Source organism: Equus caballus, chromosome 19 (assembly GCF_041296265.1).
Source record: "Equus caballus isolate H_3958 breed thoroughbred chromosome 19, TB-T2T, whole genome shotgun sequence".
In the NCBI taxonomy this organism is placed as follows: domain Eukaryota; kingdom Metazoa; phylum Chordata; class Mammalia; order Perissodactyla; family Equidae; genus Equus; species Equus caballus.
Genome location: NC_091702.1, coordinates 13819861 through 13891949, shown reverse-complemented (window position 1 = coordinate 13891949; position 72089 = coordinate 13819861). Strand labels below are relative to the sequence as shown.

Genomic DNA, 72089 nt, shown 5'->3' with positions numbered 1-72089 from the left:
ATCTACTGTTAGTAGTGTAATTAAGCGAGGAAAGATAGTGCCTTATCTGCACTACTAAAGCATTCATAGCCTCTCTTCCAGTCTCCATTCTAGCATTATTCAATGACATCTTTTACATGTCCTCTAGGGAGACTCACCTAAAACAAAATATTTTACATCTTTAGATGGTCTCCTATTATCCTGAGTATGGTATAGGTACAATTCCCTAGATTAGCGTTTCTAAAACATTGTGTATATAAATCACCTGGTCAACTTGCTAGATTCATTTCCCTTGTTGGATTCAAGGGCCTAACCCCGAGAAAGTCTGGCCCAGCAGGGTCAACATGGGGTCAGGAATCTACATTTTAATTGGCATCATATGCCTATCACAGATGGTAGATGTGCCCTTCATGACCTGGCAACCTTCTCCCTAGCCATTTCCCACCAGGTAACGTATTTTCAGCTTAATAGTACAAAACTGTTTGTAGTATTCCTTCTTTATTCATGCTGAGGGGTGCCAAGGGAAGTTTACAGATAAACACATTGTGTCTGTAGCAAGTATCAGGAAGAAATAAATGAGATAAGGGCATAGAGAATGACGGTCCTGCCATAGTTTTTATGGGGTGCTCAGGGAAGGCCTTTTTGTTAAGGTGACTTTTGAGTTGAGATCTTAATGAAGTGAAGGAGAAAGCCATAATATCTGGGTTAAGACCATTCTGCACAGAGGGGAAATGAAGGCCCTGGACCTAGAGCTTAACGGGAAGGGGTTGTGGAATTAGGCACAGTTTGAGCTGCAGACAGGGATGTCATCTTTTAGGGCTGGATGAAATAGATACTTCTGGTAAAGAATAACCTAGGGTGCTAGGTAAAAATGTATACTTTGTAAACCTTACTGAACTTTTCTAAGAGAGAGGACCCCGAGGGTCTACATCTCTTAAACAAGTTTCCAAAGGGACTGACATATCATATAATAAATAATTTTAATTCTTTTAAATATAATGAGAAGGCATTGTAGCAGAGTGGCTCTCAAATATTAGTAAGCATCAGAATCCCCTACTGGGCTGGTTAAAATATATTGCCAGGCCTCCCCTCCAGAGTTTCTGATTCAGTGATCTGGGAGTTGGGCCTGAAAATTTGCATTTCTCGTAACTTCAGGAGATGCTGATGCTGCTGGTGCAGGGACCACACTTTGGAGACGATTCCTGAAGAATTTTGAGCCAGGTAAGAATAAAGACCCACCTATAATTTCAGAGTGTCTAAGGGTCGATTAGAAGGTAATTAAACTAAGGCCTAGGGGGAGCAAGGACAATTTCTAGCCAAAGGAATAGACTTCCTGAAATCTTCAAGTGTCAGTGAATTGATTACTTTTTTGAAGCTAAAAAGGGAGGCACCAAGGATGCAGTGTGAATAGTGAGAAGGAAGAAAGTAAGAGAAGAGCTCAAATGCCAGCAAGAGATGGATGAAGGTGGGGCAAGATCCTTCAGGGCCTTGTAGGCGATGCTAATTAAATTGATCTATATTAAAAAAATATAAAAATCCATTGGATGGCTTTAAATGAGGAAATAACATCATCAGAATTATTTTAAACATTTGATGGAAAACTGAACCTACTTGGGACTAGTAAACTAAAGAAGAAAATAAAGGAATGGCAAACATCAATTTCAGAGAAAGTTATGGAGATCTCAGTTTGCTGTATATCTGTACAAAGGAGTATTAATAACAATAACTTACATTTTATAGTCCCCTGAATTTCACAAACTATTTTCACATACATTTACTTAACTGACATTATGATAATCACTTAAAGTAGTTAGAAATTAATACCTCCCATGAGAATACAGAGAGAGAGTTTTTATTGAAAAGAACTGAATTCTTGACACTTTATCAAATAGATTTAGGAGACATCTTGGAGATAAGCTGAGGCTTAAAGACAATGTGAGTTCAGCCTTATCAGAGGATTGGGAACTCAGAGTAGCCCCCCAGCCAAAGAGGGAAGCCCCTAAGAACAGAAACCACAAGCATCAATAATTCCCAAAGGAGGACTGATATGTGTCACATGTCATATGAGTAGATTTGATACATCTCATAATCAGGAATTGGTGAAAGACAAATGGTAAAAGAAAGATGGCCAGGTGTAACATGAGACATTTTTTGTGTGCACATATTCAAGTTTATCAGTCACAGCTTCATTAATGTATGATATCCCTCAAGAGAGAAAAGTGCAGTGCTTTTTGGTAAAAGAGCTCATAAAATTTGACTGAAAGAACCACAGGTACATACAAGGTTGATTGAAATGTGTCTTCATATTTCTTATCTACACATCAATCATTTATTGAGTACATAGCTTTTCAAAGCCATGAGAAGGAATCTGCTAAATAAAAAGAAATAAAATATTTTTCTTGAATAGAAAATGTTAGGTGGCTTTTTAATGTGTTTTAATTCCTGTTGTTTGGACAAGGGCTTTGGGCAGGAGTTTCCTGTTACTCCGCTTACCTGATGTTCTACCCCCCTGGCATCTTCACCTGCACACTCACACAAACACACATGCACACTCACGTTCACTATTCTGCGTGAATTACTTATTTTGCATGGGGAAATATAAACAGATTAAATCAAAATAATGTCTAAAAAAGAGCAAAAAAAAACAAAAAGAAAGGAAGGAATAGAGAAATTAAGATAGCTCTTTTAAAGAATATGATGATTTGATGTTTATGAAATAAGGCTATTTCTGGCTACTGAGTTCTGTTAGACATTGCTGCTTGATGTTCTAATATTAGCAAACTATACCATCTTAGTGCAGACTGCCTACCTTACACTGAAAGGTAAACGGTGACCTAATGAGTCAACAGAACCTAAACTTGGGTTTACCTTCTCACCCAAGTTCTGTCGGTGTGTTCTTAAAGGGAATTTATATGCTTTACCCTTCACACTACTGGACTCCGAATTCATCTTGTACTTGGACCACATTTATGAGGGTCTTAGGTTTTGTGGTGAGGGAATGCACTCCTACCTTGAACTCTAGCTGCTGACTCAAGCCTGGTTAATGCAGATCGCTGTCATATATCAGCTATTCAAAATATAAATCAAGATATAAATAATGACACAAGTCGACCTATCTAGTTGGGATAAATGTAAGAGTCACTGGCAAAAGTTTATATGTCTAAATACTTAACAAGCCACATAGAACTATCCCCAATTTGTTACTTCTACTATAAATGTGACAGATTGCCTTTTCCGAGTACAACTGCAACAATAACTGCCATTCCACATGCTCTTTTGCAATGTGGCCTTGCCATGTCCCCATCAAAATTGGAATTTATGTACCATTTTTTTGATCATGGCTGAGGTAGGATGAAAGTTTTGACTACTGTGACCATTACAATATGTCAGGAATTATGCTATGTCAAGCATAGCCCTTTACTGGCCTAGTAGCAAGCACCTGTCACTTCTTGTCTCATGGGACATTCACTCTTGGGACGTTTTCACTCAAAAACCAACTGTGCTGTGAGAAGAAAAGCCCAAGCCATGTGGCAAGCTCACATATAGGAACTCTGGTCTATACTCCAGCTTTAGTTCCCGGGCAACAACCAGCAACAGCTGCCACCCAGGTTAGTGGGCCACCTCATTTGGACTGGACCCTCATAGGAGATGGCAAGTGAGAACCACTCACTTGAGCCAGGTCAACCCACTGAACCTGGATGCCTGGTTTCCTAAATGCCTGGCCCAATAAGAACCTTCTAGGTACATGCAAATGAAGAAAAAAGTGAATGAAATGTCTTCATCTTTTAAAATTTCTCTAGCCCCTCCCCCAAAGATCTCTTGTAAAAGACATCTGCCTCTACTCTTCAATTTTCGTTATTATAGTGACAATTTTCTACAAGATCCTATGTCTTGCTTTTTGAGCAGACATGTTAGGGCCCTCATGATCTACCTCAGATTATCCTACCAGTGATTGGAACTCCTCCTGTCTTAAACACAAGATCTTGCTAGTCTACTATGATATAAAAGACTTTTAGAATTTATAAATATATTATTAATTACTGTTAGAAAATATTTCCTCAGCTTAATGTATCTAACAGTAGCCTACCATCTCATTAAATAAAACCTATATACCATCACCATCACCACCAAAAAAGTACAAGGAGAGGTTAGATAAATGTCTCCCAAAAGTTATTCTTTTAATGACTTTCCTCCTCTCCACTGCAATTTGAAAACACTGAACATAATTTCCCATCTAGATTATTAGGTTCAAGAAATTTGTTGAATAATCATTCATAATAGACGCTGTATTAACAATTTTTTTCTCGTCCACAGACCTCTAAAGACTCAGTGATCGCATTTGAACTTCTCTCATAAAATAAATACCGCCTTCATTAAATGTATTCCATAAACTAAGATACTTTTGTCAATAACAAGAGACAGTAGTCACTGATTATACAAGTTGATTTGTCATAGGGATAGATTGTACTTCAAAGTAACAATGGGAATTTCAATTCTCTTCTTTTTGAAGCGGTGGAAAATTATCAATAAATTATAAGCACCTTAACTGAATACATCTTGTATTTTGGCAAATTTAAGACAGCCTACTGAAAGATAGCTAGCTGTTTTATTTTTAAAGCTTTTATTTTTAAAGTTTTATTTTCCTTTTTATTGATATTCTTCAGAAACCAGGAGATCAATAAACAATGTAATCTGGGCAGTGAATACCATACAATTATTATAAGCTATTGCAGAAATACAGCTATGGAATTATAGGACACAAGAGACAAGCAAAGTTTTTAAAAATCCAAGAAGGGTGTTTATATCATAATAAATGTTCTAGAATGAACTTACCTTAGAGGTGAAAGGTAGATGATCTTCCTTTTTAAAAAGCCAGTAAAATGTTCTGTTTTTGGCTTTGTGTCCCATTATTTGTTATAACCATCTGGAATTTGAACACATTTCATCTCTGATTATTTTCAGAGGAATAATTATTTGATAGTATTTGTGCCCCTGAGATGTTTTAATGCTTAGATACATATGAAAAGTATGCTAATAAGCTATTGAAATTAACCTGCTCATAGCACTAATCATATTTTATTTGCCATTTGCAGGGAGTTATTATAAGTAAAGGAGTGAAACCAGATTGAATTTCAGGAACTTATGTTTTAAATGTTTGAAATTTACAGTGAAAATGCAAAGTACTGTCACAACTACGTTTGACTTAATTTCTAACAAAGTAAGATGAACTGAAGTAAACACTTGAGAGTATATTATAGATTTTGATAGCATGTTAACTTTGAATGCCTTCTGTCTTTCCAAATTGTTCACAGAAAAATAGCAAAACAATATTAAGGTCACTGGACCTTTCAAATCTCAAGTTCCTTGCAATTATAAACAAGCAAGTTACAATAAGCTTAAAAAACAGATTTAAACAACTTCATTATGATATATCCAAAGTTTTACAACTTATTTGAAAAAGAACAGCACCTCATTATTTCTTACCAAATCCTATTTAGCATGAGGAGAAGAGACTGGGATCTTCAAATCGGTGTTACAGAAATTACTTCTTGCTGCTCTATGTCTGCAGAATAAGCAAAAGCAAGGGAGGGGACCATATAACAGGTGATTTTATTCACTTAGTGATAACAACCTGGGCCAAATCAGTGGATGCGGGGATTAAAAGACAAAAGGGAATTTGCAGGCTCTTTAGGGTACAGAATTGGACTGTTTGGACATAGAATTGACATGATGAATAGAATACTGAATACTTTGTGAGCTAATCAGAAAAAATTACTTTTAGAATGATAAACAAAATAAAATAATTGAAGCCAATTCTTTTCCAAATACTGTAAATATTCCTCAGACGACCAAATAGCAGAAGGGATAAAAAGAACAATGCTAAATTGCAAAATTAAAAATAAGTAAAAAGAAAGAATATTCCCACAAATTCAAGACACAGTGACAATCCCACTTCATAGGTTCTGCACATTTATGTATGCAGTGGAACTACACTCTCAGAGCCCCAGCTGCTATTGCTATTAAAGTGACTACTGCTTCTGAGCCATATTTCTTATCATCTCAAGCACTGCAATATGCTCCCTTTTCCTGTTTCAGAATATTTGATGTTATTCCTACTTTCCCTTGGATCTTGTTCTTTCCCTCTGACAAAAAATTTTACTGAGTCAAACTTTCACCTTCTCCAAACCTCCTCTGGCTTTATTAATTCCTTTGCTAAAACCATCTGAGATCATTATTTTGCATAACGCACGCCTTCAAGCCATTAATTGTTACTCTTTTTTTGGATGTTGTAGCTGAAAGAGCGGAAGTTGATACTATGATCCTGGAAGAACTAAAAAGCCCTAAGTCAGATATTCACATTTTAAAGAGTAGAAAACAATCTGGATTTTGGAAGAGTAAAGATCATATCAGACCGAAAAAGGAAAAAGCAGCCCTGCCGTTTCATCAGATTGGGAGGATAATTAGAGATAAAATGCGCTGCAAAGTTAACATGAAACACAGCTTCTCACGAGGTCACGCAGTGGCTGTGGACTGCCATCACCAGTCCCTCCGACGGATACTGCTTTTGTCTTTTAACCTGTGGTGCCATCGATGTGCTTATTCTCAGCACAGCCCCCCGTCCTTGGTTAATCTCCATTTCTAATCTGCCTCAGAAAGAAAAACTGATCCACCATCCATCCCATTTCCCTTAGATCTTGCTCAAAATTCTTTGGTGGGAACCTAAACCTTAAAAAATACACTTACCTCTGACCATTTTCCACAGTTTATCTGAAGAGGGCTGCTACTACACTGAGTCGATAAACTTGATATTGTCGAATTATAGGCTTGTTCCTGTAATCATGGCATATGTGATGTGTATGTATTGCAATTCCTTATAAATAACTCCACTGGTCAGAACTGATTTATGTAGTGATATTGAATCTCTTTTCCTAAAGGCTGAAATGCACATGATTCTCTGCTTTGTGCTTTGGGGGATAAGAATATTCTAGTACATTTCATTAGGTTTTTCTAGAAGTTGAAACAATTATACACAAAAATTAGGAAACTGTTGACAGTGTTTACAGAGTGTAAAACAAAACTTTATTTAATTTCTTGCTTAAATGTCTCAATATTAGAAAGGCAGATATTTTCACTTTTTTAAAAATTGAAAGGAAATCTTCTCTTGAATATTTCCTTGTCTCATATTTCTCACCATCGGAATGTTTTGTCCAAGTTGACCCGAGTCGTGACCCAAGTGGAAGATATCTTGCATTGGAGAAAGTCACAAGTGTGCACAGACTCAACAATTTTTTTCTACTCATATAGCTTTTCTGAAAGGAAAAATAAAAGCAATAATGAAAACCAAAAGCAACACAGGAAAACATAATCTAGCTGACAAAGATACAGACCAGAATATCTCAAGAATGTTGAAGTAGAAACATAAATGGAGTTGCATTGAGAATTGAAAATACTGAATAGAAACGATGTTTGCAAAAACGGAAATATAAAACATGATCCTTAAAAAAAGACACACGTGGAAGTAAAATCTGTCAAATTCTGGGTTAATACAATAACGACCAAAATAATTGGTTACAGACGAAGGAAAGGTTTGCTCATTTCCTCGTTTTTCTGAGAGTGGTGCCAGTACTCACAGTTTCAAATTGTGTCTGAATCATCAAGAAATATATTTTTAGGATATGTTTTCAAACTGTCACTAGTAAAAGTAAGGTAAAATGTAAAACTGCCTATAGTGATGGAAAAGCAACAAAAAAACATAACCAGAAAGAAAAAAATAGGAAAGAAACCATTTTGCAGAAGATTTTTTTATAGAGAATAACTCAAGATAAGTGAGAACAGTACTATAGAAAAGAGATTGTACTCAGATTAGAGTCCATTCCAGTTTATTTAAAGTAGTCAATATCCTTTCTTCTGACAAGATTCCAAAAGCAGCTATACTTTTATGAAAGCAATGTACACTTAGGAGTCAAAAGTCATGCATAAAAATAATACGCACAATTAGACTCATCCTAGAATATGTCTATAGAAAATTCTTTTTATTATATGTAAATAAAATATAAAAGAAATGGGCAAGTTTTGCTATATAAGTAAAATATATCACAGTTGGAAAAATTCTTTACATCTAACATATCAGCTTTAAAAATAAACATAAATTAACTGTTTTAAAAGATAACAGTTTCCTATTGCATTAAATCAAATATGTAGGCTATTCACAAGAGATATACCTAAGTATAAAACAGAAATTCTAAAAACCAAAGATATCAGACAAGCACAAGTATTTAAAAAAAGAACTTTCATAATAGCAAAATTACAAAAAATGAAATTCAAGGCAAAGTAATTCAATGAAGCATCGATAACTATTTTATTTTCATAAACATTACAATTTCAAGGAGAATTAAAATAAAAATTGATGCTTTAATACAAAAGAATCTAGTATTAAAGTATATGAAGAATAATTTTTGGAAATAAGCATATATTGGGAAAGATTTTAACAAATCCTATAAACAAACAAGGATAGAGGTCTAATTCTAAAATTGAGGACAACATTTGTCTTGTGAGATGGAATTTTAATAAATGTTTACAAGCTTTTAATAATGCTGGGGGAAGAATAGAGAGATTTGCATAAGAAACCAGGGTTAAAGTTGCTAGGTCTTTCCATCCAAGAATCAGAGATATAGAAACTCCATGTCAAAAGCCCAATGTGAGTAAAACAAAGCACCTAAAATGCTAGCACCAATGAAAAGACAAAGCCAATGGGCAGACTTTTGCCAAAGCAGAGATTTTCTGAGTCTGGAGTTAGTTTGATGCCAGAAACTGGGAACTGCTGTGTCCCAAACATGATTGTGACATAAGTACCAGTCGGGTAGCAGAGTGGGTGAATCTAAGAGCTGCATGTTGCCAATTTTAACCAAGCAAAATGTTGAGAGAAGGAGGAACATTCTCTCTTGCGTCCAGAAGAACCAGGCTAGGTTTTTGAGGTGCAGCTACTGACAGTGAGTGGTGCTCAGTTCATGGGTTCTGTTTGAGCTACAACTGAGCTCGGCAGTTGTGTTCAGAAAGTCCTAGGGTTCAATCCAACAACCTTGCTTGTAAAATGTGACACCTTGAGCAAGTTATTGCAACTCTCTGAATCATAGATCCCATACCTACAAAATGGAAACAATGCTGTCTGCACAGTGTTGTTATAAAGCAAATGCAAGATTTTCTTCTTAAGTTACTTAAAACAGCGTCTGGCATGACTATCTCTCTATTGCCAATCAAATTATTAAGTACAAAGAAACCTTCACAAAATTTCCACAACTCCTCTGAATTGTGCATAATATACTGACAGACAAAACAACAAAAAAGAAATTATTAAATTTTTATAAAGCTCTAAATATTCTAGTATATACACATTTAAAACTCTGCATAATAACTAAGTAAAAATGCAGTCAAAACGACAAACATAATATTATGTTTAAATAAAAACAGTGCCAATACTCAAACAAAACTGAGACAGGAATCAGTCTAATGAGACAGGGCCATCAGCAAGACCCCTCGCCTAACAAGATAAGACCCTTAACCAATTGGAAAGCTAGAGAATCAGATATAGGCTGCCAAGATCCAGATTCTGCAGCCTCTGGTCTTTCCTGGGCTTATGCATGTGCCCTAGCATGCAGGAGTCCACTAAAGGTGACCCTGGCCCCATTAGAATAGTAAAAATGACACCCAAGGAGGAAGAGCTAGCATACTAATGATATATGTGTCACATGTAGTAGCATGCTACAGAAAGTACAGGCACAAGGAAACACCCTCCCCACACACACATGCTGTGACAAGGCACTCTTCCCAGACTTTGCCTAATAAAAGCTCCACAGTCCTGCTCCCTAATGAGCCGGTCATGGTCACCTGCCCTTTCCTTTCTGTATAGGCTCCCTTGTGCCTCTCATGTGCACAAGCTAATAACATTTCACTTTTCTGCTCCCACTTCTTGTCTCTTGATTCCCATCCTGGGGGACAAGAAGCCAATGTACTAGTAACAAAACTATGGCCCAAACTTTGTGGGAGGCAAGTGCAGAGTCATATAATTTCATTATTTGACAATAACTGCTAGAAACATACTAATTCAAAATTCAATTGAAAAGGATGGAGTAGGATGGCCAGAAAATGCTGGATACCCAGTTTAATTTGAATTTCAGATAATTTTTTTCTTTTAGTATAAATATTGACCATCATTGTTTGTCTGAAATTAAAATTGAATTAGGCATTCTATATTTTTATTCGACATATCTGGCAACCTTAAAATAGACATCAGTGGAAATGAAAGAAAAAGAATAAGAAAAGGATTATAAAAATATACACGGGAATAAATATTCTAGAAATTAGGAGAATTATATAACTAAAATGCAAACAATGGTAAAACATTGTAAAAGCTCAAACTCATCAATTTCTTTTAACAGAAAAGACAAATGTAAAATTGCATAAGAAAGCAGCAATAACTTAGAGGGAAAGAACACTGACATTACTGTGTAGTATTTGCAAAATATTCCTGTGTTCTTCTCAAAACAAATTATTGGAAAGAACCTCATTGCCAATTTAAATCAGCCATGGTGAAATTAAAATCAAGGTTAAATTGCCGTTGTAGAAACATGGTTAATGACAGAGAAAAATACCTATGCTGTCCTACCAGAAAGAAAGGCATTGCATAATAGGATAAACAAAAGAATCCTAATTGTGCCCATAAGTATGTACTTGAATATATGCAAAGCAAACATATATGAATGATATTCAGTAAATTTCCTCTTAACTCACCCCGCTTCTACCAACTATTTAATCAATGTTTTAAAATTCCCTGTAAAATATATAGAAAAGCAGCTCATTCTAAATGTTCTAGGAGGGTAAACTACACTCCAGTGAGCTAAGAAGCTGATGTGTTTGAATTTGCTCTGCAAAAATATTATTGTGAAAAATTGTTTCAATGACACATAAGTTAATATTTTAGAACATCCAACATGCCAGAATGCTAAAAACAGGCACTTTCTCAGGGAAATATCATACAAAATCTGGAAATCTGTCCTCAGTTGCTCTACAATTATTTTAAAGTTCTTACTCTACTTTTGAGAAACTAAAACATGAACTCTTGTATGATGCGTTGTACCTATGATTTTAAAAAGAAAACCTATAAGAAGTGCCCATCCAGTGGATCCATACTCATAATAAAAGATAACCAATAAGATACCTCTCTAGATCACTTAGGGAATAATAGCTTGATTCTACCATGAAATGCTGAGTATTTTATCTTTATATTATGTGGTTTGGGGTAAGTTTTATTTATTTTTTATATTTTCTGTTTTTAATATTTTTAATAATGAACATGTATTACTTTCCCCCCCAACTGCAGAGATCTTAGGATACATGACCCCTAACTGTATATATCATAGTTTAATAATAATTATAATAATAATGATAATAGAGCAACAGATTTTGCAGAAACCTAAGTTCATAAAATATGAGGGCTCTTCAAGGAAAAGAATTAAAATTAGAAATTAAATATTTCTAAATTTAATAAAATAAAACACATCACAAATTTTTAAAAGCTGCCAAATGTCACATATATATCTACAATTTAAAAAGCAGGAATAACAACTGCACTTCTATAATAAATATTTTCTTACAGGTTTTCTGTGCATATTCCTTGCCTCTTTAAATGACAACATTTTCTAGAGAAAGATGATTTAGTCTTTCCTCTAACATGGTTGACTGGAATCGGGATTTTATAATTTGTAGTTCTGAAAACTTTCTTTTAACCTCACAGCTCATTAGTACAATGTAAATTTTTTAGGATTATTGTAAAAGTTGGGGGAAATTCTACCAATTTTCATGCATGCTGTGAGACTTCAGGGAATTTCAGGTTGTCTTAGATTTATAAACCCTGGTACTTTTCTCACCAGGTGCTGAAGGCCGCATTTGTGCTGCGTGTTATCTGGCTCTGCTCCTTAGTGTCACAAGCCTAGTAAGTCATCAGAGCACTCGGTAGGCATGTTCCTGAAAGCAGTGTCTACTCTGGGAGGACTAGCAGTAATTAACTAGGGTAGGCAGAAGTCTGAGATAAATTCCGAGATTTTAGCCCCTCGGTGTACATGTCCTGTGTAATCCCTTCTGCTGGAGTATGGGCAGAACCGTGAATATGATGGACAGCACTCTCATAATTTAGTTACACGGCAAAGATGAAGGGATTCTATAGACGTAATTAAGGTCCTAAATCAGCAGACTATGAGCTGATGAAGAATGATCGTCCTGGGTTGACCTGACCTAATTAGGTAAGCCCTAGAGAGACTGGCTCCTCCTGAAGGAAGAGATTCAGAGCATGAGGATGTGAGAAGGCCCATAGAGGGAGCCCCATGGCAAGGCACCCAGGAGGCTCTAGACACAGAGCAACGCCTGGCTAACAGGGAAAGACAATGGAAGCCTCAGCCCTACAAAGGCAAGGAACTTAATTTTACCAAAAATGTTAAAAAAAGGACTCTGAGTTATAGGAAGGAATAAAGCCAAGCCAGCACACTGATTTATGCTTTGTGAAACTCTAGTGATAGGACCCAGCTCAGCATGCTCAGACTTCCGACTTACATAAATTAGTAGATAAAAAATAAGTACTGCTTTAAGCCACTGTCTGTAGTAATTTGTTGTACAGCAGTAGAAAACTAATATAACAATACACAGAAACAATGCAAAACCACACATGTATCTCTTAACCCTAAACCAATGTTTCCACCTCAGTTTCCCCTTAAGCTGATATCAAAATGTCCACAGTGATTCCAATGTACTAAGCACAAGAAAAAGAATGATGGAGAGGCAACACCAATGGAATCTCGAGATTTAAACTACTTTAACTTTGTAAAACTTACAAAATATGTAAGAAAATGTGAGCCTGTTGCCCAGGATGTTGGAAGGGGCCCATACACATGCAAGACTAAAATATCTAAAACATAAGCTTCCCATATGTCAAGCACTAGGATAAACATTTTTGTGCTTTATCTCATTTAACAGTTAAATCTATGAATAAATAATAAGAATCAGAAGGCAAGTTATTTTACTACAGATCTTGTGATCCTACATTTAAGCCACGCTTGATTGCAATTACGTCAATTTCTCCACATTACTGACATATAAAAAGTGTTTAAAAAATAAGCATATCATGGCCAATATCAAGAAACCTGTATGAACAGTTTTAGGCTGACCCTAAGTTTGAACTTTACTGGTTATGATTAGATTCTATCTTAAAATTCAATAAATAAAATGTGCTCAAACAAATGCATTCATTGACCATTCAAGTCACAGTGTAATGGGTCCTGTGCTGGAGCAAGACCTGGACCTACAGAGGAAAAGGGATCCTTAAAACTATTTCCTGTTCTAGAAGGAAAGGCCATGGACCAGTACCTTGTGGACATCATGTGGGTGCAGCTTTAGAAAAGCAGTGTGGAGCAGTGTGGAACAACAAGTTCTCAGCAAAAGAGCGGTGTACATTTTAAACCCTGGAGTCTTCATTAGGACAATTTAATTTGTATTTGTGTTGCAAACAAAATCTAGATAAAAATAATAATTTATTGTCATGATAGGGTGGTCCCCTGAGCTTAAATGTGATTTTTCTCAGAAACCTTAGAACTTGAATTGAGAATGAGTTCAGAAAATTAACTTTAGAGCAAAAGAAAGGTAGAAATCCTCTCTCCTGCTGGGTAGACTGACGTCAAATGCCCGGCATTTCATTTTTCATGCTGGTAACCGACATCATGTTCCTCAAAAGATAGCTGCCTGTCCATCTTTTCAATTCAGAACAAATTAAGACTTTGAAACAAGTCAAAGGAATTGAAGCTATCCTTTCCTTTTGAGAAAAAGAAACTAGATGGGATAGGGGAAACTGGGAGTTCAAGGAAACAGTACTTCTATGTGCAAAGTTCTTAAGAGAAAAATGCAAATAGGATACAATTGTTAGGAATTTTAAATAGGGAATTTAAAATCTTCAAAGCAATTGGAATTGTCAGAGAGGAAAACAGACAATTATATGATATGGATAAAAGTGATAGAATCTTCCCATTTATTTATTATTGAAAATTACATAGTTTAAATATTAAATGTTTCTATGTGATTTCGAATGGATTGATTAAAGACAAAAGCATCAGAACAACAATTTGCAAAAGACAGTAACTTTCGTAGTGATGATTTAATTGTAAAATCAATGAATTGTCTTTTGGATGATTTCTTATGTGACTGTGCCAATTAATTTATTTTCATGAAACATGTAATGGATGGTTTAATAAAAATATACGTAGAACACATACCTGAAGTTAAAACCAGGCAATATTCATTGTTTTGTCCTGATTTTTTAAAATCAATGTATTTCGCATAAATTTCTTATGCTCAGCATTGATTGGTAATTTCAAAGATCTTGTATCCCTAGCCCTACATTCCTTCATCGTGTAATTGTTAGGGCTCATTAGTGGCCGCCTCTTTGAAAGGAAACAGGTGCTCTCCAGTTTGCCACAGCACCGTACCCCTCCCAACTGCTTACCCACATAGCCTCTTCGAGCGTCTGAGTGTATTATGTTGCACACATGCAGGCACATAAATCATTTGGAGTTTATGATAAAAGTAGATATATCTTTGCTGCAATTTATATTTCTACAGTTTATAATAATGTAAATACGTTTAACAAATTCAGACTCTTTATATAAAAGTAGAATTTTAACTCACTTATAAGATGTTTTGCATACCCCTTAGCAGCTTATAAATATGTTAAAACTGAAAATCATGCAACTCAGTAAGCATTTAACACCTCCAATTAGTGCAGAGCCTGGTGCTGAGTTCTTTGATTTGACTCCTGATCTCCAGTAGCCTAATCCTTGTACCAGAGATATGTACATACGACTATGAAACAAAGCAGAAATTGAGAAAAAATACACAACATAATTATCAAATAGTGGTGTGGTTGAAAATTATAATTTTCTTCAGAGGAATTAGAGAAGACGTTGTTTATAAGGTGACACAATCTTTGTCTTGAAAAATGAGCAGGATTTTATCCATTGGAGATATGGAGAGGTAAGATAAAGACTGAGCACAAGAAAAAACGCATAGAACTACCAAATACTTTGGAGAATGTGCTGTCTTTTAAGTAAAACAAAGAGATGTATCAGAAGGTAAAAAAAGCATAGATGGAGCCAGAAGCCAGAGAACATGACACCTAGTTTTCATGGTGTATCAGTTAGAAAAGGTTAAATTATGTAGCAGTAATGAACAACCAAGTCCCAAATCTTAGTAGCTTAAAGAGTAATGGTTTACTTCTTGCTTATATGCATATCTTGGGTCACGATAGGCTTTGTTCTTGTCATAGTAATTCTGGAAAGCTACCTGCTGTAGCATCTGTCATCTAGATTTTTTCTGGTCACTGAGGAAAGAGGAAGGAACGTAGTGAAAACTTACTCTTAAAAGATTCCATCTGGAAGAAATGCTATCATTTTCCTTCCTAATTTATTAACCACACCAGGTCATATGACCATGTCTGATGTTGGGAGACAATTATTCATGAGTATCTCACATTTCTGCATGATGTGAGCTAAGGCATTTAAAGCTATGGTAAAGATGTTAGTATAAGAATATACTGCAGAATAGTAAAGTTAGGAGTAATGTTCAGTAAAGTTTAAAGATGAAAACATTTTGCTTCCAATTCTAGAGAAGATTAGTTTACCTTCCAGAGTAAAGATACAATCTCTCTCTCTCTCCTGAAGAAAAAATGAGTGCATTACCAGCATCCCTGTATAAGGTCAAAGTCTCCTAAACCCAGAATTCCTCTTGGATAGTGCATTCCAATGCATGCGCAAATACTATCCAGCCCCCACCATATCACCGTGTATGGATTGGGACTTAGGAACAGACGCTGTGATGTTACTTTGTCTATTAGTGCTTTTTCCATGAATAATAAGCTTTTTGTCTGACCCAGAGGCCTCAGATTTTCCGTCAGGGTGTAAATATAAAACTCTGACAGCTAACTTATCTTGCAAATAGAGTAAAATCTCAAAAACTTCAGTTTCTGAACTAACATTAATTTCATGTAGTCAGGGAAGTACAAGTTTAACATGCTCCTAGAAAGAGGAAATCTGGGAATAGCAGTAAACTGCTAGAATGACTCTGACACATGGTAACGAAACCAGGGCTGATTCCTTTGGTTTATTGGGTCCTCAGTATTTTATGGAAGGCATCCTGATTATAGTAAGCTTGTACTTACATTTAAAAGTGCAGTTAAACCCAAAAAGGAAGGGTCCTTAGGGGCTTTGAGCCCCAGTCCTTGGTGAATCATATTTATCACAAATACAAAAATGCAAATATTCAAAGAAAACTGGGAGACTTCTGTCACCTGTGATCTGACGTTCACCATTAGCATAAGAAACTGATAAACATAGCATCTATTCTTGGAGTAACGTTATTCAAGTCCCAGGGAAACACTCTTCCACATCTTTTTCCCTTGAAACTGAGTGGCTTACATCTGAATGGCATGGACATGACTGGTCTCTGCTGCTGTATGTTGGAAACAAACACGGCTTTAGGGTATGGGAAGGACTTGTGTTGGGAGAGAGTGCTTATGTAAATGTCGTAGGCAGAATAATGGCCTGCCCAAAGTTTCCAGGGTCTAATTCCCAGGTTTTGTGAATATGTTACTTTACATGGCAAAAGGGATGTACGTAATTATGGTTAAGGACATTGAAACAGGGAGATTACGCTGGATTATCCACGTGGAGCTGAACTAACCACAGGGGAACTTAAAAGCAGAGGATCTTCTCTGGCTGTGATCAAAGAGATTGAATACCTGTGGGAAAAAGATCAGAGAGATGCAACTCTGTTGCCTTTGAAGATGAAGGAGGGAGTCAGGAGTCAAAGAATGTGGTGGCCTCTAGAATCTGGAAAAGGCAGAGAAATGGATTCTCCCCCAGAGGCTCCAGATGGAAGAAAGCCCTGCCCACACCCTTGAGTTCACCCTGGTTAGATGTGTGTTGACCTTCTGACCTACAGAACTACAAGATAATAAATCAGTTTTGTTTGAAGCCATCAAGTTTGCGCTACCTCTTAGAGAAGCAACAGAAAACAAATGGAGCATGAGAAAAGAGAGATGAATTAACTCTAGACTTGTGTGGACGCAACTGATCATTTACAACAAGTATCACTTCCTATTTGTGGTGAGCACGCATTTTATCATTTTCTTACAGTTCCCATTTGTGGTTCGTAGTGCAGTACATCAAAGAATTGCACACGGTAGCTAAGGAGTATTTTGTAATATTAAAGAAACTATATTAACTTTAAATATCTTTTATAAGTCTAGATCTAATATCTAATTGTGATACTAATATTTTACATTGGCTACAAGATGCATATTGAAACAGAACTTGAATATATTGTTAATATTTAGTACAATTTGCAGTAAAATAAACATTTTCACATTTATTAAAAAATTTTTGGTTAAAACTTTTATATTCTTCCAATATGATTTATATTCTACATTTGAAAATAGCAATACGGGACCTGCTTGGTGGCAGTGGTTAAGTTTGCACACTCTGCTTCCGCAGTCTGGGGTTTGCCCGTTCAGATCCTGGGTGCAGACCTACGCACCACTAATCAAGCCATGCAGTGGCAGGCATCCTACATATAAAATAGAGAAAACTGGGCACAGATGTTAGCTCAGGGCCAGTCTTCCTCAAAAAAAAAGTAAAATAAAATAAAATAGTAATAGATTTTATATTTTAAAGATTAACTAAAATTATGTTTATATTTTACTTATACTTTGAAGAAAACATATTAAAATTCACTAATTGTTAATAAAATTAAATTCAATTTTCAATTTCAATGTTCTCAATAAAACACTAATTGTGTTCCATACTTGACTATAACAACTAAATTATAAATTTTCTTGACATCGAGTCTAGGAAAATGAGCCTTATGGAATAAAATCAACTGTTAGTTATGTATTTCTTTTCTTGTTAGTCATCTGAGTATTGCTGACCCATTAAGAATATACCAAGGCATGCACAAAAATAAATTCAATATTCTTTGGTATTTTGCCAAATTTTAATCATATATAAATAGCTTCATATATGTTTTTCATTTTTTTGCTTTATGAAAGCATAATTGTCACTTAAGATGATAGAAAGTGTTATATATAGCAGCTTATTAGATTAATTTTTAACTTTGAAATGTAGAGACATATGTTAAATGGCCCTCCTTTTGCAGTCCTGCCCAGTCCTTGCGTATGTTAGAGTGGTGTCTACGTTAGTGTCACCAAATTTGGGAGTAGTTTCCATGAACTACACAGGCATGACCTTGTTCACAGCTGTTCTTATTACTGTCATTTTAGGTTTTGTTTTGTTTTTTAATGTTGGCATTTTGTCTGTCAAGGTATTTTCCATTTCAAATAGGTTCAACAAGAAAACAGAATGAATTAGCATTTGAACTAAAGTTAAAACCTAATGGAGAAGAAATTAAATATATATAAAGTAAATATTTATTATTGAAAGAATGACCTCAATTCCATATTCCTTTCAAAGTAACAACTAAGTGCTTTATGGGAACTAGGAAATAAAAATCCTCACACATAGATAAATCTGTGTTAAAGTTTGTTATTGCAATACGCTCAAACTCTGAATGTAAAAAAAAAATAAAGTTCATTGAGGAATTTATTTCTTTATATATAATATAGATTATATTATAATGTGATAAGAAAAACTATTTCTGTAAACTTAACAGATCTTTCAATAAATATGAAATAATTCTAAATAATATGAAATTATCAGCTCATAATTTACAGGATACTGTTTATTTTTGTTATTCTTTGGATGTTCATTAAATGATAAAGCATTTCACAATCAATGGCATGTTAGATTAGATGAAATATGATAAATCATAACTAAGGATGCTTATTTTAAGAATGCAAGGATGCTTCAGTGTCGGAAATTAATGCAATGCACTATTTTAATGAGTTAAAGAGAAAAGCTTGAAGAACATATTTTAAAAAAATGTAGAGGGGCTGGCCTAGTGGCACAGCGGTTAAGTTTGCACACTCCACTTCAGCAGCCAGGGTTCGCTGGTTCAGACCCCGGTGTGGACCTACGCACCACTTGTCCCATGCTGTGGCAGGCACCCCACATATAAAGTAGAGGGAGAGGGGCATGGATGTTAGCTCAGCGCCAGTCTTCCTCAGCAAAAAAGAGGAGGATTGGCGGCAAATGTTAGCTCAGGGCTAATCTTCCTCAAAAAAAAAAGTAGAAAAGACATACGCAACATTCATCATACTTTCATTATTCAAACTTCCTAGCAAAATAGGCACAAAAGGAAACTTCCGTAATTTTATGTAAAACATCTATTAAAAATATCACACTTATTGAAAAGTCATACTTTCCAATAAGGAAAAAGTCATATTTGTTGGAAGCTGCATAGAATCTATCAATTATATCAAGAACAAGATCAGGAGGTCCACCAGCACCACTATTTTTCAACATTACTTTGTTGAATTATATTATATAATTTTACCAATTATACTAACATGATCAAAAGCAAAATGGAAAAATTATTTGTAAATAAATAAAAGTCACTTGTTTTCAATACACAATTGATGTCAAACTAAGATATGTAACATAGTAAGACTTGATTGACAATAGTAATCAAAACTATGTGGCAACTGAGAATGAACCAAATAAAATATACGAAAGGCCTATATTCAAAAAATGTAATCATCAATGAAGTGCTTAAGAGACCACGTGAATAAAAGCATAGATACTCTACTATTGGAACTTTCCAATAATGATATGACTTGTGAATCTATAAATGCAGTGCACTTCCATTCAAAACCCAAATGATTTTTATGAAACTAAATAAACTATTTCTAAAATCTATATAAAAAAGTATAGGCTATGAATAATCAAGAAATATTTGAAGGACAGGATGAGAATAAATCTTGCATACACCACATCTTACTACAAAGCTATATCAAGACCATGTGATTGATATACAGATAGACAAATAGGCCAATGAAAGACAAAAAAAAGAAACGCTTAGAAGCAGCTCAATGCCAATATGAAAACATAATATATGGCAGAGATAATGTAGAGCAGTGGAAAATAAAATGTGTATCCACATCTCCCTATATATAACAATAATAAGTTCCAGGTAGGTTAGAAATTTAAGCGTTACAAGCAAACTATACAACTTTTACAAAACTAATGGTGAAGCTTTTTATTGATGTTGGGTAAAACACACCTGTTTTGTTTTTTTTTAAAGATTGGCACCTGAGCTAACATCTATTGCCAATCTTTTTTTTTTCCTTCTTCTCCCCAAAGCCCCTAGTACATAGTTGTATATTCCAGTTGTAGGTCCTTCCGGTTGTGCTAAGAACACTCCTATTTTTAAGGAGAAAACCAAAGAGAGTAAATTTGAATGTAACAAAAGAAAGAAGTTGAATTCCTTAGAATTTGAATTTACAACACAGAAAAGAGTGCATAAAGTAAGAAGACAAGCTGAGAGTAGGTAAGTATAGACGCAATATACAGAAACCTCTGATCCAGAATGTTTATTTACAAATCCTAATTAACATAAGGAAAATTATTTTAAAAATGAGTGAATAATATGGAAAGGTGCTTTACTACAGAGGATATTTGAATCACCAATAAACAAATACTCTAGTTACTTACCGCTATGTAAGGAACCATCCAAGATTGAATGGGCTCATTTGGAAAGTTCTCCTTAGAATCTCTAAAGCAGTTTCAGTCAGAATGTGGTTGGGGCTAGAGTCATGATTTTCACTGTCTAGCACTCAGGCTGGATGGCTAGAAAAGCTGAGGGCTAGTCAGGCATCTCTACATACTGCCAAGAGGGTTAGGTTTCCTAATATCATATCCTAATATGCTGGACCTCTTATATTGTGGTTGACTTCCCCCAGAATGAGCATTCCAAAAGACATGAAGATTAAAATGCAAACCTGTGCCCCAAAATTGGCACAATGTCACTTCTGCCATATTCTGTTGGACACAGCAAATCATGAGCCCACCTCTTTTCTCGGGTGAGGACATACACCTCAACTCTTAGCGAGAGAAGCTTCAAAGAGTTCTTGGCCATCTTTGATCTTCCACAAACTTTGAAAATACTCTCAAACTACAAGTAGTCAAATAAATAAATTATAACCATGAGGAAATGACATTTATCCAACATCTTATTGGCCAGAATGTTTAAACTCTGAAAATAGCAAGCATTGGTGGAGAGAGAAAAACTGTTATGCACTCCTGGGTAAGCGGACATGGGTAAAACTCTTCGGAGGGCAATATTTATAATATCTACTAAAGTTGAAAATGGTCAAACTCTCTGGCTCAGTAATTCCACTTCTATATGTATAATCTAGAGACATTTTCACAAATGCACATCAGGATATTTGCACAAGAAGTTCATACTATTGTTCATTGTTCATAGTACGAAAAAATGTAGACTGCTGGATTGAGTCTCGCCCAGCAGAGGACAATGGGAAAGGGAAAAGAAACGGGGTCTCATTTGTAGCTGCTATATTTAATACTTAATTTCATTTCTTAAAAATCTGAAGTGAACATAGTATATGTTAAGATTTACTGAAGACTGGGACGTTTATAAATGAGTGTCCATCATATTAATATATTATTTTCAGAGAATAAAAATTGTTTCAAAAATTCAATAAAGAGCACCTGGAACAAATTTCAAGTTATACTGGATGCTGTAACTTAGAGCTCAGAAAGTATGTTGAAAGGGAGAAAAGATATTTACATATATTAATGTGGTTAAAACAATTTTTATTTATTTGGAAAGTTTTCTTTGGTGAAGCTCTTAATTTGTGCATTAATTAAAAAGTGCGCCTGAAATACATCAGACAAGATAGAAAAAAGGTAACTCATTCTTTGCTTTCTGCATATATATTGCATACATATAATATTTTTCAAACATTAATGTATTCATACAAATTGAAAATGGACAGCTCTTTAAATTTCATTATCAAATCAGATAATGTATTCACATGAAATTAATAACTTGTCTTATTCATCCAATTTAATGTAAAGTCTATTTCTCATGTTAATTTCAAAGTGATACAATCATAAGCCACACCAAATATTATTTTAAAATATTTCTAGTTATAACACTCAAATAACTATTAGTATATAATTTTGCAGATATAAATCTGAAAAGTAGCCCAGATAACCCTATTCCTTAATATTTTCTAGAGATTTTCTCTTTGGTTAGTAACTAGTAACTTTAAAATTGTGCCCGTTGTGCTTTAGGAATCCTGCATTCTCCAAGTCTCAGATAAATGTTTTATGCATGCGTGTCAATCATGATAACTGATTTGCATGTTTTACTGAATTTGTTGTCTACTTGATCTGTCATTTACTGAGAGTACTGTCTTAAAACCTCACAATATGATGGTAGACTTACTAATTCTAGTTAATTCATAATTAAATAAGTAATTATTATTAATTAATTATTCCTCCTGTAGTTCTGTTACCTTTTGTTTTATAGTTGAAGCTAGATTATTAGGGGAAACATACGTTGAGTTGTTATATCATCTTGATTAGTGAAACTTCTACCATTATGGAGTGCTGTTCCTTTTTTCTTGTCATGCTTTTCCTTCATGTATTTTTGTCTGATATTAATATTTTATTAATTACTGATATTTGGTTAGAGATGGTATAATTTTTCCCACCATTTGATTTCAAATATTTACTGGGTCCTTATGGTTTATATTTGTGTCTTTTAACCTGCGTGTAACCAATAATTTTCAATTAATTGGAGAGTATAGTCATCCACACTTATGGATATATTCATACTCTTTTCTATTGTATTATTTGTGCCTTATGTTTTTGCCTTTTTCTACTTCTTTTTTTCTTTCTAGTCAGTTTCTGAAATGAATTTTTATTTCATTTTCCCCTTTACAATTTAGAAAATTCACAGTGTATTTCCATTTTTTCAGTAGTTATACTTTAAATTTAATCATGCATATTTACAATAATAAAGTCTAAAGTTAGTGAATACCTTAGTTCATATCCCAAAGAATATAAGTAAACTAAATTGCTATAATGTCTGGCACCTCTCCTCTCTATTAACAGATCCTTCTTGCCTTTACTTTAATTCTATTTTCTAAACCCACAAAGTATAAATTATTATTACTGTTTTATAAATGCAATGTTTATTTGGCTTTTCTCATGGGTATCATCTATTTTGCACACTATTCTTTCCTGCAAGTCAAACCTTCTTTTGTAGATCATTTACCATCTTCCTGAAATACATCTTTCAAAAACAACTTTATCGAGAGTCTTGTGGTAGTACTCTCAAAGGTGAGTACTCGGTTTTTGTCTAAAACATGCTATTGAAAAATAGATACATGGGATTACAATTCTTGAGTGAATTTCTTAAGCATTTTAAAGATACAATTCCATTGTCTATGGTTTCCATTATCTCTGTCAAGGTGAGTTGTTGAATTGTCATTTTCTTCTCTCTGCAACTTTTAAGCTCTTACTTTATTCTTTGGTGTTCTAAAGTTTCAGTAAGTCCCCAAAAAGGATTTCACTATATTTGTTTTCCTCAAGATACACTAGGATTTCAGATATGAAACTGTTGTCATTCATCAGTCAGGAAGATTTTTTAAGCATAACCTCTTCAAATATTCTCCTTTTTAAATTCATATTTCCTCTCCTGCTGGAGATCTGTTTAGAATTAAGGTAAATTTTTTGCCCTTTTCTATCTTCCATGAGCCTTACCTTCCATTTTATATGATCTACTTCTTTGCTTTACTTTGCTGTATTCAAATAATAACCTAACTCGTAATCCTTGTTCAGTAATTTGATCTTTGGCTAGGTCTAGTATGCTCTTTAAATCATTAATTTAGTTTCCATATTTAATCATTATATTTTCCTTTCTACAAATTCAATTTCCTTTTTATTCAGATCCCTCTGGTCATTTTCTATGGACAAATTTTTCTTTATCTTACTTTCACTATCCTTTCAAATTTTTTAATATAAATATACTCATTAGATTATGTTGAAGAATAGGAAATTTGTAAAATTGTGGTTCAACTGAATACACTATGTGTCATAAATCCTATAACTGCTCCCGATTTTTGAAGACTCTGATTTAAGACTCTTTGCTTTCTTGCTTTCTTCAGTGTTTGAGATTCTGTTTTTTACGAATGCATTTTCCTTCTAACATTTTCTGTGGACATTTTTGAAGGCTTGTTTGGGATTATGTACCTCAAGAGAGGATTTGACTTTGCTTCTACCATATACTTATGGCACTACAAACTCAGGATTATTTTCAACTTTATTGTAAGCCTGGGCTTTTTTTTTTTAATAAAGTGTTTATCTTAGGATAGTTTTAGAGTCACAGAAAAGTTGTAAATATAGCATAGAGAGTTCCTGTCTACTTCACTTAGTGATCCCCTTTGTTAACATCTCAAATTACTATGGAAAATTTGTTCCAACTGAACAGTCAACATTGATCCCCTAAACTCCAGGCTTTATCTGGATTTCACTAGTCTTATCATTAACTTCCTTTTTATTTTCCGGTAACTCACTCAAGATTCCACACTGCTTGTAGTTGTCATGCCTCCTTCGTCTCCTTTGGTCTGTGGTAGTTTTTCTATCTTTCCTTGATGCTCATGATCTTGACAGTTTTGAGGATCTCTGGTCAGATATTTTGTAGAACGTCCCTCAGTTTGGGTTTGGATGATGTTTCCCTCACAGGTAGACTGGGGTAGAGGGTTTTGAGGAAGGTGCCCAGAGTGGTGAGTGGCCCTTCTCACCCCATCATGTCTTGGGCACCTTGTCACTAACAAGCCTTATCACTCATTTTCTTTTTAAGTTACTGCACAGGTGGTGTGGATTTAGGTCTCAAATCTATGTGATGAGGTGATTGTCATTAGAAATTCTTAAGCAGAGATTTCCCATTTTATTTTCTTCCTCTTCTCCCAGATCCAAAGGCAGATACAAAAGTAACTCCAAGCTAGAATCTACGTATTTTCACAACTTAAAGAAGAATGGGGGTAAAGTTTCTTAAAAAGTTTTTTCCTTTGTAAACTTAGAATTTAAAATTAGAGCTCCAAATCTATGAATTTTATGTTGAATGTTTGGAGATATACTCATTAGTAATTATCTTAGTCAGTCCAGGCTGCTGTAACAAAATGCCATGCACTCAGTAGCTTAAACAACAAACAGTTATTTCTCATAGTTCTGGAGGCTGGTAAGTTCAAGATCAAGGGGCCGGCAGATCTGGTGTCTGTTAAGGCCATGCTTCCTGGCTTATGGATGGCTGTCTTCTCACTGCATCCTCATAGGGCAGAGAGCAGAGAGAAGGAGGGGGTTCTCTCCTAACTCTTACCAGGGTGCTAAACCCATTCATGAGGGAGCCACCCTCATGACATCATCTAATCCTAATTGCCTCCTAAAGGCCCCACTTCCTAATACCCTCACATTGAGGGGTAGGGCTTGATCATATGAATTTTGTGGGGACACAAACCTTCAGTCCAAAAAACAATCATGTTTGATTTGATGCCTTTCAGTTTGTTTCTAACTAGCTGGGTGAAGAAAAGTTAACTGACCTTTAAGCATTAAGCCCATCACCTGGCTGTGTCGACGGTGAGGATAAAGTATAATCGTGCATGCGATTTAGCACCATGCTGACACACTGTTCATGCTCCGTAGAGGTTTGTAATTAACATTAAAAGTGGAAAAGTCCAATCTGGTAAAGATAACGTGGTAACCTTGTCCTAGAACCGAGGATAACACGGATCTATGTAAGTTTTTTGTGACCTTTAAGATAATATATTCCTTTAAAGTAATACACATACAGAATAAATAATTAGGATCAAATTTTAAAAAGTCTACTTTAAACACTTTTGATTCTTATCTGTTTAATGTTCCTCACTAATTACTTGTTAAGGTAGTTTGTAAATTCATCTTTATAGATGTGTTGTTAATGTAACATAACTGAACTTTTGGTAAATAAGAAAAATGATTAGGAAGATAAAACAACGTATAGCTTTGACTGCAATTTAGTTTGACAGAGTATATATTAAAATATATGTCCATGTAATTATTGCTGTCTTTCCAAATATTTTATAACCTGCTGTTATTCATATTTTAGAGATGCAAAAATATTTTTCTAGGTGCGGGTAATGACCTCTGACTATTCCTAAGAGCTTGCTTTTTCAATTTATAGCTTCTATACCAGCGAAAAGTGAGTTATGAAAAATAACCTCATTACCTTTATGCAATTACAATGATTGGATTTTTCTACAGTCTTTTTCACCAAATATCTATTTTTCCTCACTAAATATGTATATGTATTGCTAGAAAACTGGCTGTTTTACTCTGATTCTTCCATTCATAGTGAGAGGTTATAAAGAATATATTATTTTTAAAGGACTACCATCAATGGAGAAAGAAATTAAACCAATACCCTAAAAATGTGAACATGTATGTTACAATAAAAGAAAAAACAAGCAGTTGAGATGATTATTTGTCAATATAAGAAAAAGTTAAACATAGTTATTCAAAAATTGTAATGAGACATGCCTTGTTAAGTATTTTGGTTCCTGACTCTAGGTGTCATTGATGTAATAAAAATTTTTTAAATGAAGATGCTAAATATAAGACCACAGGGTTCTAGTATTATGTATGAATATGACAGAAGTTAGATAACCAAACTGTTATTAGCATGGTTATTTTCAACATGGAAGCTATCTCTCAGCCCTACCTGCTTTTCTTAAATATTCTTCAGTTTTCCACTTCAACAATCAATATCTAAAAATATAATTACAAGTAAGATCTTTACAGTAAGTAAACCTTTTTCCATATTTTGAGGATGGTCATAAGCAGTGTCAAGATGGAAATTCTGAAAGATTTCAGGAAAAACATCCTCATTCCAAATGGTGGTGGCCCTTGCCTGTAATTGTGGCAGAGTACAAATTTCCTATGATTTTACGTGGCTCAAAGCCACGAACAATAATATACTTTTTATACTTCCCCTTTGAGTTTAGATATTTTTCAACATGCTGGGATTATATAGATTTCATGAAAAGATCATTTGCCATTTCTAAGGATATTTTTCTAAATAACAAGAGAAATAATCAGGCAGAGGTGAAGTAGCACCCCCTAAAAGGGCAGGAGCTCAGGGTTTCTCAGTGCAGTAGGGGATATCACAATCAGGTATCAGAAAAGGGGTCATGGGAAAGCCAGTGCTGGAGGGTGTGTGTGTGTGTGTAAAACCTACTTTATTCAAGCAACATTTGTGAAGGCACCCCAGATCATTTAACGTTATATTTCCCTTCCCCACGAAAAGCCAGCACTCCCCAGCATCTGAGTCTGCTGGCACAGTTAGAGTGTCAAAACTCGGGGCAGAACTTGGTAAGTCAGGACCGATCTTCAGCTATTACAGAAAGCAGACTTCTTTTTCCTGTTAATGCTATTGGCAAATTTCTGCAGAAATGTTATGGACAGTATTCCCCTTAGAAGTGGCTACTTACGTTTATGAAACACAAATTTATGTGGTCTCTGGCTGAAGTATTTAGTTAACTTCTTATAGGTACCATTAAAATTGGTTCAGTTATGAAGCAGTGATGAAAAAAACCTCCTGTGATTAATTCCTTGTGCCTGATCCATAGCTCTCTTAGTACTTTAAAATAAATTCTTTAAATACATATTGTGTATTCAATAAATAAAGGCAAAGAGAGTATTAAATTAAATCTAAAAATGTTCTCCAAATTGTAATGATCTTGCATATGAGACAGCTCTAAAATGTGGTAATACTTTTCTTTTGATCACTGTAATAAAACACGTAATTTTAAATTTACCTTCTTAATTATTTTTAAGTGTACAGTTCAGTGGTATTCAGTGTATTCATATTGTCGTGCAAACATCTCCAGAATATTTTCATCCTGCAACACTGGAATCCACGAAATACTAATCCTCTCTCCCCTCAGCCCTCAGTAACCACCTTTCTACTTTCTGTTTCTCTTATTTTTACATTAGATACATCATATAAGAGGTATCATACAATCTTTGTCTTTCTGTGACTATATCTCTTTGTTAGCATAATGTCCTCGAGGTTCACCCATGTTGTGGCATGTGACAGAATTTGCTTCTTTTTTAAGGCTGCATAAAACTCCATTGTAAGTATATACCATGTTTTCTTTATCCATTCATGTGTCAATAGAAATTTGGGTTGCTTCCACCTCTTGGCCACTGTGAAAACTGCTAGGGTGAAGATGGGTGTGAAAATATCTCTTTGAGATCTTGCTTGGAGTTCTTTTGGATATATACCCAGAAGTGGGATTGCTGGACTATGTGATAATTCTATTTTTAATTTTCTGAAGAACCCCCAAACTGTTTTCCATAAAAGCTGCACCATTTTACATTCCCCGCAGTGTACAAGGATTCCAACTTCTCCACATCCTTATCAGCACTTGTTATTTTCTATTCTTTTGAAAGTGGCCATCCTGATGAGTGTGAGGTAACCTCTCATTGTGGTTTCGATTTGAATTTCCATAATCATTAGTGACGTTGAGCACCTTTTTGTGTGCCTACTAGGCATTCGTATATCTTATTCGGAGAAATAACTATTTAAGTCTTTTGCCTAATTTAAATTTTTTTCTATTGCTGAGTTCTAGAAGTTCCTCATATTCTGGATATTAACCCTTTGTCAAATATATGATTTGCAATTATTTTTTCCCATTCCATAGGTTGCCTGTTCACTCTGTCAATTGTTTCCTTTGTCACACAGAAGTTTTTAAGTTTTCTGTAGTCCCACTTGCCTATTTTTTATTTTGTTGCCTGTGGTTTTGGTGTCATATCCAAGAAATCATCACCAAATCCAATGTTGTGACATTTTTCCCTTTTTTCTTTCTAGGAATGTAACAGTTTTAGGTCTTATATTTAGATCTTTAATCCATTTTGAGTTAATTTTTGTATATTGTGTCAGATAAGAGTCAAACTTCATGTTTTTGCATGTGGACATAACATTTTCTTTAAAAGTAGTTGATTTTATTTATGAAATTTAAATCTCTGAAACAGAGGTTATATAATGGTGAGTCAAGAGCTAGACCTGGTTGACAGATAGCATCTCTAATTTTTTCCCCTCCATTTATAATGGACGCTATTTAAAAACAGAAGACTTAGCTACTTCCATAAAAATTGATCTCTTCTCTGTAAACATACAGGTTTCTAGCTTCTCTTAACACTCCAGAGAGCTGGGCCTGTCGGCATGCCAGCACTGTCCAGGAACCAGTCAGCCATAGCGCTTTTGGATAAGGAGCCAGCGGGCCACCTTGCTACATTCCCCATCCCTCCCTGTTGCCATGGCAGCACTTAGCTGTCAAGAGTCAGGGGCTTTCAGCATCGCTCTTCCACTTTTATTCCTCTCCTAGCAAAGAGGAAAGCAAACCACCACTTGGACCCTTATCTATTTCACAGGTGGGAAAAGTAAAAGTTGACCCAGAGGGCTACATGTTTCAAGAAAAGATTAGGAGTGCATTTTTTCTAAGTAAGTGAAGAATATTTTTCAACCTGGCATATTTCAAGCATTCACATTACCTGCCCACCCACTGTAGGCATTTGAGTCTGCAAACTCTGCTTTAAGCAGTAACTCACGGTGACAGCGACAAGTGTGCCATAAATATTCTCAGAAGTTCATCATCATATATCTTGCTCCTGAGGGAAGCAGAAGTGATGAAAGGTTTTATTAGGGTGCATAGCAGCACTTCTTCCTTTGTTCAGTGCATGTTATTTTACTTTTTTTCCTCAAATTGAATAAAAGCCCCCTGGCATGCGAATGCACGAAGTATGATACCTAATAACAAATTCTCCAGAATATTCAAAATTGACATTTCAAGAACAGTTTTGCTGTTTCCACTGTGAATGTGGTAATGGATTAAACTGTTTACCATTAGTAATTAAGAATAGATTTAAGGGGCCAGCCCAGGGGTGTAGCAGTTAAGTTCGCGCACTCTGCTTCCGCGGCCCCAGGGTTCATAAGTTCGGATCCCGGGTGCAGACCCATACACCACTCATTGTCATGCTGTGGCAGCATCCCACATATAAAATAGAGGAAGACTGGCACAAAATGTTAGCTCAGCAACAGTCTCCCTCAACCAAAAAGAGGATGATTGGCAACAGATGTTAGCTCAGGGCCGATCTTCCTCATCCAAAAAAAAAAAAAAGGAATAGATTTAAACTGCCTATAGATTTCCAGCCTATTTTGACAAGATTCACTACTTTTCACACACACACTCTCACAGGCAATGATAGACCAGGCAATAATAAAGTAGATGAAAGATAACCAGCTTTCAATAAAACAGTAGTTAAATACTGTAAAGTAAATATTTAAAATGAGAAATCCTTTCAAGTCATCTCAGCTTCTTAGTGTAAATGAGAGGAGAATTCTGGTTACCATTTAAATTTGAAGTACTTCATCCATTATGGTGACAGAAGTGGTTTAAACAGCTATCATAACACTCTTTGAAACTTTTAAAGAACTTTGGGTCCTTCCAAGATGAATGTCCTTTCTTTCTTGCCTCTCATTCCTTAAACTATTTTCTGAAGAGACCAATGTTTTCCGGTTTAACTGGCTCCAACGCTGGGCATTATGTCATTGCTTTCCTTTCTTTCTTTACAAATGGAATTCAAAATATACTTTTTTCCAAACAATTGTCCCTCCGCCATGCTTCCCTGGGGTTAACGGGGTCCACGGGGAGCTAAACGTCCAGCCCTGTGGTGGGAACCCTGCAGTGTCCTTCGTTTAGTCTCTGCCTTCTCACGCTCCTTCCCTTGGGTAAATTCACTCTCAGTCCACTGCAATCCGCCCTCTGCGACCAGGTTACACTAACCAGGCGGGCCAGTCCTGACCACACGGGACGGTCAGGCGGGCCTCACCGCGGAGAGCTGGCCGCCCGCGCCAGACCTGGCGCACAGCCAGTGCATTGCAGCCTCTGAAGAGACCTGCAGTCTAGAACACTCCTCTTGTCCTTTTTAAGTTATAAAATTATGAGCTTTATTTATATTTTGGTGTTTGTAAAGTGAATGGTATAAAAGATCTCATAAAATTAAAAATTTTTACCACTTCAAAAAAAATACTGTAGTACAACCTAATCCGATAAAAACTTCTAGAAAATAAAAAAGAGAAGATACATAAATAGGACATCAGATAAGTATCAAAGCATGCATGCAGTGAGTCCATGCTTATTAGAGAGTCTTCTGAATTATTGTGGTTTTCCAAGTAGTCCAGAACCCAGAAAACGATGCTCTGCCTCATGTTCAGAGTATTGGGATGGTCTGCCACTCTGCTAATTTAATTAAATGCTGTTTGGTTTAAAGATCATTATAAACCTATTTAACATGTAAGCCTAGATCCCTCCGGGATACTTGATAAAATTAATTTCCTAAAACTGCAAGTCTGAGGAAGAGAATCTCAACCATGATTCAATCACAAAGTTGCAGACACCTGGAAAAACTGAAGCAGCATTCATTTCTTTCTTTGTTCCTTTAACAGATTTTCTTTGCTGCATGCTCTGTCAAGCATTCTGCTAGGCGCTGGATTACCAGGTGAACGAAGACAGCCTAATCGCCTGCTCCAATAGTTTATGCATTTGTAATGAGAGAAGACGTCATCTAATCAATTAACAAGAAAGAGATTCTAGTCCAAGGTTCTCAAACTTGAGTGCACACTGTAATTACTTGGAGAGCTTTAAAATTTATCCATGCTGGTGTCCCTCCTCTAGAGATTCTTGGGTAAGTCCCATGTGTTTGGATTTTTCAAAACCCCCATATGACTCAGATGTGCAAGCACAATGGAGAACCATTTGCCTAGAATATTATGTTAACCAGAGAGTTAAAGTTGGAAAATGTGATAGAATTGTCAATTTCTGCATTTCTAAAGCCTACTGGATGTCCCAAGCATCACCTTAAAATATGATCAAGGCTTCTTGGAATTGAAAGTGTCTAAACTTTATTAAAGCAGAGATGCAATTTAATGGAAATGCAAAGATATCTGAAGGAAGATTAAAGACTCTAAAGATGCCTTGCAAAAGATAAAAGAAATTTCTGAAAATCCTGAGAAAGAAATTGAGAATTGGAAAAACCCACACGTCCAAGAAAAACATATGAGCTACAAATGATTGAAGGAAGGAATTGGAGATGACTATCAGAATTTTAGTAAAGACTGAATAAGGTAGAAGAGGAGATTAAAATGCTATGGATAGACTGAAGAGAGTTTGAGTGACCAAAATATTGGATTAAATTTTTGTAGCTCTCTTTATCATCTGTCTGGATCAATGCAGACAATTTATAGATCTCCTTTCTCGTATTTATATTGGTAGATTCCTCAGTTCACTTTACTTCTTGGCAGTATTCCTAGTGTTATTAAACTATATATATCAAACTCCATTATGCAACTCATCTCAGTTGGACATCGTAGTGTTGGTGTGAGACGAAAACCAAACTTTCCCCTGGGTTGCATCTGGGACAGAAGATTGATTTTTATTAGAGATTTGACATAATAAATCAAGTTTCTGCCCCTTTTATTTCTCTTTCTTATTCATTGAACTTTAAGATCCAAATGAGTGAGATGAGTATTATTTCAAAGTCATTATGAGCCAAAGCAGGGCAGTATCGTGTACAACCATTAGGAGCATGGGCTCTAGAGCAAGGTTTGTAACTCAAGGGTGTGCCCTGAATTCTGCCGTTTATGGGCTCTGTGAACTCCAGGTCATGAATAAATTAATCTTCCTCTGTGGATTCCAGGTTCACAGCAGTAGAAATAAAGCAGTAAAACCAATTCTATCTTTTTAAAAATTATTCACAGTAAATTCTACCAGGATGGTTTTACAATTGTTTTATGAAAGTATTTGATTTAGGAAATTCCCACACAAATCCAATGGAGACCCAAAAATATTAAGGATGCAACTTAAATTATAAAATGCACAGTTAAAATAGGATATAATGCCATTTGGTTTATTGCAACTCACTATATTTTCATAGTCCACAGTTCCATAATTTAAATGGGAAAATATTAACTGGTCAATGTAAAACCAGTTATTTAAGATTTCAGTGACTGATTTAACAAAGGCTCTACAATTAACTTTATAATAATCCATTTGCTAAAATGGTCAATATATTAAAACAGGTAGACATAATAAGCAACCAACTCAATTGTTCAGCATGTGGCCACCACAGTAGAGTTACAATGAGTTGGCGGAATTATTGGTGATGTCTCCAGGCTCATATGGATAATTTTTATTCATTGGTGGACTTCCTTTACTCTGTAGTTTATAAGAACAACTGTGGTTAATTGTAAATGAATAAACTCTTTCTATGATAGAAACTTACGCATTTCCCCCAAAGCCTTTCTTTAAAAATGATTACATATTGATTAAATAAAGTAAAAAAAAAGTTACCTAAAAATATCACATAGTCCTGGTGTTATCTTCCAGCTGGTGCTAATGAAAATAAATGTGTCAGTCTTAACACTATTCAGATCCTTATCCGTATCAGTTGCTTATTGCTTTCCATGCCTCATCATAATTCCCACTGAAACAAATCAGAGATTTTGTTAACACATTACAGAGTCAGATCTTTTTCATTTTGAGAAGAATTCCCTTTTGCTTTGTTTCTAAGACAGTTTGCTTTCCTCCAGTCTCAGCTCTTGACATCTCTGGGAGGACATCTCTGTACTGGGTACTTTCTTCCTATTCACGAGTTTAGTTGATCCACTCCTTGTCATAAAGTTAGTAAATGCAGGGCGAGGATTTTACCTTAAGTCCCCTGACACTGAATCCATCACTATTCCAATCTACCAAGTGACTTACTTGCACTTTTGTATTAATGAAAATAATAAACTGATTTAATTTCCCACTTAAAAAATATTTTAAATAGAAATGGGAATTCATAAAGCACATCCTTAACCAGAAATATTGGGGAGTACTGGTTTCCTTGCTAATCGAGGTCTTTCTCTCTCTCAACTGTACCAGGTTTTAACAACTTAAAGTCCAGTTCTTGGATAACTTACATAATAGCAACCTTGGAAAGAGGCTTTTTGGTGAAAACATACACTTGAGTTATAATAGAGCAATCATGTTCTGAATTAGAGTTTTTATTTTATAGTCTTAGGTAACGTTAGGTTTAAACTCACAATCTAGTCCTATTTAAATACTGGAGTGCAAGTTACAGATTGTGTCAGAGCTGCTTTTTTTCTTGAATCTAGTGAGTAATTTGTTCAAGGCCCCAGATGTATAAAAATTACTTAACAGTCACAATGTCCTAATGGCTTTTCCCTCAGGGAACAGACTTAGGACTGCGTGGCTCATTACAAGTCCTCAGAGCTTCTATCCTCCCAGCAGGACAACATTCAGCAAAATTTGCAAACAAGCTAAGCCCTTCCAAATATTTGTCATTGGTTAATAAATTATGTTGGTTACTATCATATCTAATAAAATATTTATTTCAAACATCAGGAGGCATGATTTCAGCTAAGACTTTAGTTAAAAATCTATGGGTCAGTAGCTTGATATATCCTCTTTAATCAAAAAGAATCATGAATTGAGTCATATGCAGTAGGACACAGGTTGAAAACTTGCAGTGAAAGTATCTTAATTTGTCCTGCCCTCATGCTATTAACCTAATTACCATACAATTTAAAGGTAATAATAAATACAGGCTTAAATGAGATCAGACTAAAGTGTGGGCAATTATGCCAAGAACTTTTATAGAAAACACAATGAGTTTTATCAATTCATTTCAATTCTATTTGACTTCCTCTGAAACTCTCAAGTTAAAGAGAATAGAATTTTTGATACAATCACAATAAGATGATAATGTAAATCACCCCCTGCCTTGTTGCCATATTATAGTCCTTTTGAAGAGAAATTCCTAGCACAGTTGGAGGTGCAGGTCATGCAATATCACAGAGGTGTATTAGCAGAGAAGTGATAAGATTTATTCCCTGAACAATAAAGCTTTAGGACCTTATTTACACATCAGCAGAATACCAGGCTTTATTTTCTGTATATCTCACTTTAACTGAAAGCTTTGTTTGATTTCAAAGAAAATCTGTACTTGGTAATTAAGAATATGCATGAACATACTCAGTACTTTTAGTCTGAGGACAACTCTGTTAGACATAGAATTACAGAGCGTGTGTTTTTTATGGACATCAGCAAATAAAGATAGTGTGGGTTCAACTGCATTTCTTTCCTACAAAATCAGGCTGTTTTCGTATGATTGTCTCAATTTGAAAATGTGTGGAGCTCTTAAGAATCACATGAGAAAGTATGCTGATGCATTTTTAAGTGAAATAATTGGAATTAATACAATAATTTGGAAAAATCAATATAACTAATTGAGATCCAGACAAGGGAATTTAAAAGGTCTGGGGAAAGTACTTTGAAAAGAAGTAGAGTTTTCCAGACCATAATTCACTTTAATTTACAGAGCTAGTAGTAACATGACTCCCCTTCTGACATCATTAGATCCACAACACATTTTGAGTTAGTACTTTAACATCCAGCATTTAATTGGAAGTCATTATCGCGCTACATACTACTAGCAAACAAATCCATGAAAAATTTTGGAAATTCTGAATGGGCAACTACTATATAGGACACTTAAAAATAAGGCTAATATCAAAAGAGAATGTCAAACATCAAATAAAGTGTATTTGAAAAACAAAGTTATCCCCTCTTTTATGGTTCAATTTTCCTAAAATGGTAATATAATCTCTAAACATTTTAGAAGTTGTAAATAAGCAGTTATAAGTGAACTAGACTTGTTTGTTTAAAGTCAATTAATTAGTGGAATATAAGGGTTTCTTTCTCTGAATTATAAAATAAGATTGCTCTTCTACGGCAACTCGATTAGTCTGCTACTGCCATGTAACAAATTTCACACATTTAGAAGATTAAAAACAATGCTTATTTCTTCTCTCACAGTTTCCGCAGATCAGAAGTCCAGGCATTGAAGAGCACAAGGTCTCAGAAGACTGAAATCAAGGTGTCACTGGGGTGTGTTCACATCTGGAACTTGAGGCCCTCTTCCAAGCATATTCAGCTTGTTGGCAGAATTCAGTTTCTCTTAAGACTGAAGTCCCTGTTTTCTTGCTGGTTGTGGACTGGGAGTCATTCTCATTTCCTAGAGGCTGCTGTCAGGTCCTGGCCCTCTCAAAACATGGCAGTTTACTTCTGCAAGACCAGCAGGAGAGTCTCTCTCATACTTCTAATCTCTTCCTTCAGAGGGGGTCCAGTTCCTTTTAGGGACTCATATTCACAAACAATAATTTCCCGATTTTTGCCCAATAAGCTCCCTTTTGATAAACTCAAAGTCAACTAATTTTAGAACTTAACTATATATATCTGAAAATCTTTTTACTTTTGTCCTGTAATATAATTTAATCATGGGAGTAAATCCATCATATTCCCCATCCTGCCCACACAGAAGGGAAGGCGATTATATGGGGGATATGAGTCAAGAGGGAAGAGTCTTGGGGGCTGTCTCAGAACTCTCCCTGCTACAGAAATGTATGATGCTCTTATTGGAAAATTGTGCAGATATTAAAGTGTCCTTAATCATTCATTCTTGTGGTTAGAAAAAAACATGTTTTTTGAAAAATGGAGAAACTGTCTTCTTTTCTGTTCTGCACAACAGGTGTTAAAAGACTTCCTTTTAACAAGGGGATTTCAAAGTTATCGATTTTGTCTATCTTTAGGTATATAGAGATGGTAGGTAACAGAGTCGTCCAGGATAACTAAGCTGAGTAATGGCAGAACTAGGATTGCCCCCATATCTCTAATATCTACCAATTTTCTTATGGGCATTTCATCATTCTTCTTATTGCATGAACAGACGCTGAATTTTATTGCGTGCATTTTCTGCATCTATAGAGATACTTTTTTCCACTTTATTTTGTTAACGTGCCTAGTTTCACTGATAGATTTTCAAATGTTTTGGCCACCTTATATTCTTATTTTTTTGGCATTTTGGAAGATTTTCTCTTTACCTTTGATTTTCAGCAGTTTTGTTCTGATATTTCTTCATGGATTTCTTTTTATTCATCCCATTTGATGTTTGTTGAGTTCCTAGATTCTATCATTGATTTTTTTCATCAATTTTGGAAAATTCTCAGCCAGTATCTCTTTAAGTATGACTTTGTCCCATTCTCTCACTCTTCTCCTTCCCTGAATCCAATTAAACGTATTTTAGATTTTCCTGATGTATTTTCTACATCTCTTACCTCTCTTCTCTATTTTCCTCTGTATTTCTGTGAATTTTCCTCTCACCTACTGTATGTTCACTAATTTCTTTCAGCATGTCATATCTGCTAGTAAATGTGTCCGATGAGTGTGTCTGTGTTAGATCTGCATACAGGAAAATACACACATCTTTAATGTGCAAATTGATAAGGTTTGTCAAATTTATACATCCTTACAATGAAAATTCACACATAAAATATTTTCCATCATACAGGAAAGTTTTCACATGCTCCCCTCTAGTCAATCTCCACTCTCATGGTCATTCAGTTTTGGTTTCTATCATCGTATGTTAGTTTACCTGTTTTTACATATTATATAAAATAAGCCATATAGTAAACACTCTTTATGTCTTCTCTCTTTTGCTCAAAATAGTTTTGTGATTCATCCTTGCTGTCACATCATCATTAGTTCATTCTTTCTTTGCTAAATAGTATTCCTTTGTATGAATATGCCACAACTTAGTTATCTATTCTCTTGGTAAACGGATATTTTGGTTTTTTTCAGTTTTTAGCCATTATGAAAGGATGTCTATAAATACTTTTGTTTGTCATATTGTAGATATAAGTCTTCATTTCTCTTCAGTAAAGTATACATTGTGAAATTGCTAGGTTATAGGGTAAGTGCGTGGTTAGTGTTATGAGAAACCACTTTTCCAAGGTGGTTATAATATTTTACATTCCCTCCAATAATATATGAGAATTCTAGTTTCTCTGCATCCTTCCAGAATTTGGTACTGCCATTCATTCTTCGTCATTCTAGTGGGTGCGAGGTGATATATCATCATGATGGGGTCAACTTACACTTCTCTGATTAGGAATCATTGCGAGCAGTTGACTTCTTTGGTGAAGAGTTTATTCAAATAGCCTATTTTGTCAATTGGGGTGTTTGTCTTCTTACCATAAAATTATAAAAGTTCTTTTATGTGTTCTAGATGTAAGTTCTTTGTCAGAGATAAGCATTGCATTTTTTTCTCCCAGTATGTGACTTACCTTTTCATTTCTAAAAGTTCCTTTTGAGTAACAAAAGTTTATAATTTTGATTGTTTTTTTTCCTATGGTAAATGTTTTTAAGTCTTGTCTAAAAAATTTCTGTCTTTCCAAAGATTTTGAAGATATTATAAAATGTCATCAAGAAGTTTTAGATCTAATTTAGGATTTTACATATAGAACTGTAATGTACCTCAAATTAAAGGTTAAAATTTAGGGTTTTTTCCATTTATGTTGACTCTGTTAATTCATGATGATGGTGTATATCTCTATTTATTTTATTTAGATACTTCCATTCATGTTTTGTACAGGTCTAAAATCACATTTTGTTTTGTTTCTTACAGAATTTTGATATTTTTTATGCTACTAAGTATTTTATTTTATTTCCAAATTGTTTGCAGCTATAGAAACACATATGATTGTTGAAGTTGATCTTGAATCCTACAAACTTGCTAACTTCATTTATAGTTTGAATAGCGTTCTTTTTCTTAGATTCCATAAGATAGCCCACGTTAACAATCAAGTCATCTCTGAACGGATTTTCCCTTCTTTGTTTCCAATATTTATGCCTGTTTTTCTTTTGTTGCCTTCAGCACATCATTGAATAGATGTGGGTGGTGAGAGCAGATGTTCTGGATTTGTTGTTGCCAGGCTTAGGGAGATGCTTTCAACATTAAGTGTAATTTTAAATGTAGGATTCTAAAGTCATAAAATTATTTTCCAAGCAAAAGTAGCATATTTATTCATTCACTCAATAAATCGGTCATTAATTTAATATCCAAGGCAGATACAGAGACAGAAAAAGCTCTTGTCCTCTGGAGGTTGTAGATGGTTTAAAGGCAAGAGTTGGGCACAGATAATAAGTAAATAAATAAGAAAAACTATGTTTTAGGGAATTACTAGTGTCAACAGTAATTGAGTACTTTTTCACAATTACATGACAACTTGATTTTTTTCAGTGGTATTTTCTCTCTACCCAAATGCTGCCCTTTTCCTATGAGATCCATGTAGCTAAGAGTCTTTTCTATTTCTGTGTCTGACTTGTATATTTAATAAATGACTGAGTGAGTTATAACAGTGATTGAATAAATAACTGAATAATTTCCTTTGTTTGGAAAATAACTTTATGACTTGAGAAATAATATTTATTTTTCAAGAAATAGTTAAAATATTTTCCATCTCTTTGGAAAGCTTTATCTGAGGAGGCATTACTAGCCACTCATCCTTAACAGAATACCTATTTTGCACCATCTATCACATTGCATTACAGTTTTGTAAATGCCTACTTACCAGATTCTGAGGTCTTTGAAGTTTGAAACTAGGTGGTGCTTGAGAAATAGTTGGTATTCCATAAATGCATATTTAATGAGTGAGTATATTAAAAACTATAGACATTGTTGATCCACTGAGCAAAATATTCAAGAAATTCTACATTTTATTATGCTTAAATACCAGCAATTTAGTATTTGTCAGGTTTGCTGTATTATGTCAGGATCTCATTTCATGATAAAAATGGAATTTTATAGTGTGTATGTCAGGGAACATTATTTTCCATTTGATAAGGACACTGATAAGGACATTTAGAGACAATAACTTTTCTTTCTATTAATCCCGTCATTCTATCAGGAGCCTAAGGCACTGACATATATTACAAAACAATAGGTCATGGAGAAAAGCACTTTAAAACTTTCATTGTGAATATATAAGTTAAATTGATTTATACATACAAGTGACAACTTGGTCCTGAAAATAGATGGATGATGTGTTCACAATTTTATAGCTAAAGAAACTGAAAGCTGTGCCCACACTCGACATCTATGCAATGGCACTCTGTTCGTTCACAAAGCTGTTGTGGAGGAGAGCAAGACTGTATAACCAAATATCCAAAATGTCCAAATATTAAGCTTCTACTAAAATAAACCTCTGGATAAAAAAAAAAGCCTCCTGATTTTGTTCAGGGCACTAGGAATGACATCAGAGTATCACATGTTCATCTGTAGTTTCTGTATATTTAAAAATAATCAGAAGTCAAATTCAATATGGAAGCAATATGGTTTTCATTTATTTAAAACAGGCTGTCACTATTTATTTTTAAAATCTGCTGTTTCTTCTTTTAATCCAATATTTTCTCTATACTCTGAATAAATTTTTGATTAAATTTCCAAATTAATAATTTCTACTTCATATTTTCTCCTATATCCAAAACAAACATCCAGCATAAATGGAAATTTGAAGATTCAGAATTTAACCACACTTGACCAAACTTCAATCTGAAATTTAGACAATCCCTAAATTTTCATTTATTTTGTGCGCTTGCATTAATGACTGGAATACATTTACCCCAACTTGAATGTCTGTGCTCTGTTTGAAATACTACTGTTGGCAGAAATCTTTTATAATGAACTTTTTAAAAATATATTTGCAGTCACAAACCTAAGAATTCGAGAATAGAAAGAAGAGACAATAAAAAGGCACTGTTAATTGAAATAGAATCAGTCATCTTCTACTGAAACTGAAAGGTCTGGAAAAAGAACTCTATACAGGTGATTCACTTAAGCATAAACAAGAATACGGGCAGGTACATGATAAAAGAGATGACGACTGAAAATATGGTGATTACTGATACAGACATTCAGGATTGTTGGGAAGAAGGACAACAATGGAATCTCTTAAGCAGCTCTTGAATCATATGAAATTACTAACATTTGATTTTTTTAGTCTAATAACACAGCAATTTCATATGGTTCAAACTAATACTATTTGCCACGCACTGTGGTAGTTATTTTGCATTAGTAACTGATCTATAACAAGCTACAGAAACCTCTGAATACGAATAAGATCACATTAACATTTATCATTGCGCTAAATATTTCCCAGGAACAAAATTGCTCAACGGCCAACTCCCATGTGACTCCTCAAATGGAGAGGCTCTGCGCCAAGTATTGGAGAGAAAGTGGATTCTTATACATTGCCGGTGGGAGTGTAAAGTGGTTGACCCTCTTAGGAAAACATTTGATGTTGTCATATAAAGTCAATCATTTACATGTCCTAAAACCCAGCAATACCATCCCCAGATATATGGTCAAGGAAAACTCTTGCGTAGGTATTAAAGAGGACATAATAAAAAAAAAATGTTTATAATAGCAAAATCCTTGCATGAATCTTAATACGCACTGACAGGCGAATGGATTAATAAATTGCAGTATATTTATATTGAAGTATTTTATAGGAGTAAAATTATAGCTACATGGAACAATATTAATGAAATAGCAATAGACATTAGAATGACAAACCCTCCCTAATATTACATAGAATACGACAGCCTTTTAATAAACTTAAATTTTTATTAAAAGTCTTTTTAAAAATGTTAAAATAAGAAAAGTGATAAAATTACACATAGAAAGAAGGGGAATATTGAACATAAGATTTAGGATAATGGTTACTTTGGAATGGGGCTTTGGTCAGGGGGTACATACTGGTAGATCTAAGATGTTATCAACGGTCCAGGTTTTGTTTTCAGTTGTCTCGTAGATGTTTATTATATTATTATAGATAAGTAAATACATAAAGAAAAGATTTCCCATGGATAAATTATGAGAGTGTGTCATAAAGCAAACAGTGTAATTAATCCAATTGAATAAATATGTGGTTCAAAATAAGGAAATAAATGAATGATAAAGTTAAACCTCTGGGAGTTGAGAAATATTATTACCATTTACAAATGAGAAAACCAAGATACAGGCAAGTTCATGAAGGTATTACTAGTTAGATGTATCCGTCATGCAAACTACTTTACAAAAGGCGTGCCTGATGGCGTTTTTGATGGGTGACGTGAGATCCTGTCGTGCCACAGCATATCTAATCTATCATCCGGCAAGACGCAAGAAAATGTGTGTCATTAGAGAGCATTTCTGAATTCTGGCTTTGTTTTCAGAAAGTTCTCTGCCCTTGGTGAGCCAGTTGCATGTGGAGGACCCTGTGGGTACGCTCTCGCAGCTCCAGCCACAGTGGCCTTGCTCTGCTCTGCCCTCTGCCTGGCATGTGCTTCCCAAAGGTTCTCCTAGATTTTCCTCCATGAATTCGGCTCTATCCCACACCCTCTTTAAAAGGTCTAACTGAGCTCACGAAACAAAACAGCAACCCACCCCACCCCCACCTTGTCACTATCTATCCAGTTGCTCTATTTTTCAACCCCTGTTTTCTTTTACTAAATTTCTTCAATTTTGTACTTTATCACCTATTTATGTAATTGTTCAACTGTTTAACTTTTAATCTTATTACTATTTAAAATGTAAACATCCTAACTTTACATTACTTATTCTTGAAGGTAGTACAATTTTACTTAGATTGGTTGATAACAGAAGGCTCTTTTTAAGTTGCATTTTAAGACATTATTTTTGCCTTATTTACATATGCTCATGGGAATATATAAAAATGGGGCTCTATATCTTTGGTTCTCTGATGAAAATCTTACACAGTAAAGAATTTGAACCAGGGGAACTTAATCCTCTAAACTTGTATATTTAGCAGCAAAGTCTTCATCATTGTTTTCCTGGACAAGCACTCCTGCCCAGTGATTTGTAGATTTCAAGAAAGTAGCTTTGCTGTGTGTTGCCTTGCCCACAAACCATAGCATTTTATCACTATTTGAAGAAGCACCAGGAGAAATAGTTGGCCCTACAAATAGCTATTGTGTTATTTATATGTGCATCAGTTTGAGGCAAATATTGAACTAGGAGTATCATCATTTATCATGGAAATTATGACACTTGAAAGATTGTTCTCTGGTTTTGCCCTTTGCTCTAAAGCTTTCTCACCAACTTCAACACACTGCAGGAACTCATTGAAATATTTTATACTAACTTGAATTTAGCTTTGCTGTGTTGCTTCATTAGGAGCAATAATGAGGCTTGAAGAATGACACTTGCTAATGGAATAAAAATACTACAGGACAACAACAGCAGGTCCCTCTATCCCTCCCTCCTGATAGGGCAATAAACACCGTTTTAAGGTTTTAACAAGCAGGAGGACAGCATATATGCATTGGCTCAAGTTTCTGCTGTGCTGTTTCTATTATTGGTAAGGACAGCTTGCTGTTCAAACTGCATTTTATCCAGTCAGCATCATCCATAATACAAATTGCCTAAATTTTAGTAGCTGAAATGTGTACAGTCTAGGGTATAGGACACAAAATGTACATTCCTTATCAATGCTGAAACCAGCTATGACACATATCTGAGTTCTAGTTTCTCTTGAAGAATACTTGTTTAGGAAATTAGGGAGACTTCGTTCACCTTACTGTGCCAAATATAGCTTATATTTGTATAATCTGTTGCCTGTTTAGACTCCTTTCCCAAAAACATTGATCACATTTATAGGAGAGCTTGAATTTTTACAAAGAATTAAACCTCACATCTAGGCGCAGAAATTCCGAGCTGGAAATAAATTTAAGTGATTTAGTTCAACTCTTTTTATAGAGTAGGAAGCTGTATCATTTTATTTTCAAAATGGAATTGATCTGAAATAATAACCTCAGGTGACTAGAAAATGTATTTTCTCTTCAGTCAGTTAAACACATACATGATCAAAGAAAACTGAGATATATTACATATTCTGAAGTTTAACACCCCTCTGAGCTATTCACAGGAATATTGTAATTCTAACAAGTTTTGTGATCATTACATCTCAGTCTTGTCAACATTTCTGTTGCTCTGTCTCATACACGTGGATAAATGCCAAGTAAATATCATGTTTAAAGGAAAGAAATATGGAAATATTTGACTGATTTCAGATCATATGTGGAATATTGAGATCATTTAACAGTAATTTAAGCTGGTTGTAATCAGATAAGAAAGTATATCAGCAATTTAATTGGCTCTAGTGAGTTAGAATGGATTTTCTGTGCAAGGTTGTTAAGCTGTACTACTAACAATGGACCAGTGCTATCCCAGCCCTTTCTTTCTTTAGAGAGAGGACTTGCCAAATGAAAAGTAATAGAGAGGGCCTGCCAGGATTTATATAGAATTGCAGGACATTAGGTTTCTGGCTTTTGTTTGTCTATATGCTTTGTTTATCAAAAATGTAAATCCTCACATGGTTTTATCAAACATCATTTAACATGAATTACCCTAAAACATTTTGATCCCTTGCAGGCCTTGGAAAAGCCTAAGTAGGTAACAATTAGATCATATTTTCAGATCTATGCATGCTGCTAATAGAAGAGATCCAAATATGTGTTTCACCTTCAAAGGAATATACAGACACCAATGTCAAGGAGCTAGGTATCAGTAGTTAACAAAATGTAGCAATCGGCATTGTTTGAACATACTGTAAATAAAAATGCGTATGCACACATATACATGTAATACACAAAGTGTATGTACACACACAGGCTGACCAAAACAGTACATAAATGCAAACCAAAAGGATGAGCAGAGATACTGCTAGTGGTGGCCAACGGGAAGATAAGTCTCAGCCCAATTTAAGATCCTGGGAAATATTCGGTGAAGGGATGAATACAATTATGGAAGAAGGAGAAAAATTGTGAAACACTGCCACAAAAGCACGTCCAAGAAGGGCAGAACCACAGAAGATAGCAGGGGGCTATGTCAAAAGAGGAGGGCTTACATTCAAACAGCCCTAGGTTTGAATCTTGACTCAGCCGCTTAGCTGTGACATTTTTGACATGTTTCCAAGAGTCTGAACCTTGGTGTCTCTCCCAGCTGGGGCTGCCATAACAAAATACCATAGACTGGGTGGCTTAAACAACAGAAACTGATTTCACACAGTTCTGGAGGCTTGGAAGTCTAAGATCAACATGCTGGCTCAACCAGGGCCAATGCAAGTTCTCATCCCGGCTTGTTGATGGCTCTTTCTGGCTGTGTTCTCAGAGGATTCTCCCTTGAGGCATATGAGGGGAGAGAGAGAGAAAGAAAGAGAGAGAGAGATCTCTTCCTGTTTTTATAAGAGCATTAATGCCATCATGAGGGACTCACCCTACCTAATCTAAGCCTAATTACCTCCCAAAGGCCCTATCTCCAAATACTGTCACATTGGGTGGTAGGACTTCAGCATATAAATTTGGGTGGGGGGACACAAACATTGAGTCTATAACAGTATCCTCCTTTGCAAATGGCATGAAGCCAACCTTGCTTGAATTTGTGAGGATAAAAACACCATGAACCTGGTGATGCTGTGGTGGTGCTGCTGCTGCAGTTTTTGACCATCTAGTGAAGGAGTCAACAACTGATCCGAACAAAATAGCCCCTATTGGCTGAGGTGCAAGGCCAAGAACACTCCCAAATTCCAACGGAATGTGCTGTAAGATGTATAAAGAACTTGCATAAGAGGAGCTGACAAATGGTTTTGAACTCTTAGCTCACCATCCATTTTGAGGATATGTAAGGGGTAGATAGAAAATTGAGGGTGCAGTTAATGAGACAAGCAGAATTACAATGGTAGAAATTGTTGGAGTGTTGTGGGATTTCTCATCCTCACCAGCTTAAACAAAATGAGGAGAGTCTCATGAGAACCACTAGGAAAGCTTCCTATATATCCCCAGTTACTGCAGACCACAGAAGTGAGTCTGAAACGCAGCCAAAAAATATAATGATAAAAGAATATCATTATTTGCTTGAAGTGGCAGAATAGACCGCAGGGCAAAAGTACATTCCCCTTGGGTCAGATGTGGGCTGCAAGAGAGGCTCCATGAGTGCCCTGTTAGACACAAATCTGAGTCAGGGTAGGGGTGGCATAAAGCTCAGCTGGAGAAGACTTTAACAGCATAGCTGCAGTTGGACCTTGTCAGGGTAGGAGGGGGGATTCTCTGAAAAACACAAAGAAAATCATTTCAAGAAAGCAGTCAGCATTGAATATCTGCCAGGTCGAGAGAAGGCCAATAGCAGATCGAATAGAATTAAACTGTCCTCACCCCAAACCACCTCTCCTCCGATTAAATCCTTGATGGAGGCTGCGGGATCAGAAGATGAGGCTAGGGAATAGGGGAGAAATTGGCAAAGGAGGAAATAACTGACATTTTCTTATTACCAAGTACACATTTCCAGACCTGCAGCGGCATTCAGTGGGAGCTGGAGAGAAGCTTTGACACAACTGAGGTTCAGAGTTCTGATTATTATACTAACTCGTGATTTTACCTCATTAAATGGAACTATTTTGAGGCATGGAAGTACCTGAGGACTTACCCATGAATTTATCCCAGAAGCACACAGAATCAGGCTAATGAGTAAGTCTGAAGAGCCTGGGAAAAGAAAGTTGCTTTATGACTTGCATATGGAGACCAATATGTTTAATGAAATGGTTACATTACTGCACAGTGATTAATATTAATACTTCTATATTAAACAGTTTATGTATTCTTTTTATAATTTCAGGAAATGTTATATACTTTACAAAAATATTCCCATCTTCTAAAATTAAGATGAACTTTTCAAGGTTTTAGTATATAAGCATATTGTGCAAACTCTATTTAGGTAGTAATTTTACCCTATTGCCTCCATTCCCAAAAGTTAGGTATTATTGTCTCTGGGCATATCTTCCCAATCTTTAAAGAATACGCTATTCAAGGGTCCAAAAAAATGCAGATTTTCATTAAGTATCTAATATTCTACTGGGCTTTGAGATCCACATAAGTGGATGTGCAAGTCTTTGAGCCTCGTTCTACTTGCATTTATGATGCTTCCCGAGAACGAACCCCTCACAGGAATATCAATTATTAAAGAAATGTCTTCAGTATAGCAGTTAATCAGTAAGGCAGCCAACAAATAAAGCAACCCCAGGGATATGTTCTTCCAGGCTCCTGTCTCAAGCCCAAGGTATTTATCCGGTTTACAGAGCAGCTGTTGTCAGTGTCACTCAGAACAAAGCAATCAAGACACCGGAATTCTTTGAACTGATTCGATTGCCTTTTCTGAGTATGACAGAGAAACAGTATTTGTTTTCTTTAGTGTTAAAAATACGAAGAGAAAAATAGGCATCGATCTAGGTTCTACTTCTTTGAAAGTGGTTTTTTCATAAAGTTTATGTTTTTATCTTTAAAAATAAGACTGTCTACAGATATATTACGCCCCTTTAAATAAAATTTTTGTCATCAGTAAGGCCCCCCTTTGACTCTGTACTCATCTTTAAGGTTATGTAAGGAACGTAGAGACTTCAACGTTGCTGGTAAGTGTGAACAGACCTACTAAAATAACATTTTGGAATATATTGGTTTGGATTTAAAATTATTGCCAATTATAATAAACATACACAAATAATTGCTTTTTCATTATTTTCTCTATACTATGGATAAAATGTAAATTTTAAAACTGAATTTTAGAAATTATTGAAAAACTGAATTTTAAATGTGATAATAGCATTCACTCTGCAATAGGTTCTAGAGATTTATACATGGATTTATAAAACCTGTGACTTGGAAGGTTGTTAAAATGTTTAGCCACTGAATATTATTTAATATTTAAAAATCATATAATGTCATAACAGAATAATGCAGATCGTCATTTTTAAGAGGGCAGGAATTTCTCTCTCTATTTTTCCTAATGTGTTCCTAGGACTTAGAGTAGTGGCTGGCCTTAATGGTGCTCAAAAGATATTTGTTGAATGAATGAAAAAAGAAAATCATAACTGTGTTGGTATCAAGTACTAGTAAATAACACTGGCTTTGGAGTCAGAAAACGGTTTATAACCTAGCTCAGCCATTAACTATTTTTATTACTTAAGGAAAGATAATTAATCTGGAGCTCAGTTCCATCAACTCTAGAATGGTAAACATCACCTAATTTATGGTGTCATTTGATTGGAGCGCCTGGCACGTGGATCAGCGTTAAAAGGTACATGTGGAGGCAGTTGGAGAGCACTCTGCAGTGAAGACGTGTCCTCAGCCCGGCCATCCTTCCGCCACCATCCCGGCTTCGCCGCTTGAACTTGGACGTGCCTGTGTCCTCGCCGCCTCCATCCGCGTGGCCACTGCTCCCCCCGCCTCAGCACATACACCAGGACAGAAAAGAAACGTCCTTTAACCAGAGCCTGGCTAAGTGGAAGTGCTTTATCTGCAATGCAACCCCTGGAGAGTTCCTGGGGCACACCGCCAAGAGCTGGGGTTTGATCTTGATCTTGTGCCTAGTGTTTTATGGGTTCCTGGCTGCACTCTTTTCGTTCTAATGTGGGCTACACTTCGGACTGTGAACGATGAGGTTCCAAAATATCATGATCAGATTGCTAGTCTAGAATTAGGGCTTTTCAAAAAACAGCGAGTGCCTTAGAATACATGTTCAGTGTGTCTGACCCAAATTCCTATAAAGGGTACATAGAAGACATTTGAAAGTTTCTAAAGCCATGTGATTTAGAAGGACAGAAGAAGCACACAGTCTGTCCTGATGCAGCACTTTTTGAACAGAAAAGTCCAATTTATGTTGCACGTCAGTCTCCTGTTTTCTTACTTGAAGAATGCAGTGGTGTGCATGATCCTGATTTTGGCTCTTCAAAAAGGAAGCCCTTGTATTCTTGTAAAAATAAACAGAATAAGTAGATTAAAGCCTCAAGGAAAACTAAGGATAGCAGTGGTTCAAAAATGAAAATACAGCAGTTCTATCAACTTATCCTCCCAGTGAAATTGTGAACAAAGTAATTTCCATATTGTGGAAAAAACCTGCATGTTAGGTCTACAGCCATTAGGTTGCTATACACACTGTCTTTGAGCCTAACAGTAGTGGGAGAGAAATAACAGTAGAATGCTGAATTGATGGATCATTCAAAATGAAAAACCAAGATGATGGTGACTAGTTTTTAGGACTAGTTGTGTTCAATATCACAGTGGGTGCGTAGTATGAGTAGGATATCTCCACAGAGTAAGTCTTGTATTGTCTGTCTGCATTTTGTATCAAGTTTGATCTGCCTTTCTAGAATTATGCGACTACATTGGCAAAAGATGGGGTGGTACATGACAATGGGGCAACATCGTAACGTGCTTCCAGACCATGGCGTTTGATGTCTTCTGAAGTAACTACTTGTTACCTCTGCTGCCTCTTGAACCGGCATACACTCACCAGATACAGACGGTGAACACCTGATTCTGAACACGTAGAGGGTCTTGCCCTATTTTTATGTGGTTTAATTGCCAAGTATCTAAAGCTTAACGTGCTGTATTATGTAAATATTTTATGGATTTAATACTGGTTAACTGTTGTATTTTGATGTCAATAAAGTTTTCGGGATAAAATGGGACCTGACCAACATCAAATGTCTCAGCAGCTGCAAGAAATGTGACGTATGGAGAAGTTCTGTATGTGAGGAGGAGAACAGAAAATAAAAGAAGATTTGAAAGTGTTGTCTGGGATTTTTAAAAAATTATCTTTTACATGCTGAATTAGTCTGTGGGTCTTTTTGCTTAAGAACAGAAACTGTTGTAAAACATGTAAAAAAAGCAGTGATAGGATTACTTTTAGTGATGGAACTGAATCTCTCATAAAGTATTTTACACCAGAGATGAAAGATAGAATTTTTAGTTAGCCAGTATGAACATGTAACTATTTTTTTGTGAAATTAAATTTATAAGATTTAAATTGTACAATAGTTTGTGAAATACTCTTACTGTTTTTATTTAGCAGACTATGGACTCTATCAAAAAATATAACTTGTGAAATAGGAAAAAAGATACATATGCTGTTATTTAAAAAATGACCTTAAAAGAAATAAGTATATTTTAACACATTAAGTAATTTAAGAGAAAATTCTGTTCTTCTTTTGATTATTTTTCTTCTTATAATATTGATTTATTTAAATTGATCAACTGTTAGGACTGATAACATTTTATAGTAAATGACTATATCTAAATTTATCAAATTATGCTAAGTAGATTATTTATTGATAACATTCAAACCAAGAGGTTGTTATTTACTAGAACTTTTGACAACTCCTTAAAGAAGATTATAATTAGTCTAACTAGCATTAATGTGCAGCTCTACACCTAGAAAAGGTGGCCTGAGGCTTTGTCATCATTTTTTTTCTTAAAAATATTATTGCCTATATTCTAAACTTTTAGACGTGGAAACTTAATTTCTTTTAATTAGAGGTTAAATTTTTATACCTAAGGGAGTTGAAACTTAAAATTGCATTTTTCATAATACTTCTGAAAGTCTTACTCTCTGGAGAGCATTTAACGTAAAGAGGAAAACCTATATTTGAATTTTATCACCATCCTTCCCTGGCATTTGGATGATCTATGTAAACTCTACCAACGTTGTTTTTTTATCTTTAAAATAGAAAAGCCTCACAGGGCTTATGGGGATTGAAGGTGACAGTGTTGATCTAACGCAGTTCCTGGTACAAGCTAGGTGTTCAATAATTTTAATATCTTTTCTATTTTTCTTGAAAATACTTCTTCTGCAAATTGAGATGGTCCCTGGTAACTAAGTCTACATTTTTCTCTGTGGGAAAACTACTGAAAAATAATTAGATTTGGAAAGCTATGAATACTTTCTTTACATTTTTCTGTCTCACTGTGTTTCCCTTTGATGTGTTATTTCTTGCTAAAAGGTCTCTTCTGGGAGAAGACAGACATTTTTTTTTGGTTGCTGTTTGCTCAAAATATTGTTTAGTATGTTAACATGTGTAGATGCAAAACACCATTAAAGTTCAGAAAATAAACAGTATCAACGTCTTTGAGGTAGAACTGGAGCATTCCGTATAAAGATTCCACCTACTTACAAGTTCTTACAACTTTTAGGGAAGAAGCCTGGGGAAAAAGATGTGGGAGTTTAATAATCTGTAATATATTATTCATGACGCCATGCAGTATGCCTTCAGCACCATACACCTGGGACTTATTTAATTTCATCTTCTCCAAAACGCAATTAATTGCCAAGAGTTTTCGATTCTACCTCCTACACTTGCTGAATATGTCTATTTATGTTCATCCTTATTATCACTATCCTAGGCAGATACTTTCCTCTGGGTTGTTCTGCTCAGATTTGCAGCACAAATGGGCTTCCTAACTTGTTCATCTGACGACGTTCATTATTAACTGAATGTTTGAGTTCAGTGCCCCCCCAGTCAAGTTGAAACACTAATCTCCAATGTGATGGTATTTGGAGGTGCGGCCTTTGGGATGTAATTGGGTTTGGATGAGTTTGTGTGTATGGTGCTGTCATGACAGGATTGGTGCCTATGATGGTTAATTTTATGTGTCGAACTGAATGGATCTTAGGTGCCCAGATATTTGACTAAACATTATTTCTGGGTGTGTCTGTGAGGGTGTTTCTGGATGAAATTAGCATTTGAATTGGTTTACTTAGTGAAGCAGTTTCTCCTCCCCAATGTGAGTGGGCATCTTCCCATCTTTTGAGGGCCTGAATAGAATGAAAAGATAGAGAAAGAAGAGTTCATCCCTTCCTGCCTCATTGCTTGAGAGGGATATCAATCTTCTCCTTCCCTTGGTACTCCTGGTTCTAAGGTCTTCATACCCAGACTGGAATCTACAGCATTGGCTCTGCTGGTTTTCAGGTCTTTGTACTTGTACCGAAAGCACAGCTTTCCTGTCTCCAGCTTGCAGAAGGCAGATTGTGGGACTTCTCAGACTCCATAATTATGTGAGCCAATTCCGAAAATAAATCTCTTCAAATATATTTATACATATATATATACATATTTATTATTGGCTCTCCTTTTCTGGAGAACTCTGACTAATACAGATTTTGGTATTTAGAGTGGATCTAGAGGCATAAAATGCTAAGGATGAGTTTTCTGAATTGGTTCTGAGGTTTCCGGACTTTGGTCTCTATTCTGATTAGATTTAAAGACTCTAATGACTATTTCTAGTAGTAAAGAGAGCACTGATAGTCCATGGTATGAACTATTTATAGAGATATGCAAATTACATGCATTAGATGGACCTAATCCTTGATTTAAACAAAACAAGGAGCTCAGTGACTCTGCATATGATACTTTTGAACATTTTTTTTAAAACTAATGAATCTATTGACTTTGGTTGGTGGTTCCTAATGTCCCAGAACAAAGTGGTAAAAGGAAAGGATGGCCTCGGGGATTCAAATTCTCAGCTCAAGTTTAGCATAAATGACATCAGAGCTTCTAAGCATGCCCTGAAGGAGAGCTGTATCTCCTGGAGCAACAGGGCTGAAATTGTTGAAATCAAACATAAAGCCTCATTCTGAGACTGGCTAAATTACAACACAAGTTGAACTCCTAGCCTTACAGGGTGTCTACTGCTAAAGTGAGGGGGTGGATTAAGAAAGAATGGGATGGTATAAATTGGAATGAGGATGTGTGGAAAGACTCTGATGAAGACGGGGTCTTGGAGCACCTAAATTCTGATGAATCTTTTTTGCCTGTGGAAGAAATCTCCCCACCCTGCAGTGGAATTAGCCATCCCACCTCCAGCAGAAGTGGCCTCCCAACCCCTAGTGGCAGTAGTGTCCCAGTCCCAGTGATATTGACCTCTCCACCCACAGAGGTATTGGCCTTTCCACCTCTGTCTAAGAGGATAAATCCTGCATTGTGTGAGGAAACTGTAATGGCCTCCCCTGAGGCAGTTGCCATGCAAGACAATGCTGATTCTCTTCAGGACCAACTCCTACCCTCCCTTTGCTTTTAGACCTATAACTAAACTCAAGTCCCAGCAGGCCCCTGAAAGTGCGGTACAAAGCGTGAAGAGGTGTGCTACAGTCCAAAAGAACTACTTGGGTTTTCTAATTTATATAGACGGAAACCTGGGGACCTGTGTGGGAATGGATGAAAAGGATGTGGGAAAATGGTAGAAGGAGCATAAAATAGAATCAGGCTGAATTTATGGATATGGACTCACTAAGCAGAAATTCTGAATTTAACATTGTAGCTCAAAAATTAGCAAGATCTCTAACAGTTTTCTTGGTTGGTTGGCTGAAACATGGACCAAGAGATAGCCCACGATGAGAAAAGTGGAAATTCCCAAGCAGCTTTTGTTTAGTAGAGGAAGGGATTCGAAGATTTAGGGATATTGAATTGTTAAAGTGGCTTTGTCACTGAAGATCTACTCACCCACACTGGAAGGATCCAGACAACCTTCCCTTAATGAATATTGTGAGAAATAAATTTATGAGGGGAGCTCCAGCGTCCTTGAAGTGCTCCTTGATAACTGTTTTCTATAGGCCAGAACTTACAATGGTAACTGAAGGCACTCAACTGGGAAACCTAAAGGTAATGGGAATAAATTGGATCTGGAGGTGGCAGAGGCCAAGTGGCTGCACTCAACCACCAAAGGCAAGGTGGGCATGGTTACTGTAATAGACAGGAGATTCAAAGAAGCTGTCAGAATAGTATGGCTTGTACAGATCTCCGGCATTGGCAAACTCATCATGATGTTCCTAAAGTGAAATAGGAATCCTACTAAATTCTTACTCTATCTGTATAAGCATAGAAGTTCTAGGTCAAGTGAACAAAATCTAACCTGAATCATAAAAACAGAATCACACATCTTCAATCAATTCCCAGATTTGAACTGGTTTATAGACGCAGAACTCCCTTAATGAAGGGAAGGTTGGGTACCCTTGAGGAAGGACCTGGTACACTACGACAAATTTTTAATGTTAATCTCTCTCCTAGCTTTCCACAAAGGGACCTATGGCGTTTTGTCAGAGTAATTTTATATTAGGTAAAAGGAAATAATCAGACCTTTCAGAGGCTGCTGGACACTGGCTCTGAACTGACACTAATTCTGGAAGACCTCAAACATCACTGTTGCCCACCATCAGAGTAGGAACTTATAGAGGTCAGGTGATGAATGGAGTTTTAGCTCAGATGTGTCTCATAGTGAATCCAGTGGGTCCCCAAACCAACACTGTGGTTATTTCCCAGTGCCAGAATACATAATTAGAATAGATAAATGCAGCACCTAGCAGAATCCCCACATTGGTTCCTTGACCCGTGGAATGAGGGCTACTATGGTTGGAAAGGCCAAATAGAAGCCACTAGAACTGCCTCTGCCTACCTATAATTAAAAATTATAAATCAAAAGCAATGCCAGCTCCTGAAGGGACTGCATAAATTAGTGCCACCATCAAGGGCTCAGTTACAATGCCAGCTGCGTGGTAATACCTTGTATGGCTGGGGTAAGGTTCTCCTGAAGGTTGTATGTGCTCTGAATCAGTGTCTAATATATGTTGCTGTTTCTCCAATAGCCAAGACTCATGGGTCCAGGAATCAAGGGGTGGAAGTGGGAGTGGCACCACTCATTATTACCCCTAGTGATCCGTTATCAAAATTTTTGCTTTCTGTTCTCATGACTTTATACTCTGCTAGCCTAAAGGTCTTAGTTAGAAAGGGATGAATGCTTCCACCAGGAAAAATAACAATGATTTTGTTGAACTGGAAGTTAGGACTGCCACCTGGCCACTTTGGACTCCTCATGCTTCTGAATCAAGAAACAAAGTAGTGAGTTATTGTGTGGGCTAGGGTGATTGATCCTGACTGCCAGTGGGAAATTGGACTACTACTTCATGATGAAGGTAAATAAGAGTACGTCCAGAATACAGGAGATCACTTGGGGTGTTTCAGTATTACCATGCCCTGTGGTTAAGGTCAAGGGAAAACGAAAACAACTCAAATCAGGCAGGACTGCTAATGGCCCAGACATTTCGGGAATGAAGGTTTGAGTCACTTAACCTGATAAAGAACCTCAACGAGATGAGGTATTTGCTGAAGGCACAGAGAATACAGAATAAACAGTGGAAGAAGGTAGTTATAAATACCAACTACAACCACATGACCAGTTGCAGAAACAAGGACTGTTATTGTCATGAGTTATTTTCTCCTTTTTTTATGAATATGTTTGTATGTGTGTACATTTTTTCTCTCTTATTCTCTTATCATGTAATGTAAGATATACTGACTTTATATATCACATTACTTATGACACAAGATATCAAGGGTAAGAATAGACATCACTCGAGGTCTGTACCTCCTCTCCTGGGGAAGGGGTTAGTGAATTTTTGGTTGTACACAGAATATAATTGTACCACGTTAGGCCTTGTTACTGTCTTTATTTGGAAATTAAGTATGCTTCAAGGGCATATGGGTACCAAGTTGACAAGGGCTGGACTTGTGATGGTTAGTTTTATGTGTCAACTTGACTGGATCTTGGGTGCCCAGATATTTGGCTAAACATCATTTTTGGGTGTGTTGGTGGGGATGCTTCTAGCTGAAGTTAGCATTTGAATCAGTGGATTCAGTAAAGTGTTTTGCCTTCCATAATATGGGTGGACATTCTCCAATGCTTTGAGGGACTGAAGAGAAGAAAAAGACAGAGAAAGGAAGAATTCAGCCCTTCCTGCCTGATTGGTTGAGCTGGGACATTGATCTTCTCCTGCCCTTGGCACTTCTAGTTCTCAGGCCTTCAGACTCGCACTGAAGTACATTAACCAGCTCTCCTGGGTCTCCCGTTTGCAGATGGCAGATAGTGAGATTCTCAGCCTCCATAATTGTGGGGGCCAATTCATTATAACAAATCTCTTCCTATATATATATATATTCTATTAGTTCTGCTTCTCTAGAGAACCTTAATACTGTGTCCTTTTAAGGGGATGAAAAGACCAGAGTGCTCTCTCTCCATCATGTGAGGATACAGTAAGAGGCAGCCATCTGCAAACCAGCAAGAAAGTACTCACCAGGAACTGAATGGATCAGCCCCTTGATCTTGGACTTCCCACCCTCCAGAACTGTCAGAAATAATTTTTTGTTAATTAAGCTACCTAGTCTCTTATATTTCTTATAGAAGCAGAAAATGACTGACAATGTTATTCCACTTCAAAAAATGTTCATATAGCTTCCTATACTCCATCTTGTCTATCTATTCAACTGCATGTCTTGCCATTCTTACCTTTGTAACTGATTATACAGAAATTATTTCCCCTTCTACAATCACTAGGTTCTTTCTAGACTTTGAATCCCCATGCTGGGTATATTCTTCTCACCCCTATTTAATCTCTGCTTAAAGGCAACTGCCTCCGGAAAGACTTTCATGGCTCTGTTAGTTCAGGTAATTTTCAGTGCCTCTCATTTCTACCACATGCCAGCTCAGTATTTCCTATATTGTATTATCTGTATCTTTATTTAACTGCATTTTAATTTCTTTTTGTCTTTGTTCTCCACTGGACAGTAATATAATATAAAATATAAATAAAATATATTGGCAAACCACAGTGATCAAGTCATGGGGATATTCAGGACCCATCTGTCCCCACCCCATCAGCTTTGAGGAAAAATGCTAGAATTAGAAAGTGCCCCATCTTCAAACCACATACAGAAGACTACCAAGAACATGCTGCAGATGGCCCTTTTTTCTTTATTTACAGAGGCTGATAAAACCCTTCTTTTTCTTTTTCTTTATTTGTTGAGATATAATTGACATTATATTAGTTTCAGGTGTACAATATAATGATTTGAATTGTTATGTATTGTGAAATGATCACCGCAATAAGTCAGGTTAACATCCATCACCACACATAGTTACACATTTTTTTTCTTGTGATGAGAACATTTATAATCTATTTTCTTAGCAACTTTCAGATATACAATATGATATTATTAACTATAGTCAACATGCTGTACATTACATCCTTATGCTTATTTATTTTATAACTGGGAGGTTATACCTTTGACCACCTTCACCCATTTTGCCCACCCCCACTGCTGGCAACCACCAATCTATTTTCTATATCTATGTTTTGTATCTATGTATTTGTTTTTAGATTCCACATATAAATAAGAGAATATGGTATTTGTCTTTCTCTCTCTGACTTATTTCACTTAGCATAATGCCCTCAAGGTCCATCTATGTTCTCACAAATGACAAGATTTCTTTCTTTGTATGGCTGAATAATATTCCACTGTGTATGTACTCACACAGTGGAATATTATTAAGCCATATATACACACAGACACACACACATACATATACCCACATTACATGTTCTTTACCCATTCATTTATTAATGGATACTTAGGTTGCTTCCACGTCTTGGCTATTGTAAATAATGCTGTAATGAACATGTGGGTGAATATACCTGTTCAAGTTAGAGTTTTGGTTTCCTTTGGATAAATACCCAAAGGTGGTATTGCTGGATCATATACTAGTTCTATTTATAATTTTTTGAAGAATCTGCATATGGTTTTCCATAGTGGCTGCACCAATTTACATTCTCACCAACAGTACATAAGGGTTCCCTTTTCTCCACATCTTTGCCAAAACTTATTTCTTGTTTTTTTGAAAATAGCCATTCTAACAGATGTGAGGTGATATCTCATTTTAGTTTTGATTTGCATTTCCCTCTTGACTAGTGATGTTCAGCACATTTTCATATACCTGTTGGCCATCTGTACGTCTTTGCAAAAATGTCTACTCAGATCCTTTGCCCATTTTTTAATAGAATTGTTTATTTTTTTTGCTCTTGAGTTGTATGAGTTCTTTATATACTTTTGATATTAACCCCTTATCAGATACATGATTTGCAAATTATCTTCTCCAATTCAGTAGGGTGCCTTTTCATTTTGCTGATGGTTTCCTTTGCCAGGCAGAAACTTTTTAGTTTGATGTAGTCCCACTTGTCTACTCTTGCTTTTGTTCCTTTTGCTTTTGGTATTAAAGCCAAAACAATCACAACCAAGTCTGATGTTAAGGAGCTTACCACCTGTGTTTTCTTCAAGGGGTTTTATGGTTTTAAGTCTTATGTTCGAATATTTAATCCATTTTGAGTTAATTTTTATGTATTTTTATTATTGTTATTTTTATTATGTATGGTGTAAGATCCAATTTCATTCTGTTGCATGTGGTTTCCAGTTTTCCCAACACCATTTATTGAAGAGACTATCCTTTCCCCCTTGTATATTCTTGACTCCTTTGTCATAAATTAATTAACCATATTTGTGTGGGTTTATTTCTGGGCTTTCTATTCCATTCCATTGTTTTACATATCTGTTTTTATGCCAATACCATACTATTTTGATGACTATAGCTTTGTAATGTAGTTCGAAATCAGGAAGCAGGATGTCTCCAGCTTTGTTCTCTTTTTTCAAGATTTCTTGTGCTATTCAGGGTCTTTTGTGGTCCCATACAAATATTAGGATTATTTATTCTATTTCTGAGGAAAATGCTGGTGGAATTTTGATAGAGATTGCATTGCGTCTGTAGATTGCTTTTGGTAGTATGGACATTTTAAAAATAATTAATCCTTCCAATCCATGTGCACAGAATTTCCTTCCATTTCTTTGTATCTTCTTCAGTTTCTTTCATCAATGTCTTATAGTTTCAGAGTAAAGGTCTTTCACTTTCTTGGTTAAGTTTATTTCCAGTTATTTTATTCTTTTTGATGCGATTGTAAATGAGATGATTTTCTTAATTTTTCTTTCTGATGGTTCATTATTAGTGTATAGAAACAAAACAGATTTTTGTATATTGATTTTGTACCTGAAACTTTACTGAATTTGTTTACAAGTTCTAACAGTTTTTTTTCTGGAATCTTCAGGGTTTTCTATATATAATGTCATGTCATCTCCAAATAGTTCAGCTTTACTTCCTCCTTTGCTTTCTGATTTGGATGCCTTTTATTTCTTTTGCTTGCCTAATTGCTCTGGCTAGGACTTCCAGTACTGTGTTGAACAGAAGTGTGAGACTGGGCATCCTTGTCTTGTTCCTGATGTTAAAGGAAAAAGTTTTAGCTTTCACCATTGAATATGGCATTAGCTGTGGGCTTGTCATATATGGTCTTTATTACATTGAGGTACTTTCCTTCTATAGCCACTACATTAAGAGTTTTTAAAGCATAAATGGATGGTGAATTTTACCAAATGTTTTTTCTGCATCTATTGAGACAATCATATAATTTTCACCCCTCATTTTGTCAGTGTGTTGTATCACATTTATTGATTTTTGGATGTTGAATCATCCTTCCATCTCTGGAATAAATCCTACTTGATCATAGTGTCTGACTCTTTCAAAGTATTGTTGAATTAGATTTATTAATATTTTGTTTAGGTTCTTGCATCTATGTTCATCAGGGATATCAGCCTGTAATTTTCTTTTGTAATGTCTTTGTCCGGTTTTGTTGTCAGGGTAATGCTAGCCTAATAGAATGAGTTTGGGAGTGTTCCCTCCTGTTCAATTTTTTATACAAATTTGAGAAGTTTGGTATTAATTCTTTAAATATTTGGTAGAATTCACCAGTGAAACCATGTGGTCCTGGACTTTTGTTTGTTGGTACGTTTTTGATTACTGATTCCATCTCCTTACTAGTCATGTTATGTTCCAATTTTCTATTTCTTCATGATTCAGGTTACGTTTCCTAGGAATTTACCCAATTCTTCTAGGTTGTCCATTTTTTTGTGATATAGTTATTCATAGTAGTTTTTTATGAATATTTGTATTTATGTGGTATCAGTTGTCTCCTCTTTTATTTATGATTTTATTTATTTGAATCTTCTCATTTTTTCTTGCTGAGTCTAGCTAAAGTTTGTCAATTTTGTTTATCTTTTTAGAAAACCAGCTCTTAGTTTTATTGATATTTTCTATTTTCTTTTTTGTCTCTATTTCGTTTATTTCCATTCTGATCTTTGTTATTTCCTTCCTTCTACTAACTAGGATTTATTGGCTCTTTTTCTAGTTCCTTGAGGTGTACAATTAGGTTTTTATTTGAGATATTTCTTATTTCTTGAGGTAGGCAGTTAGCCTTATGCACTTCCCTCTTAGAACTGCTTTCACTGCATCCCATAAGTTTTAGTATGTTGCATTTCTGTTTTCACTTGTTTTAAGTATTTTTTGATTTCTTTTTTGATTTCTTCTTGGACCCATTGGTTGTTCAGGAACATGTTGTGTAATCTTCACATATTTGTGAATGTTCCAGTTTTCTTCTTGTAATTGATCTCTAGTTTCTTAGCATTGTAGTTGGAAAAGATGCTTGATATGGTTTCAATCTTCTTGACTTTATTAAGACTGCTTCATGGCCTAACATATGATCTATCCAGGAGAATGTTCCATGTGCACTTGAAAAGAATGTGTGTTCTGTTGCTTTGGGATGGAATGTCCTGTATATGTTTGTTAAGTCCATCTGGCTAACATGTAATTTAAGGCCAAAGTTTTCTTATTGATTTTCTGTCTGGATGATCCATCCATTGATGAAAGCAGAGTATTAAAATCCCCTGCTATTATTGTGATGCTGTCTATTTCTCCCTTTAGGTCTGTTGATCTTTGCTTTATATATTTGGTTGCTCTTATTTTGACTGCATAATGTTTACAAATGATATTTCCTGTTGTTGGAATGACTAATTTATCATTAGTAATGAGCTTCTTGGTCTCTTATTACAGTTTGTCTGAATGTCTATTTTGTCTGATTTAAGTATAGCTACCCCAGCTTTCTTTCGGTTTTCTTTTGCACGAAATATCTTTTTTCAGCTCTTCATTTTCGGTCTGTGTGTGTCCTTACATCTGAAGTGAGTCTCATAGTCAGCAGGTAGATAGGTCTTATATTTGTATCCCCTCAGCCACTGTATGTCTATTTATTGGAGAATTTAGTCCATTTACATTCAAAATAATTATTGATAAGTATGTATTTATTGCAATTTTATTCATTGTTTTCCAGTTGTTTTATAATTTCTCTGTTCCTTTCTTCTTCTCTTACTCTTTTCCTTTGTGATTTTAATATTTTCTTTAGTGGTATGCTTACATCCCTTATCATCTGTGTCTACCATTGGTTTTTGCTTTGTGGTTAACATGGGGCTTACTTAAGACAACTTGTAATTGCAACAGTCTCTTGTAAGTTGATAACAACTTACGTGTGAATGCATTCTAAAGGTCTACATTTTTACTCTCCCTACCCAGTTTTATTATTTTTATTTTATAATTTACATATTTTTATCTTGTGTATCCCTTAAATTATTGTAATTATAGTTAATTTTACTACTTTTGTTTTTTAACCTTCATGCTAACTTGATAAGTGATTAAACCACCAGCATTTCAACATTAAATAATTCTGCATTTTACTTTATATTTACCTTACCAGTGTCAATTATATTTCCATTGTTCTCCTGTTACTAATTTGCACCCTTTCATTTCAGGTTAGAGAAGTACCTTTAACAATTCTTGTAAGGCCAGTTTAGTGGTGATGAATTCTTCAACTTTTCTTTGACTGGAAAGTTCTTAATCTTTCCTTTGATTATGAAGGATAATTTTGCCAGGCAGAGTATTCTTGGCTGGCAGTTTTTTCTATTAGGCCACACACTTCTAGCCTGCAAAGTTTCTGCTGAAAAATCTGCTCATAGTCTAATGGGGATTCCCTTGTACATAACAATTTGTTTCACTCTTGCTGTTTTTAAGATTCTGTCCTTTAAATTTTAACACTTTCACTATAATGTATCTTGGAGTGAGTTTTTTTGCATTCATCTTATTTTGAACTCTCTGGACTTCTTGGATCTGGATCTCGTTCCTCAGGTTAGGGAGACTTTCAGTCACTATTTTTTCCAAAAAGATTTCTGCAGCTGTCTCTCACTCTTCTCCTTCTGGGACACCTATAAGGCAAAATTAGATCTGCTTGATGTTGTCCCATAATTTCCTTAAGCTATCTTCATTGCTTTTCATCTTTTTTCTTTTTACTGCTCTGAGTGGATGAGTCCTACTGCCCTGTCTTCAAGCTCACTCTTCCTGTCTTCTGTTTCATCCAGCAGGTCTGTTAGCCTCATACATGTACATGCTGAAATTTAAGGTTGAACGTATGAAGCAGAGTGAAGAAGAATATTATGTCATGAGAAAAGTTACACTTTACATAGAAGGTAAAAGAACAATAAGCTTGTGTATATCTAATAGATTAGCAGCTAAATTCACAAAGCAAAAATCATTAACAATGCAAAGAGAAAAGGAGAATTTAAAAGGAAACTTCAATAGAATAGAGGGAAGTAGGCAGAGAATAAAGAGATTCCCTGAAGAACTGAAAGCTGATGTTTACAGTCCCAGAGGCTCCATTATGAATAGATAGGAAGCAGTAGAGATTGTCTGCCAATTCAGATAATCAGTATGAAATCCCTGCATAGCATCACCTTAGTGATGATGGAAATAGAAAGCCAACACAGAGAGCCATGGAAAATTTCTCTGCCTAGCATGTATGACTCTAACGAAGCAGCTTCTGTTTTCTTTGTTTTTTTTTAAGATATCTCTTTGACAACCCCTTCATTTTCAACCTTTCTTCATTATTGATTTTAAGTCTATTTCTTATGACGTGAATTTAAACAGATGCTTTTGAACTCTTTTGATGGCTTTTAGTAGGAGTCATAATTCTTTCCACACATAGGACAATGGTTGTATATGTTTGTCATGCTTCTCTATCTTTTTTTATGTTTACTGATTAAATTATCCTTTCCTATTTCCCTTATTCTTTTGCATGCTTTTATCAAGTTGCTATCCATTTCATGTTTTGCCCACATATTTGGATATTCTAATTATAACTTTTATTCTATTACCTTACCTAACACTGCATTTATAATTAGATACATATTTCTCTGCTATTGTTTAAAAAGAAAATACATATTTCTCCATGACAGTATACTGATTCACCACCAAGATGGTCCATGTCACTCATCCCACTAAGAAGAGACATAAAGAAACACTTTCACTTACCCTATCGCCCACCCCCTGCTCTGCCCCAACTATGGGGACTTAGAATGCCTCCAGTCCTGACTAAGCTAGTTAATAAGTTTAATTCTTCACTGTGATTAAAGTCTCCTTGTAGTTTAGCATGTTCCTTCTGTTTCAAGTGTCCCTAAACCTTGGATTCTTTTTTAGATAATTTATTATTTGGTTTAAGTATTTTCTCAATCATCTCTCTTAGATGGAGTTTATTACATTGTTGCACATTATCAATCATCTGCCTGTGAGATGATGACTAATGTCAGTAGGTATAGGATTTGGGAGATACATAATTTTTTTCTCAGTAGTCAGTAAATGTTAGACTACCTTCTTCAACTTTCAAGTGTTACAAATGAGAGATTTGATGCCAAATCTTTTTCCTGTGTAGGTAACATTTTATGATTATTAACAATATTATTAACAGTAGCATAAATTATAGTTATGCTCTAGGAACTTGAAGATTTTAGCTTTAGCTGTAAAATTCCAAAATCTGTCTCATTATAGCAAAGTATATTTATCTTTTCATTAATTCACCTTAGAACTTGATAGGCACATTCATTTCCAGACACAGGTCTTCCTAAAGCTTGGATAGATTCCCTTCCATTATTTGTTTAATCATTGCCTATCCTGCATCTGTTCTTTTTCTCTCCCTTGAAATGTTGTTTGTACATTGTGTCCTGGATTTCCTTCCATGTGTCTTTTTTGTGTCTCTTTATATTTTACCTCTGCTTTTGGCAATAATTTTTAAATTCCAAAGCTGCTAATTCAGGGTGACAATCTCTTTTCCATTACATGAATAGGTCAAATTTTTAAAACGATGCAGATTTTTGTCTGTTTAACCTTAAGAATTCCCTTTAGTAGTATTTTTGTTTGGTTTGTTTTTAACCATCCTCCCCCACCTGCTCTAATAAGCTGACCTGTGACAGATCTTCTCTGACGCTCCTGGACCTGCTTACACAGTCTGTTACTGTTCTTCATGGAGTGAGTCGGCTCACTGGGGCTCAGGTTCGGTTCCGTGCTTACCCTGTGCAGATACAATCTTTCAGTGGGTAAAGCGTGAAAACTTTTTATTACATATGCCAACAGTAAGAAGTGAGACTTGTAAAGGGTGGCAAATATGTCACTCTAAAATATCCACTTTGGCATAGTGATTATTTTGAAGTAAAGGTACTTAAGAAATAGCCAGTACAAGAAGGACACCTTGACTCTTCTTTGTGCACCTGAAATCTCTCATGTGAAAAGTACCCTCCTTATATTAGGAGGATAAAAGACATGGTTATCAGCAGACAAGGAATATAGGATGGAGAAGCCTGTATAAACAAACCTTATTACTTCTTTACCATTTACTACCCATAGCCCAAACACCTTGTCTTGTCCATTCTTTCCAAATTTGTTGTTTCTTTGTATAAAAGGTATAAAAGCTTCCAGTTCTGGTCATTTCTTTGGGTCGTCATTCTCTTGTAAAGGCTCCCGTGCACATGCAAATATTCAGTAAAATTTATATGCCTTTCTCCTGTTAATCTGTCTTTGTCAGTTTAATCTTCAGACTCAGGCTAGTACCCTAAGGGAGTCAAGGAAAACTTTTTTCTCCCCTACACTTGTAAGGCCATGGAATATGAAATATTCTCCCTACTCTGTATCTCCTCAGGCTTTCCCAGGCCCAGGCGTGGTCTCACATCTTAATCTCCTCCTTATTGGTCTCCTTGCCTTGGGTGAGATTAGGATGAGTTGTAATCTCTGCTGACCAAAAAGCTCAGATAGCTGCAGATCACGTTCTTCTCAGGATCCTCTGCTTTGAGGACCTCACATCTGTGCTTCTTCACTCTGGTGTCCCCAGACTCACCCAGACTGTGGAGGAGAAAGCCATGTACCGCTTCTCTCTACCTTGACTCTCACAGAACAAACAGCCTTTTGTCCCTATGTGCCTTGACCAGGCGGTGGTCCTTTGACTTAGGCAAGGGAGACAGATTGGAATACTCAGTTGTGGAAAGAAAGCTGAGTTCCAACATTCATGTTCCTAGAATCCTCTCTCTTCTGAGGGTTCTAATTTTTCTTGCTCTGACCTCAAGTCCCTGGAAAAAAGCATCCTCCCCCATTGCTTTACATCTAATTTGGTCTCTCTATCCAGACCTTCAGATTATGTTGAAGGACCCTTTGAACATATTCTTTTAGGTTTTCTTGGTTCATTCATTCCAAACTCCACTCTATAATCTTTTCTGGTATATCAATTTAGGCCCTTGTTGATTTAAGTGTATAATCCAGCTACTGATCAACTAGCTCAACTATACAAATTTCGAGGAAAACTTTGGATTGATATGCATATGATTTATTTTTAAATTAGAAAATAGGAGTGTATGTACATGTGCATACATCTAGCTTCCAGTATTTTTCTTAATTTTTTTATTGAGTTAATGATAGGTTACAATCTTGTGAAATTTCAGTTGTATGTTAATGTTTACCATTCGTGTCGTAGGTACACCACTTCACCCTTTGTGCCGACCCCCACCCCACCTTTCCCCTGGTATCCAAGAAACTGTTCTTAGTCCACATTTTTAAATTCCTCATATGAGTGGAGTTATACAGAGGTTATCCTTCTCTAACTGGCTTATTTCACTTAACATAATTCCCTCAAGGTCCATCCATGTTATTGCAAATGGAATGATTTTGTTCTGTTTTGCAGCTGAGTAGTATTCCATTGTATATATGTACCACATCTTCTTTATCCATTCGTCTGTTGATGGGCACTTATGTTGCTTCCATGTCTTGGCTATTGTAAATAGTGCTGCAATGAACATTGGGGTACATAGGAATTTTGGGATTGCTGACTTCAAGCTCTTTGGATAAATACCCAGTAGTGGGGTGGCTGGATCATATGGTAGTTCTATTTTTAATTTTTTGAGGAATCTCCATACTTTTTTCCATAGTGGCTGCACCAGCTTGCATTGCCACCAGAAGTGTATGAGGGTTCCTTTTTCTCCACAACCACTCCAACATTTGTTACTGTTAGTTTTAGATATTTTTGCCATTCTAACGTGTGTACGGTGATATCTTAGTGTAGTTTTGATTTGTATTTCCCTGATGATCAGCGATGATGAGCACCTTTTCATGTGCCTGTTGGCCATCCGTATATCTTCTTTGGAGAAATATCTGTTTAAGTCTCCAGCCCATTTTTTGATCGGGTTGTTTGATGTTTTGTTGTTGAGTTGTGAGAGTTCTTTATATATTATGGATATTAAGCCTTTGTCAGATATATGACTTGCAAATAGTTTTTCCCAGTTAGTGGGTTGTTTTTTTGTTTCAATCCTGTTTTCATTTGCCTTGAAGAAACTCTTTAGTCTGATGAAGTCCCATTTGTTTATTCTTTCTATTGTTTCCCTTCTCTGAGAAGACATGGTGTCCGAAAAGGTCCTTTTAATACTGATGTCAAAGAGTGTACTGCCTACGTTTTCTTCTAGAAGCCTTATGGTTTCAGGTCTCACCTTTAGGTCTCTTATCCATTTTCAGTTTATTTTGGTGAATGATGAAGAAGAATGGTCAATTTTCATTCTTTTACAGGTGGCTTTCCAGTTTTCCCAGCACCATTTGTTGAAAAGATTTTCTTTTTTCCATTGTATGCCCTCAGCTCCTTTGTCGAAGATAAGCTATCCATAGATGTGTGGTTTTATTTCTGGGCTTTCAATTCTGTTCCATTGATCTGTGCACCTGTTTTTGTACCAGTACCATGCTGTTTTGATTACTGCAGCTTTGTAGTATGCTTTGAAGTCAGGGATTGTGATGCCTCCCGTTCTGTTCTTTTTTCTCAGGATTGCTTTAGCAATTCGGGGTCTTTTGTTGCCCCATATGAATTTTAGGATTCTTTGTTCTAATTCTGTAAAGAATGTCATTGGGATTCTGATTGGGATGTCATTGAATCTGTAGATTGCTTTAGGTAGAACGGACATTTTAACTATGTTTATTCTTCCAATCCATGTACATGGAATGTCTTTCCATCTCCTTATGTCGTCATCCAGTTCTCTCAGAAAGGCCTTGTAATTTTCATTATATAGGTCCTTCACTTCCTTAGTTAAATTTACCCCAAGGTATTTTATTCTTTTTGTTGCGATTGTGAATGGTATTATGTTCTTGAGTTCTTTTTCTGTTAGCTTGCTATTAGAGTATAGAAATGTTATTGATTTATGCAAATTGATTTTGTACCCTGCAACTTTGCTGTAGTTGTTAATTAATTCTAAGAGTTTTCCGATGGATTCTTTGGGGTTTTCTATATATAAGATCATGTTGTCTGCAAACAGCGAGAGTTTCACTTCTTCCCTCCCAATTTGGATTCCTTTTATTCCTTTTTCTTGCCTGATTGCTCTGACGAGGACCTTCAGTACTATGTTAAATAAGAGTGGTGATAGAGAGCATCCTTGTCTCATTCCTGTTTTCAGGGGGATGGCATTCAGTTTTTGCCCATTGAGTATGATGTTGGCTATGGGTTTGTCATATATGGCCTTTATTATGTTGAGGTAGTTCCCTTCTATCCCCATTTTGTTCAGAGTTTTTATCATAAATGGCTGTTGCATCTTGTCAAATGCCTTCTCTGCATCTATTGAGATGATCATGTGGTTTGTATTCCTCAGTTTGTTGATGTGGTGTATCACGTTGATTGCTTTGCAGATGTTGAACCCTCCCTGTGTCCCTGGTATGAATCCCACCTGATCATGATGTATGATCCTTTTGATGAATTGCTGAATTCTGGTGGCCAAAATTTTGTTTAGAATTTTTGAATCTATGTTCATCAGTGATATTGGCCTGTAAATCTCTTTTTTCGTTGTGTCCTTGTCAGGTTTTGGTATCAGTGTGATGTTGGCCTCATAGAATGTATTAGGAAGTGTTCCATCTTCCCTAATTGTTTGGAATAGCTTGCAAAGGATAGGTATTAAATCCTCTCTGAAAGTTTGGTAGAATTCCCCAGGAAAGCCATCTGGTCCTGGGGTTTTATTCTTTGGGATGTTTTTGATTGCTGTTTCAATCTCTTTCCTTGTGATTGGTCCGGTCAAATTGTCTGCCTCTTCTTGAGTGAGCTTTGGGAGATTGTAGGAGTCCAAGAATTTATCCATTTCCTCTAGGTTATCCGTTCTGTTGGCATATAGTTTTTCATAGTATTCTCTTACAATCCGTTGTATTTCTGCAGAGTCTGTTGTTATTTCTCCTCTTTCATTTCTGATTTTATTTGAGCTTTCTCCCTTTTTTTCTTTGTAAGTCTGGCTAGGGGTTTTTCAATTTTATTTATCTTCTCAAAAAACCAGCTCTTTGTTTCATTGATCCGTTCTACTGCCTTTTCCATTTCAATAGTATTTATTTCTTCTCTGATTTGTATTATTTCTCTCCTTCTGCTGACTTTGGGCTTTATTTGTTCTTTGTTTCTAGTTCAGTTAGGTGTGCTTTAAGGTTGCTTATTTGGGATTTTTCTTGTTTGTTAAGATGTGCCTGTATTGCGATGAATTTTCCTCTTAATACAGCTTTTGCTGTATCCCATATGAGTTGGTATCGCATGCTATCATTTTCATTTGTTTCCTAGTATTTTTTGATTTCTTCTTTAATTTCTTCACTGATCCATTTCTAGTTCAGTAGTGTGTTGTTTAGTCTCCACATCTTTGTGCCTTTCTCAGCTTTTTTCTTGTAATTAATTTCTAACCTTATAGCATTATGATCAGAGAAGATGTCTGTTATTATTTCAATTTTTTTTAAATTTGTAGAGGCTTGCCTTGTTTCCCAACATATGGTCTATCCTTGAGAATGTTCCATGTGCACTTGAGAAGAATGTGTATTCAGCTGTTTTAGGGTGAACTGATCTCTATATGTCTATTAAGTGCAATTGTTTTAGTTTTTCATTTAGCTACACTATTTCTTTGTTGATTTTCTGTCGGGACGATCTGTCCATTGATGTGAGTGGGGTGTTGAGGTCCCCTACTATTATTGTGTTGTTTTTAACATCTTCCTTTAGGTCTGTTAATAGTTGCTTTACGAATCTTGGTGCTCCTGTGTTGGGTGCATAGATATTTATAAGCGTTATTTCTTATTGATGAAGTGTCCCTTTGATCATTATATATTGTCCCTCTGTGTCTCTCTTTACCTGTCTTATTTTGAAATCTACTTTGTCTGATATAAGAATTGCAACACCTGCCTTTTTTTGCTTGCTATTAGCTTGAAGTATCGTCTTCCACCCCTTCACTCTGAGCCTGTGTTTGTCCTTGGGGCTGAGGTGTGTTTCCTGGAGGCAACAAACTGTTGGATCTTGTTCTTTAATCCATTTTGCCACTCTGTGTCTTTTCATTGGAGAGTTCAATCCGTTTACATTGAGAGTGATTATTGATGCATGTGGACTTAATGCTGTCAATCTGTCGCTCATTATCTTGTTTTCCTGTGTGCTTTAGCCTACCCATTTAATACTGCAATTTCTTATGCTGGGTTTCTTAGATTTTTCCTTGTTTATGATTTGTGACTCTGTTCTGTATTTTATTTTAGTGTCTACCTTGAAGTTTGTATTTAGAACCTCGTGTATAATATAGTCTATTCACTGGTGGTCTCTTACTTACTTGGCCAATGCTGAGTTAGACCCTTTGCTCTTCCCCTCCTAAATAATTATTTTCATTTTGTATTCCAACTCGTGTTATGAATTTGTAGTTAGAGTGCTAAGATCATCCTTGTTTTGGTAGTTTCCTTACCTTTATCCTAATGCTATAGTTGAATATTTGCTATCCTGTTCTGGTTCTATCCATCGGTCACCCTAGTCTGTGGATTTTGACCCCTGTCTCCTTTTTTTCTTTTTTCAGGTATGAGAGCCTTCTTGAGGATTTCTTGTAGTGGAGGGCTTTTAGTTACAAATTCCCTTAACTTTTGTTTGTCTGGAAAAGATTTAATTTCCCCCTCATATCTGAAGGAAATTCTTGCTGGATACAGTATTCTTGGCTGAAGATTTTCATCTTTTAAAGCTTTTAATATGTCACTCCATTCTTTCCTAGCTTGTAAGGTTTCTGTAGAGAAATCCACTGAAAGTCTGATAAGAGCTCCTTTATAGGTTATTCTCTTCTTTTTTCTTACTTCCCTGAGTATTCTTTCTTTATCTTTCCTTGTTGCCAATTGTACTATGATGTGCCTTGCAGTAGGTCTTTTTACATTGACAAATCTAGGAGATCTGAAAGCTTCCTCTACACACATTTCTCCATCAATCCCTAGATTTGGGAAGTTCTCTTCAATAATTTTGTCGAGCACACTTTCTGCTCCATTTTCCTTTTCCACGTTCTTGGGAATTCCTATGAACCTTAAGTTCTTACTCCTCATTGAATCCACTATCTCTCGGAGATTTTCCTTGTTTTCTTTAATTCTTAGTTCTCATTCTTCCTCTGTCTGGAGCCATTCAGCCTATCTACCTTGAATTATGTCAACTTGCTATTCTATGGTGTCTACACGTGCATTCAGGGAATCCGTATTCTGTTTTATCTGGTCCATTGTGTTTTTCATCTCTAGTAATTCTGTTTGATTCTTCTTTATAATTTCAATCTCTTTTGTGAAGTAACTCCAGAACTCATTGGCTTGTTTCTCTATCTTTCTCTCTACCTCATTGAGTTTTTTTATTATAGCTGCTCTGAAGTCATTATCACTTAGTTTACCTAAATCCAAGTCCTCAGGACTTCTATGTTTTTATTGTTTTCCTTCCGGTATGGGGCTTTTATAAATTGCTGGATGGTAGAGGAGCGGTTTTTTCGCATGGTGTTATAATTCGGTTGCAGTTACAGCCTGTTGCCACTAGATGGGGGTCAAGAGCCCCGTGTTCTGAGCTCTCCACCTTCAGGCAAGATGGCGGCACCCAGTGTGCTTTGCTGGGGGGGAGCGGCTGCTAGTCTCGCCGATCTGGATTCAGATCAGTTCTGTTCTCTGGTCTCCCGAGGCCCTGGGTTTATGGGATCCCTGCGCAGAGAAGCTTTCCCCCATCACTGGGTTTCCACTGAACCAGCAGCAGGAGTCCTGGATGATCCCCTGGTCATGCAGCCCCTCCCCCACTCCTTCCCGGACCCACGCAGCAGGGATCACAGACTCTAGGGGAGGGAGCGACAGTCTCTCCTACCTGTTCCAGCACCTCCGAGGCCGCCAGCAAGGTTTATGTTCTCTGTCTTCTTGGTATTGTAGGTCTCTAACGTGTTGGCATTAGATTTATTCTCTGAAATTCAGTTTTTCCAATCCTTTGTTGTATTTTGGAGGGGAGAGAATCCCGGTCAGCTCACCTCGCCATTTTGCTCCACCCCTTTTCCAGCCTCCAGTATTTTTAGAGAGGCATTTTAAGTGCTTATTAAATGTCCCCAAATCACCCTAATAAGTTTTAAATGTTACTCTGAAAATGCAATGCAACTGTAGTGTCTACATAAACTTCTTTATAGTCTTTGTAGCTGGATCTATAATACTTCTAGGATTATTCTTTTGCTGTCAGTTGTTATTAATTCCCTCTGTGGGCCATCAATGGATATTCTATGAACATGCACATTACAAATACTGCAAGAAATGAAATGTTCAAGTACAAGGATTGTCTTGTGAATTTCAAGCAAATCAATTGTTCAAATTAAATTTAATTCAAATCAAATTAAGTTCAAATTAAATTCTTTTACCGACTGAATATATTTAGAGAAAAATATACTAAAGTGGTTTATTCTAATGGAATACTATGGTGAGTCATGATGTAACACTTTTACTATCTCACTTTTATTACTAAGGTAAAGATAATGTACAAAATAAATGACTAATAATAATAAAATAAGATTTATTAGATACTCTGTGCCAGTTTGTCTCTTAGTAGTTTAGATGCATTGTATCGTTTAATAGACATAACTCATATTAGTAGTGAGTTACTGTTATTTTCTCATTTTATGGATGCAGAAACTGAAGTGTAGAGAAGTTAAGAATGTTGTACAATATCTGACAAATAATGACTAATAAAGCCTGAGTTTAAAGCCATATTTGGGCGCTGGCTCCGTGGCCGAGTGGTTAAGTTCACGTGCTCCGCTGCGGCGGCCCAGGGTTCCTATCCTGGACTGGGACATGGCACCACTGGTCAGGCCACGTTGAGGCAGCGTCCCACAGCCCACAACAAGAAGGACATGCAACTAAGATC

At 35.8% G+C, this 72089-nt stretch overlaps 1 pseudogene; it reads left to right on the top strand.

Moving 5' to 3' along the window:
* Window positions 1–15040: 15040 nt before the first annotated feature.
* On the top strand, window positions 15041–49071 carry LOC100062659 (sodium/potassium-transporting ATPase subunit beta-3 pseudogene; annotated as a pseudogene).
* The last annotated feature ends 23018 nt before the right edge of the window (window positions 49072–72089 follow it).